Raw genomic sequence first — 72089 nt, 5'->3', positions numbered from 1 at the left:
CTAAGGCCGGTGGAAGAGCTAGGCGGCAAATAGCCGTGACTTCTGTGAGGGGCAAAGAGGAAGTGTTAGTTACGCTAGAAGGTACATCTCTCGAATGTAGGAGGAATTTTAAGGCCAGCAGGGAAGCTAAATGACAACCAGCTGCGACTCCGGTGAAGGAGAAGGAGAAAATGTTGACTGAGCTAGAGCCCGTGTCCCCAGAATGAGGCAAAGAGCCCAAAATGAGTTTTGAAACGGATTAGTAGCTGGCTTCAGGGCACCTCGCTTTGGCAGAGGAGGAAGGGGCCATGACCGGATCCGAATTTTCCTCTCCTAAGAGGGGAACATCCAATTATTCGGAACAGGAGTACACTAACAATTCCGAGCTCCAGCGGTATGTTCAGATGATGATTGGTACAGCTTCAGTTAAAACCCTAGTCCCGATGAAGGCCCCAGTCAATATGGTTTATATCTTGCCTCAAATATACCAGTCAAGCTATGAGGTGATAGATGCTATTGATGAAGAGTTTGAGGAGGAAGATGGCAGTCCCTTGATTATGGGAATAGACCCAAAATGCATGATTGAAAGTCCTATTTCCCACGGTTTGTTATCAGTGGGTATGGCCCATCTAGAGCTATTATCCCAGAGGCAACAATCCACCCAATTGAGCATGAGTTTTGAGAGGCCGAGCAGGGAGATGACTCAGCACTTGAAGCCTCTGTACATTAACGTCCTGATGAACGGTAAGTCTATTTCACGGGTACTTGTGGACAATGGAGCTGCAGTCAGCATATTCCCCTTAAGGATGATGAAGTGCCTGGGCCATGAAGAGGCTGAACTTCTGTCAGTAGATGTCTCAGTCACCAAATTTTTTGGTGGAGCATCTAAGCCTAAGGGCATCCTCCCCATTGATTTAAGGATTGGGGGAAAAGAGTCCCTGAATACTTTCTTTGCCATGGACGCCGACTCCAATTACATGCCTTGCTTGGACAAGACTGGATCCACACCACCAGTTGCATCCCGTCGTCTCTGCATCAAGTTTTGGTGTCACGCCCCCATCCCGATGTAGATATTTTGCTTTACACAGGGGGTGACTGGGACAACCCGTGTCATCCCAATACCTACCAGGATCACAGATACAGTGTCCCGAGCCACAGTCCACCCTGACATCACACTATGACAACAGAAAGGAACGTACCCAAAATGGAATAAATTGTTCCAATCATAGAGTTAGCGGAAGCGAAATTCAATTTAGAACATGTGAAATTATAGAGCATTGGTTCTCTAATGATAACACATAGTACAATATTAATGTTTGTAACCATTCAATCTCTCCTATAATTAAACATACAGTTTATATATGATTGTGCAATGAATATAAAAATTAAATAATAAATAATTGCCCCAAGGGCACCATTCTTGGGTATACATCTACATCCAAGTCACCATCACTGGCTCCACTTGATTCGCATCCAACGGTGCTCGTCAAGAGTAGTACCTCTTGCACATAAACTAAAAAGGGGGTTGTGCAATGGGGTTAGTTACACTAGCTAATGAGGGAGCAAAGGAGAATGCACATACATCATACAATCAATATCAAGCAGAATGATGCATGCAAATGTTAGATTCATTTTTCACCGAGCACATAATTCTATCGGTCAAGTGTATGCTACTGTGATAACACGGGAAACACTAAGGGTCACTTATCCTATCGCCCTAGTAAAACCTCAATTATCACGAGGGGACCTACGCTGGTAGAAGCCATCATGACTGTCACACTCAAAAACACCCCCTGGGAGGATTGGGTAGGTAACCCGAATTGCGTAATGGCAATCCGCCAAATCCCACGGATCTAGAAGCAGTTAATACATTCACGGAACCACATTCATCACTTTACCATAGGCAAGATCAGAGTGCTGCAGAATAAACTACAATCATAGTAAAAGAGGAAGCATAGCGATACGGAAAATGATGATAATATATACATAGGATTGTTCTGATACATTTCCCCAAATTACCCACCAACTGAAAAGTAAGATTGACAAGAAACAAAACCAAAGAGAGTACATACATAAATATATATAGGGTGAGCTAATTCTACCCCAAAAAGAAAAAGAAAGGAAACTACAATAGAACCACAACAGAATGGGGATAAACTCCTAAATAGAACAAAAAGGAGTCCCCAAGACAAGAAGCATCAAGTGTACTCTTCAACGGTCTTCATCCATGACCACCGAGAATGCACGCATCGGCATGACCTCCGTTAGGGTCCATACCAATATCATCATATTAACCAGGGCTCTCCTCCTTGCAATGAGCCTCTATGCCACAGCGGCATCGATCTGCAAAATCATCTAAGAAAAACATATATAACAGAGTGTGAGCCCCCACTGAGCTCGTGAGCAAATATATCATCATGCATGCATGTGCAACCATAATCCACATGATCCTACATGATATGCAAGTCCAGATTATTTATTAGCCACCTAGCACTACAACTAAGTCAGGTCAGTGCTACAACAATCCCCAATACATATATCCTTGGTGCAGGCTTGTAACCCCTTTTCGCTATACACCCATTGAGTTGTCGGAGAGGACCAGTCAGCTCCTGCATTCGTTCATCTAGGTCAGACCGACCAGCCCTCTGTGATTAACCTGTAGGGTAATCCATCTTTCTTTTCTTTTCTGGCATATAGCCCGGCATATATCTCAAAATCACCATTCTGGTGTAAACACATTTCTTTTCATTTCATTTGTTTTCTTTTCTCATATACACATATGGTCACCCTCACAGGCATCCAACACCTAAACCCCTGTTGGTAAGGGTGCGTAGCATGAGTGATGAAACTCTAACCCCATGTCTATATGGCATCGTATGAGTCAGATGGTGTCAACCGCATCCCATACTATGGGCTACCATAGGCCTCATTTCCAAGCCGACTATGACATCTAGCCTAACATTCACATTCATCAGATAAAATTCACAGTGTTGATCAATAGACAATCAATGTGTAATAGTTTGAATAATTGAATTGAATTCAATAAACACAGCATTAATATTTGAATTTAATTATCGGCACAACATCACAGATTACATGTACATATATGATAATATTTCACTCACCTGAGTTTGGTTCTAAGACCTCGGTCGCAAACTCAGTTCCAATAGCAGCCCTCTGATCAAATCCTAAATATAAATCAGAAGGTGTCATATTAAGTTTTCAATCTATCTCTGGTAGTCCTAGGGTTACCCTAAGCTTACTAGGTTGACCCGGTTGTTTAGCTGGTTCTCACCTGGAATCCTCTGGGTCTTGCACTGGGTCTTAGGTCAGATTAAGTTCATAGTGCTGTCCACAGATTGTTTGTACTGTAGGACCAAACATAGGCAGGGTTTCCTTTACCTGCGGGGCCCACTTGGGTTCTAAAGCATTTCCTTTATAAGGGCAGATGTGGGTAAGGGCATTTAGGTCATTTTCCACCTTCCCACATTGCCACATGGTCAATGGGTGAGGTTCCCAAAGCTAGATCGGCATTTCTGCAGCAAAACCTTCACTGGGCGATGGCTCTGGGCGTTGGGTGCATCGCCCAGAGTCTACAAATCGACAAAGGGCTGAGATTCCAAGGTTGGGCTTTATAAGCAGTTCTCAAATCTGATCCCCATGAATGTTAGGGGGTCAGGTAGTCGTAGGGATGATCTCCATTTTAGTCCAAATGGATCCTCCATCAGAACCACCATTTGGCTGCCAGAGGCTGCCCAGACAACCCAGTGAATAGTATCACAGGGTTTTCTCCAAGCATGAATCTCAGTTTCAGCCACATGCAAGGCTGGAAATAAGTGTAAGATAGTGATTCATGGCTGAAATTTCCCAGGGCTAGGTCTGTGTAGCCAGGGTTCCAAATAGTCAGCCAGTAGTGAATCTGGGCAGTGCAGCTGTGCACAGCCTGATTCGGCTTCCATAAACAGCAAACCAGACTTATATTTTTGTTTAAAAATCACAGATCTTCCATGCTTTATGCTTGCATGGCAGATCTGGAGCTGTTCAGGGCAAACCCTAGCTATTCTAGACTACCCAGGGAGTAGAAAATCCATAAATATAAGCACAAATGAGAAGCAGCAAATTTGAGCAAAGTTTCTATACCTGCACAGGGCTGAGGAAACTCAGTTCCAGGCCTTAGTTGAGAGGCTGCAGTTCCCCCCCCCCTTCCTTCTTCCTTTCTTCCCTCCTCTTCCTCTCTTCTTTCTCTCCTTTCTCTCCTCACGGTTCCAACAGTGCTAAGGGCTCTAAATGAGCCCAAGGCATTCCTATTTATAAGCCCAGCCCACACTGAGGCCTGTTTGGCTATTAAGGCCCATTTTGAAAATAAGTTTTTAAACTGATTCTGAGTGATTCTGGGCACACTGGTGGGGTCCACAGTGAACCAAGGGTATGAGGTGGTCTCTCAGACTCCCCTCTATCTATAGAGGATGCCCATGTTCACGTTGGGTGGTCCCCATAATTAAAATCCATAAAAATATGCTGTTTCACTCACTGGGCGATGTCTCTGGGCCTTGTCTACATCGCCCACTGCCAACGCCCAGAGATTGCAGCAAGCTGAATCTCAATGGGGCTTGCATAGGGGTTTGACCCTTGGTCAGGGCATTGTCCCCACATGCCATTTGGAGCTTTTTTCATACTTTTCCAGAGGTGGGTCCCACATTTACTGAGAGGAGAGAGATTACCTGGAGTCCAGACCATACATCATGCTATGAGCTGTGCATTTGCAGGGGTCTGCTATCCACCTATTGACAGGCATGTAGGATGATCCACACAGGGTTTCTTCATCAATCCAAATCACTGGAGTGATACTCTATAGTGTTCTTGGTTGCCTGATCAGGTGTTCCTATCCTTCAACCAAAATTCCAGCTAGTCAGAAGTAGGGTTTGACATTTCTCCCCACCTTACAAAAATTTCGTCCTCAAAATTTGCTTACCTTGAAATTTGAAGAGCTATGGGTATTTCTCCTTCATATCTTCTTCTCGTTCCCATGAAGCTTCTTCCACTGGGTTATTTCCCCAATGAACCTTTACAAAAGCGACTATGCGGTTACGGAGGTTATGCTCCTTTCTGTCCAATATCTCCATAGGTTGCTCTTCGTAGGTTATATCCACATCCAACTGTTCAGGTTTAGTTGATAGTGCATGCGTCAGATTGTTAATGTATTTCCTCAGCATTGACACATGAAAGACATCGTGGACGCCTGACAAAGATGGTGGTAGTGCCAATCGGTATGCTATGGGTCCCACTCTATTGAGTATTTTATAGGGACCGATGATTCTTGGGCTCAACTTGCCCATCTTGTTAAAATGTAGCAATCCTTTAGTTGGGGACACTCGAAGGAATACTTTTTCTCTGACTTCAAACTCAATGTCCTTCCTACGATTATCCGCATAACTCTTCTGTCTTGACTGGGCTACTTTGATCTTCTCTCTTATGACATCCACCTTGTCACATGTCGCTTGTATCATTTCAGGCTCGAGATACTTCTGTTCGCCAACTTCATCCCAATATAACGGAGTTCTACATTTTTGTCCATACAATGCTTCGAATGGTGTCATGCCAATGGTGGAGTGATAGCTATTATTGTATGCAAATTCCACCAGAGGTATGTGAGCATCCCAACTATCATTCATCTCCAAAACACAGGCTCAGAGCATGTCCTCCAGAGTCTAAATAGTTCTTTCTAACTGTCCGTCCGTCTGCTGATGGAAAACTGTGCTAAGATTTAGTTGAGATCCCAATGCCTTCTACAAACTTCTCCAAAACCTTGAGGTGAACCGAGGATCTCTGTCAGACACAATACTAAGAGGCACGCCGTGTAAGCGGACTATGTTTTCAATGTATATCTGGGCAAGCTTCTCCATTGGGTAACTTATCTTGATTGGTATGAAGTGTGCCGCCTTCATTAGTCCGTCTATAATCACCCAAATTACATTCATGCCCTTCCTGGTGTTGGGCAGATTTATCACGAAATCCATACTAATTCTTTCCCACTTCCATTCAGGTATGGGAAGTGGCTGCAATAAACCATACGGTCGGTGTCTCTTTGCCTTTAATTGTTGACAGGTGAGGCACTTGGACACAAATATTGCTATGGTTTCCTTCATTCCTATCCACCAGTAATACTTCTTTAAATCCTTGTACATCTTCGTACTTCCGGGGTGGATCGTATAGGGTGAATTGTGTGCCTCTTTTAGAATTCGGTCTTGGACATCAAAGTCATCAGGCACGCACAATCTATTTTAAAATTTCAGTGCTCCGTCATGGGCCAAAGAAAAATCTGGGTTCTTGTGGACACCCTGTTGTACTTCCCAAATGATCTTGGCCAGCTCGGGGTCCAATGGTTGCTTCGCAATTACTTCCTCTCATATCAACGGTTGTAGATCCATAGCTGCTAATTGCATAACCGTTCCTTCGATCATGAGTTCCAGATCAAGCTTTCGAGCTTCTTCATACAGCTGTTTGCTTACAACCGAGGAAGCGAGAGATGCAGTCTAAGATTTTCTGCTTAACGCATCAGCTACTACGTTGGCCTTACCAGGGTGGTAATGAATTTCACAATCATAATCTTTTACCAGTTCTAACCACCACCTCTGTCTCATGTTCAGCTCCTTCTAGGTGAAGAAATACTTCAGACTTTTATGATCGCTGAAGATTTCACTCTTTTCACCATATAGGTAATGCCGCCATATTCTCAACGCGAAGACTACCACTGCCAGACTACCACTGCCAACTCTAAGTCATATGTGGGGTAGTTCTTCTCATGTTCCTTTAATTTTTTGGAGGCGTAGGCGACTACTTTACCTCTCTACATTAGGATGCCACCTAATCCTATCTTGGATGCGTCAATATTTACTACCATTCCTCCAGTGCCATCCGGAATGGTCAAGATTGGGGCTGTCACCAATCAGTTTTTCAACTCCTGAAAACTTTTCTCGCATGCTTTATTCCATTCAAACTTGGCTCCCTTCTTTGTGAGTTTTGTCATAGGTGCCAAAATGCGCTAGAAATTCTCAATGAACCGTCGATAGTATCCGGCCAATCCTAAGAAACTTCGGATCTCAGTGCACTCTTCGGAGTCTCCCACTCGAGAACCGCTTTCACCTTTCTTGGATCCACTTTGATGCCATATTCAGTGACGTTGTGTCCCAGGAATCCAATTTGATGAAGCCAGAATTCACATTTACTGAACTTGGTGAAAAGCTAGTGTTCCCGCAATCGCTGCAACACGAAAGTAAGGTATCGAGCATGCTCTTCCTCATTCTTGGAGTACACCAGGATGTTGTCAATAAATATAATGACGAACTTATTCAACACATCATGGAATACTCTATTCATCATGTCCATGAATGCTGCCGGGGCGTTGGTTAATCCGAACAACAAAACCAGGAACTCTTAATGTTCGTATCGGGTTCGGAACGCCATTTTGTGAATATTACTGCTTTTGATCTTCAGTTGATGGTATCCCGACCTGAGATCAATTTTGGAGAAAACTCTTACTCCTTGTAATTAATCAAATAGGTCATCGATGCGAGGCAACGGATATCGATTCTTGATAGACAAATTATTCAACTCGCAGTAGTCGATACACAATCGCATACTACTATCTTTCTTCTTTACGAACAGCACAGGTGCTCCCCAGGGTGACACGCTGGATCCTATAAATCCCTTCTTCAGTAGGTCTTGAAGTTGAACTTCCAACTCCTTCAGTTCGATTGGTGTCATCCGGTATGGTGCCTTGGACACCGGTGTTGCACCAAGAATCAGATTAATCGCGAACTCTATATCGCGGTCAGGTGGTAGCTGCGTCAGATCTTCTGGAAAAACATCAGCAAATTCTCTGACATTTTCTAGTTCCTCTAAGGGTTTTATCTTCGCCTCCGTGTTTATCACAGTGGCCAAAAAGCCTTGGCATCCATTTTCAAGCAACTTCCGCGCCTAGAGGGCTGACAAAATTATTCTCCTGGGTTTCTTTTTGGGTTCACTTTGATAGGTGAAGGTTGACCCATTTTTCACCTTGAACCTTATCTTCTTTTTCGCACACAAGACGTTTGCACCATAGGCAGATAACCAATCCATGCCCAGTATCACGTCAAAATCCTTTATTTCCATCTTTATCAATCATGTAGTTAAATTCTTCCCATAAATTTCTATCTGGCAAGGGTCGTAGACCTCCTTCAAGCTCATGACACTTCCCGTCGGTGTGCTGACTACTAGCACGTGCCCGATGTCTCTCGGTTGATCTTTCATCCTACTCGCAAAGGCTGAAGAGACGAAACAGTGGGTCACGCCCGAGTCGAATAATACTCGTGCGGGTATGGTTAAGACATTCAGAGTACCTAGGGTTTGTAGGTAATTTAGGTTACATGAAGTAAGGCAATTTGTCCCTATAATTTAGTAATGTTCACCAAACATACCTGTCAATACATCGGGGTTCGCCTCAGCTTCTTCATTCGTCATTGCAAACACCTTTCCTCGCGTTCGATTATCCCGTGGCTAGAAAGGTCTAGCATAGGGCTGGTTCGGTGAGTTGTTGCTATATCCACGTGATCCATAATCTCTAGCCATGTGTCCTTCCTTATTGTACACATAGCACTTATAGGGTGGAATAGCAAGTGTTGAGGCTTGACTCACTTGGCTTGTTGCTGGCCAGGCTGGCGAAGCTGCTGTTGTCGCTTGACTCATCACCAGTTGAGCAGGTCGATTGAATGTTGGGCAGAAAGGGTTTTGACCCATGTTCGGCCTACGATACGGAGTCGGATTTGGGCTTGAACTTGTTCCCCGATAAGCTTTATTTGGCCACCCAAAAGTTTGAAAATTGTTTAGCCTTTTGTTCAACCCAGGCGATGTCACAGCCTTTTCTTTCTCCTTTTCCTTAAACCTATCTTCCATGGTCTTCGCCTTGTCAACCATTTGAGCTTAATCCCGAATGTCCATGATTGACAATACTGATCCGATCTCAGTTTTGAGTCCCTTCTCAAATTTCTTAGCCTTACTAACTTCCCCTTTCAGGTGCTCTGGAGCAAAATGAAACATGTCTTCAAAGCATTGTTGGTAATCCAGTACTGACTTGGTTCCTTGCACCAGTGCGATGAATTCAGCTCCTGAAACTCACTGGGAAGTAGTTCTTGAAGAAAACTTCTTTAAATTGCTCCCACATGGGGTTCGGGTGAGTTGCTTCCAAGTTAGGCTTAGTAGCTTTCCACCAAGCTTTGGCTTCATTCTGCAACTGATAACCTGCACATATCAACTTTTGTGCGTCCATGCACTCCAGCACTTCAAATGCCTTCTCTAGTGCACTAATCCACCGTTCCGGTTACATTGCCTCAGAAGTTATTTTAGAAAACGCAGGTGGTTGGAGTTTCTTGAATCTCTTTATGACCTTGGCGGTAAAGTTCTCCGCTAAGTGTTGAGGCATAGGTGGTGGAAATAGTACGGACCGGTTGGGTAGTGGTGGTGGAACTACATGTTCATGCATCATGGTTGCAAATTGTGTGGACATCTGACCAAACAATTGTTGTTGTTGTTGCATGGTCCGCATCATAGTGGTCATGAATGCAGTCACGTCACCAGCTGCTGGCTGAGGTGCTGCAACAGTAGTTCGTGCAGCTGCTGGTGCCTCTGATGAAGCAGCCGATGCCTCAGAATTTTGAGCCTCAGTCCCGTTAGGCAGTTCAACCTCTGGTACAACTCGAGGTTATTTTCCTTTGCGACCACCACGTGAACTCCTTTTGGTGTTGACCATTGTTGCTTACTTCTCTGAAAAGAGGAGCGTGTTCAATATTCTAATATCACTTATCAGGGTCAACAATTATTTTCCTAGTTAGTGTAGGTACAAACCTAGTCCATAGTTTCCAGTGAACCTCATGAGTAGCACCAGTAAGGTGGATTGTTAGATATGTTATCTTGGTTTATTGTGAGATGTTTTCTTTTGCTTTGTGTTTTATTTCTCTTTCTTAAGCATTTTATGTAACCATATGCTATGCATGACACTATATGAGAGACTTCAAATTTTTCTAACAGGCAAGCAATTCTAGTTTCTTCCCGGTTACAAACTCCATCGCAAGCAGGTACTCTATGTCTGCTCTTACTTCTTCGGCAAAGGTCATAAAATAGTCTCGCTCTTCCGGTCCATTAATGGTAGCAAGGGCTAAATAAAAGTCCAATCTGTTCTTGGCTTGGGGTAGTACTAGTTGTATCCGTCTCAGTCTCTCTCGTAGCTGCCTAATATAGATCATGGTGCTGGGGTCTACAGCCTTGGCTAAGGTAATAGGTCCTGTCATAGAAAATGGTTCTAAGCATCAGGTTATACTTAATTAGAAGAATTAAGTACATGTCTACTGGAATTTAAATAGCTAAACAATTCAATAAAAATGTTCTTGGGTTGGCTCGAGGTACCTTAGCGTCTAAGTATTTGATTGCCTAGACAACCTATCAGATTCTGTTCTTGGCTGTCCTAAACCTTGGATAGGGTAAGATCTACGCTCCCCATACATAGTAAACACGTATTACAACATACCTACATAACTAAGTTCTGTTTTGCATAGCAACACTCCACACAGTTCGTACATCTCAATATTCAAGCGTGTAATAATTTAGTATTACATACACCAATTCCCATAGGTACGTATACACATATATTTATATATATATATATATATATATATTAGATACTCATATTAAACATAGTGACAAAAATTTTCTAGGTCCCTTTGTGTTTTACTCAAACCACATGTAGAAATTTCACCCCTTTGATTTTAAGAAAGTTGTGTTTGTTTAATTCTTAAATTAATAAATTTTTTTTTTTCATAAAACATTAATAAAAGTCTGTACCTTTGTGTTTCCCAAGGTTATTTTAGGTAAATCCTAAGTTTCCATGAGTTATGATCCAAAAATCAGCAAAATACATTCACTGGGCGATGTCTCTGGGCGTTGGACACATCGCCCAGTGCCATTCCCCAGAGAATCGGGGCACAGGTATATGAGTCCAGGAGGGGCCCATTTGATTTCTAACTTCTTCTAAACTCTTCCAAACACCTAGGAAAAGTCTTTGGTGGGTAGTGTGGCTAGTTCCACACCAAATCCTCACGTTTTCTCGAGTTCTCCGAGAATCTTCACTTGCCTAGGTAAGATTTATTAGCTATATTCCCTCATTAGAAGTTCTTTTCTTTAAATCTTGCTTTAGCTAGGGTTTTTACTAATTTTCCTTTCCCTAACTATCTTCTTTTCCTCTCTTTCGTAGAAAATGTCTACAAGCCACCGTACGGCTAAGAAATCGGTAGCCTAAAAGAGGCTACGAGTGGAGAGTGATCATTCTTCATCATCATCCACGGTGCCACCAACTTCTCCTAGAGACGATTCTTCTTCTTCGGAGGAACCCGACTTTGACCGGTTTCTCTTCTCTAGGTATGAGCATTTTAAGGAGTGGGACAACTTTAAATCCCTAAAAGTTGTCAATGGCCGAGTGGTTCGGGTAGAGGACTTCCACCAGTATAGCCTCTTTGCTAGGTTTAATGCCCTAGGTTGGGCTTCTATGTTGACTCCTACCGAGCCTTGTTATCCCAACTTGGTTCGGTATTTTTATTGTAACTTGGTGCCATCGGGGGCACAAGAGTTTGGACTGTTGAGTAGGGTGAAAGGAGTGGACATCCATTTGACAACTACTTCACTAGCAGAGATTTTGAGTTTGCCCAATACTGGGGAGAGGTGTTACTACAAACCTCGCATGGACATTTCCGAGATGTTTTCTTTGGAGACTAGGAGGACAGTCTTCAAGGCATTGACAGGGTCACAGAGCACACCTAAATCTGAGGCTTCCTACAAGCCTAGTGCTAGAGTGATTAGTAGTTGTGTTACCTATAGTATCTATCCCAAAGGCGGGAATCGGGGTAGCATATCTATGAATAGAGCCTACATCACCTGTTGTCTCCTAGGAGCTGGCAGAGGGGGTCCAGTCATCAACCTCCCATATCTTTTTCTCTAGGCCATGTTGTATTATGTGCAGAATCCTGGTGATGGGAATCTTCCTTATAGGAAATTCCTTACCCTAGTCTTTCAGTACTTTGGGGTTCCTTTGGCAGGGGAGTACATAGAGAAGGACAGATCCAAGCCCATTGATAAGACTTCAATATTGAAGATGAAAGTGCCAGGAGAGGATCCACCAGAGGGTGAGGAGCAGATTGAGATGCAGCAGGGAGATGAGAGATTGGATATGGAGGAGTAGGGTGATGATGTACATGATGAGGAGATGCACGGAGTGGAGCAGGGTGACATCGAGGGCATGCACGGAGAGGAGCAGTTTGTTGGTGCACAGGATGTGAGTCAGGGTGACTTTGAGGGTGTTGATACTCGATACACTGACTTACCTGCCTATGAGGCGATGGGTGCCACCAGTTCTCAGATTCCAGGGCCATCCGAGTGGACGCAGATGATGTCCCATTTCCAGAGCCTCGGTACCCAGCTTTCAGACTTGGCGACTAGGATGGACCAGGGCTTCACTTCCTTAGAGAGAAGAGTAGAATCTGTTGAGCAGCGCCTAGATTTTTGGGATAGATTCTACAGAGTTGACTCTTGCCAGACACAACCTCCTCCGAGCGACTTACCTCCTACTGAGTAGTTCCTGTCAATTTATGCTATATGGTTATGACTGTCTTCTTTATTTTATTTTTTTATACTTATGTACTTTTCTTTGTTTGGGTTGTATCTAATCTAGTGTTTTTTTTTATCAGCTTATGTAATTACTGAATTGTAGTTCATGTGAGTAAAACTTATGTAGTGGCTTAGCCACAGTCTTCTTTAGTTTAATGGAAATTATGCACTTTTGTTTATTTACATTTACCTCCCTCGTAGCTTTTAATTACTACTTGTTTTAATGTTGATAGCTTATTAACCCTAATCTGCATTCCATGAATGTAAGAAGAGCCTCAGGCTCTGATACCAAGCTCTGTCATACCCCAAAACATCCCCTGGGAGGATTAGGTAGGTGACCCAAATTGCGTAACGACAATCCACCAAATCCCACGGATCTAGAAGCAGTTAATACATTCACGGAACCACATTCATCACTTTACCATAGGCAAGATCAGAGTGCTACAGAATAAACTACAATCATAGTAAAAGAGGAAGCATAGCGATATGGGAAATGATGATAATATATATATAGGATTGTTCTGATATATTTCCCCAAACTATCCACAAACTGAAAAGTAAGACTGACAAGAAACAAAACCAAAGAGAGTACATACATAAATATATACAGGGTGAGCTAACTCTATCCCAAAAAGAAAAAGAAAGGAAACTACAACAGAACCACAACAGAATGGGGATAAACTCCTAAACATAACAAAAAGGAGTCCCCAAGACAAGAAGCATCAAGTGCACTCTTCAACGACCTTCATCAATGACCACCGAGAATGCATGCATCATCGGCACGACCTCCGTCAGGGTCCATACCAATATCATCATAATAACTAGGGCTCTCCTCCTCGTAATGAGCCTCCATGCCACTGCGGCATCGATTTGCAAAATCATCTAAGAAATACATATATAACAGAGAATAAGCCCCCACTAAGCTCGTGAGAAAATATATCATCATGCATGAACGTGCAACCATAATCCACATGATCCTACATGATATGCAAGTCCAGATTATTTATTAGCCACCTGGCAATATAACTAAGTCAGCTCAGTGCTACTACAATCCCCAATACATGTATCCCCGGTGCGGGCTTCTAACCCCTTCGTGCTATACATCCATTGAGTTGTCGGAGAGGACCAATTGGCTCCCGCATTCGTTCACCAAGGTCAGCCCGACCAGCCCTCTGTGATTAACCTATAGGGTAATCCATCACATTTTCTCATTTCTTTTCTTTTCTGGCATATAGCCTAGCATATAGCTCAAAATCACCATTCCGGTGTAAACACATGTCTTTTCATTTCATTTCTTTTCTTTTCTCATATACACATATGGTCACCCTCACAAGCATCCAACACCTAAACCCCTGTTGGCAAGGGTGCGTAGCACGGGTGATGAAACTCTAACCCTATGTCCATATGACATCGTATGAATCAGGTGGTGTCAACCGCATCCCATACTACGGGCTACCACATGCCTCATTTTCAAGCCGACTACGGCATCTAGTCTAACATTCACATTCATCAGATAAAATTCACAGTGTTGATCAACAGACAATCAATGTGTAACAGTTTGAATAATTGAATTGAATTGAATTCAATAAACATAGCATTAATATTTGAATTTAATTACCGCCACAGTATCATAGATAACATCTACATATATGATAATATTTCACTCACCTGAGTTTGGTTCTAAGACCTCGGTTGCAAACTCAGTTCCAATAGCAGTTTGGTTGTTGACCTCGAGCGCGGGATCAAATCCTAAATATAAATCAGAAGGTGTCATATTAAGTTTTCAATCTATCTCTGGTAGTCCTAGGGTTACTCTAAGCTTACTGGGTTGACCCGGTTGTTTAGTTGGTTCTCATCTGGAATCCTCTAGGTCTTGCACTGGGCCTTAGGTCTATGTCCCGATGCATCATCCAGAGTCAGTGGCATAGGAGTAAAATGGTCATTCTCAGTGATTGTACCTAACCCTAGGTCAAATTAAGTTCACAGTGCTGTCCACAGCTTATCTGTGCTGTAGGACCAAGCACAGGCAGGGTTTCCTTTACTTGCGGGGCCCACTTGGGTTCCAAAGCATTTCCTTTATAAGGGCAGATGTGGGTAAGGGCATTTAGGTCATTTCCCACCTTCCCACATTACCACATGGTCAATGGGTGAGGTTCCCAAAGCTAGATCAGAATTTCTGCAGCAAAACCTTCACTGGACGATGGCTCTGGGCATTGGGTGCATCGCCCAATGCATCGCCCAGAGTCGATAAATAGACAAAGGGCTGAGATTCCAAGGTTGGGCTTCATAGGCAGTGCTCAAATCTGATCCCCATGCACGTTAGGGGGTCAGGTAGCCCTAGGGATGATCTCCATTTTGGTCCAAATGGATCCTCCATCAGACCCACCATTTGGCTGCCAGAGGTTGCCCAGACAACCTAGTGAATAGTATCATAGGGTTTTCTCCAAGCATGAATCTCAGTTTCAGCCACATGCAAGGCTGGAAATAAGTGTAAGATAGTGATTCATGGCTGAAATTTCCCAAGGCTAGGTCTGTGTAGCCAGGGTTTACATCCAGGGTTCCAAATAGCCAGTCAGTAGTGAATCTGGGCAGTACAGCTGTGCACAGCCAGATTTGGCTTCCATAAACAGCAAACCAGACTTATATTTTTGTTCAAAAATCACAGATCTTCCATGCTCTATGCTTGCATGGCAGATTTGGAGCTGTTCAGGGCAAACCCTAGCTATTCTAGGCTGCCCAGGGAGTAGAAAATCCATAAATATAAGCACAAATGAGAAGCAACAGATTTTAGCAGAGTTTCTATACCTGCACTGGGCTGAGGAAACTCGGTTCCAGGCCTTGGTTGAGAGGCTGCACTTCCCCCCCCTTCCTTCTTCCTTTCTTCCTTCCTCTTCCTCTCTTCTTTCTCTCTTCTTTCTCTCCTTTCTCTCCTCACGGTTCCAACAGTGCTAAGGGCTCTAAATGAGCCCAAGGCATTCCTATTTATAGGCCCAGCCCACACTAAGGCCTGCTTGGCTATTAAGGCCCATTTTGAAAATGAGTTTTTAAACTGATTCTGAGTTATTCTGAGCACACTGGTGGGGTCCACAGTGAATCAAGGGTATGAGGTGGTCCCTCAGACTCCCCTCTATCTATGGAGGGTGCCCATGTTTATGTTGGGTGGTCCCCATAATTAAAATCCATTAAAATATGTTGTTTCACTCACTGGGCGATGTCTTTGGGCCTTATCTGCATCGCCCAATGCCATTGCCCGGAGATTGCAGCAAGCTGAATCTCAGTGGGGCTTGCACAGGGGTTTGACCCTTGTTCAGGGCATTGTCCCCACATGCCATTTGGAGGTTTTACACACTTTTCCAGAGGTGGGTCCCACATTTATTGAGAGGAGAGAGATTACCTGGAGTCCAGACCATACATTATGCTATGAGCTATGCATTTGCAGGGGTCTGCTATCCACCTACTGACAGGCATGTAGGATCTACACAGGGTTTCTTCATCAATCCAAATCAGTAGAGTGAAACTCCACAATGTTCATGGTTGCCTGATCAGGGGTTCCTGTCCTTCAACCAAAATTTTAGCCAGTCAGGAGCAGGGTTTGGCAATGACCACCCAGTGGCAAACCTCGATAGTCATCACTACCCCTGACCTGGCCTCTCCCACCTCCACAGACATTAGGTTCTCAGACTATCCAACACATAAACCCCTATTGGCAAGGGTCGTAGCATAAGGGAACAAGCATCCTAGCCACAGATATACTATATGCAAGTCCTATCGTCCCAAGAGGTACTCTGGGTGCATCAACGTCCCATTCCATCTTGTACCTAGGTACTAGCATGGCACGACACATACTGATCAGGATGACATATAACAGATTTCATAAGTAGATAAATTAGGGTTCCGGCACCGGCACACCCGGCACCGTAGCCCAATACAATGGTGAGCATACTATCACATTCATAACAATTCACAATTGAGATAGTTAATGTAAATGTGTACAATGCTTATAAATATACAATAGCATGCTTAATGTTGCCAAATATATAATATTCAAACCCAACAAAGTCACCTAGAACCCTCTCATCGAACTCGGGTGTAGCCCGGCGTGATTGGCATGAATCTCATTGAACATCGGGTGTCATCCAGCGTGGTTTACATGAATCTCACTGGTGCACCCGCCTAGATATATAAAGAAATCATTAAAGCATGTATAGAAGGGTCCCATGTTAGGCCCCCAAGGTTAAAATCACGTTTCAACCAAGACAGCAGAAGCGGACTCACGGATGGTTTTAACAAAGGTGAGTCCGTCCCTGACTCCATTCAGGCCAAAAGGTAAAAACAGAGCGAGTGGACCCACGGATGGAACATCTTACTTGGATCCAGTCGTGCATCCATTCAACCTCTGAGACACACCTGAGAGCGAGTGGACCCACGGGCGAAACATCTTACTTGGATCCGGTTGTGCATCCGTTCAACGTCTGAGACACACCCGAGAGCAAGCGGACCCACGGACGGATGTGCTTCCTTAGTCCGCCCCTGCATCCAGTTGATCCTTAAGACATGCCCGAGAGTGAACTGCCTTTGGGCGGATGCAACAGGCTTGAGTCCATTCCTTCATCCGTCCAGGCCAATTCATAGAGATTACACTGGGCGGACTTACGGACGGTACCACGATTGGTGGATCCGATCGTGCATCCACTGGCAGTCTCATCCGAGATTTCAAAGGGCTTTTGCTCCTGCTTGAAGCTTAGAGCTTCCTTAGCTCTCAAGGTCTTGGAACGGGTGTCTAAGCCTTCCTAGGATCATTAGAACCTAGGTTCACCTCATGGATCCAAGATCCAACAAAGATTTGGTCTCAATTGGGTCTAAGGGTTGGGTTTTAAGGTTCAAACCAAAGGTTCACCAACAATGGCTGCAAATGCAGCACAGGAACCATTCCTAGAGCTAGGTCAGTATCATTAGAGCTCCAATCAAGGTTCAAGCATCACCTTATGTCCCAAATGGAACCCTAGGTTAGCTCAAGCTCAAGGAAATCTACAAAAGGAAATGAGAATGGAGAAGTACCAAAGTTTCTTACTTTGGTGAGATCCTTCAATGGAGAAGCAAGAACTAAGGCTAGGTGAGCCCTCTTGACCTTCTTCCTTCCTCTCCATCTCTTCTCCTTCACCTTCTTCTTCTCCCTTTGTCCAGGCAGCAAGAGGAGATGTGGGGCAGCCAGCCATTTTGGCATAGCTCCCATCTTCTTCCCTTTCCCTCCTATTCCTTTCCTACTTCCACTTCTTTTTCTTCCTTCCTGCTTCTCCTCCTTATCTTGTCTCTTCTCCCCCACGATTTGCTTGGGAGGGGGAGATATAAGGGAATGAGGGGATTCCCTTATCCTTTAAGGGGTAGAAGGGGCCTTAGGTTGTGTTTGGTTAGGGGTCCTTAGAATGTAGTTAAGCCCTTAGGCTTTAAATGGGTTTTGGGTTAGGTCTTAGGCCATGTTTGGTCCAAGCCTTTGACCCTTAGGTCCATTTAGTTAATTAGGGTCTGCTTGGGTTGCACCCTAAGTCTATAGGACTTAATTATCCCCTAAGACTTGTTTGGTTTGAGTTGAGGTATTTAAAACCCATTAATTCTTTAAGTTAGGCCTTATGGGCCTACTTTCATGGCCCACTCAACCAACTAATGGTAAGGGCAGGGGTCCACATGGTTCAAAAGTCCAATTAGAGTGTACAGGGCACGAGGGTGCGGCTCCCACAAAAAAATTACCAAAAGGGTAGGTAACAGCTCGGGTGGATCCTCGAGCGGATTCAGTTCAAGTGAGTCCGTTCGTGACTCCGGTGCTGCTGTCAAGGCCCAAACTTCAAGGAAAGTTGCAGGGCTTTGACCCACACTTTTAGGTCTTCGAGGGGTCTCTTATAATAGTATTTTAAGTCTGAGGTTATAGGTGTTGGCCAATGCTTCCGTGGCATTGCCTTTGGTAAAAGTCTAAAATGCCCTGGGGTATAGGGGTATATTTGGGGTACATGTGTAACATTCCCCCAACCTTATTAAAATTTCGTCCCCAAAATTTGAGGCAACCCGGTCTCAAGGGTGAGGACTGTTGAATAACAACACCTTAAGTCACCCACATCTTAGACTAAGTTAAGGGTCGGACCAAGATGAGGCAGTTCCTTCATGACACAGCAAGTTAGATTCTACCATTGCCTTTTCCTACAGGGTCGCATTAACACAGGGATGTGATTCACAATAACCCTGGCTCCAATTGAGTTTTAGGGCCTGTGGTTCTGATATACCAGTAGGTCAGAGGGGTATCACTTGATCTGAAAAAGCCTAGGGAACTTTCTGTTCCTGGTGGCTTAGTTTAGTGTGTAAAGTACCACTCTAACCTTCACTACTCCGGTCACTCTTGGGTTACAGGGCTTAACCTATCCAGTCCCCAACATAGGGTTCACATTCTGAATGCCTTCACTTCTGGTTATTTCATTACCCCACCCAACTTTAGAATGATTTGGAATATTGATGGAATCTCCTATTGTTCACTCCCAGTATGGAGGGAACGCATGTGGTGATCCATTACCCCATTCATATTTGTCATTGGAGAAGGTCTTGTTACATCCTTTAGTTTCAGTTTTCAAAACTCTTAAACCTACCACACAGTTATCCCATAGGAAAAAGTCCATTATGGTCCTCTTTCGAAAGCCAAACAACCTCCAATGATTTTGGTCTAAGTCAATTCATTTTAATAAGTTTTAATAATTAACATACCCAGTCATTACTAAATTCATTAACTATTATCCGATGATCAACATGACTAAGGGTCTGGGCTCAACTAAGTGATCATAGTAAGGCCAAGGTAGGGTTATACTTGTAGTACTAGAGAATCACTCTAGTTGCACAAGTCTAAGATCCTAAGGGATATATATATACATATATCACACCAATATGTAAGCAAAATTTCAAGAATTACATTCATATCCCTATGGACATATCTATCATCTAGGTCAATCCACAAGAACATAAGTCCTCGGGTATGGCTTGCTAAGTCGTTTTTAAAGATCAATTAACGGTGTAGGACTCCCTCTATGAGTTTAAACAAGGTTTGGATGAACCAATTAAAGTTCAAATAGAGTTGTCACTAGCTTGAGGTGTTACGAATGATCTCTAACTACATGTGGTCCTGATTGATTACCCGAGCTAAGTTATTCCCACCAGTCTAGTGTCTCCTTCCCCAGGCCTGATTAAGAGTGGGATCCTGTGTTCCCCTATAAGGGTTTCTATACCACACAGGGTTTAGGTTTCTCTATCCATAGGTTTTGGTTCACTCACTAACGGGGTCTAAGGATTTGCATCCTCCAAGGTAACTCTCCCTCTTTCACATAGGAGGGGAGTCACAGTGTACACTAATGCCTGCCATTTCTTATTGGTTGGCCCGGTTGACATAGGCCCAAGAATGTAATCACCATAGTTCACATCCAAAGCAAGTAATAATTATGCATGGTCCAAACAAGAAGGGTGCCCAATCTAGGATATAAGCATAAAATCATCACACATGGGGTGGCCAAAAGGTCTCCTAAGAATCTGGACTCAAATCCTGAAAGAATTCGGGCGAACTCACTAGCAGTATTGGTACTCTAATTCCGTTCGTGGCTCCTCCATAAGATAGGGAGAACGGACTAACGGGCAGATGTGGAACGTGAATCCGTTTGTTTGTCTGTTCTCAGAAGGTCAAACGGCCAAGAGAATTTGAATTGAATGGACCTACAGACGGACTTATGGGTGTGGAACCGTTCGTTGATCCGGTCAGTTTTAAAATGACAAATTTTCAAGTTTTATGTGGGGCGGATTAACGGGCGAAATCACGATAAGCAGATCTGTTCGTTTGTCCGTTCGTAGAATTTTAACAAAAATAGAGCCGTGAGTTTAAAACTCACTTTTGGCTCCAAGAGGAAACATAACCGTAGGGGGGGGGGGAGAGAAAGGCTCTACAGGGTTTCCTTGGGTGGATTTCTTGCAGATCTCAAGCCTCAAAGTTCACTCCTCACTTGATCAAGGTAAGATTTCTCTTCTCTTTTCTCCTTTCCATTCTCTTTTTCTTCTCATTGTAGGATTTTGCTTGTGTCTTTTCATCTTCTCTTTCCTTTCTTCTTGGATTTGTGATGAATCATTCCAAGTGTGTGATCATGTCTTGATTTTATTTGCACTTCCATGGCCATGTACACCAAGCTCATGCCAAAATCGATTTAGACTGAGGTTTTTGGGTTTGAATCAAGCCCCATTGATCAATGACACTATAGGGGTGGCTTCATACTTGCTCATTGCATCATTTGCAAATTTTAAAGTCTTCTCAAGCATTTTAAAGATTGTTTACTATGTTTAGTTAATTTACTTAGATTGGTTTTAGGCTTTGATTGTATAAACTCTTCAATTCCTTCATGCTTTGAGAAACTCTTCAAGTTCATGTTTAGTTCGTTGCATTCGTCTAAACTTCACAAAATCATTTCCTTGATATATCTTCAAGTACATTTTCTTTTCATGTGATTGTTAGCGAGTTCCTTATATTTACTCCCCTTTTCCCCAATAAATGGTTCTTGTCTCTTGTTGGGGTACTTCATTCAATCATTTGCTTGTTTGACGTTGGTTGGGATATAAGATAATCAAAAGTACACATTGTTTGCATCAACCTCACTTCTTCACATCCACACACTAGGGATTTCATATAAACTTCATGTGTGAATTAACCTTGTCTCTTTCCCTTTTTTCCTAACACATCTTCAATGGTATCCATATCATACATTATATATATATATATCCTACTGGTATCAGAGCCAAGTCCTGTTTATTCGACTTTTGTTTTTCTGTATTTTCTTCTCCTACCGTTTATTTTACTGTATACCGTCCTCTGGGAGTTGCGTTGGGTACATTAGTGGCTATCTGGAGCCGTGTAGGGCAGAGGGTAAGTCTCGTTATTGGTTGGTAGTACTAAAATCACCCTTCACCCTTTGGTGGTTAAAGTCTGATTTAGGTATGGGAGGATAATATAGAGAACCATGAGCCAGCTAAACAGATCTATGTCTTCGAGGCTAATAGGCGAACCTAGTTCGCACAGTAACATTGTCAGTAATGAAGTCTTTACAGGTGATCTTGACCAGTCCCTTCAAAATTGGACCATGCCTAAAGTCCCTACCAAAGAAGTTTACAAACAAGATTGGTATAGTTTTAGAGAAACCATCAAGACCGTTGAACAAACTATAAATTATTCTCCAGAAGTGGAACAGATCTAGCTCCTTGAACCATCCAGTCTTAACAAACTTAAAAAAGATTTTAATTATATCCATATAGGCCTCATCCAAGTTGCCATCAAACCCCTGCATAGAGAAGGACTTAATGTCTCTCTCCTTCTTGCACTTAGGGACCAAAGATTCATAGACTTTGAAGACTCTCTCTTAGGAATGATAGAGACTAGTCTTTGCAAAGGACCAATTTACTTCAACTGCTATCCTGATATCAATCTTCCCCTTAGTGACGCCAACTTACTTGATGCCTTAAAAGTTAATATTAACACAAGTGGTTATAAAATGAAGAAGGGATCTATTCCCATTGCTATTGTTCATCGCATCCAATATAAGGCCATGAAAACCATAAGATCTAGAGCCCTTAAAAGAACTACTAAAGGCCAGACTACGTTCATTGAGACTGACTTTGTTCATTCTCATACCATCCCTCCAAAAACTATCAGTTGGAAAGATGTCAAATTTCCGCCCAAATGGTGTCTTCAGTGTCCATGTCCTGAACCATCCATTGAACCCCACTCTGAAGTAGAGTCCATAAACCAAAGTCACGATGGAGCTGTCACAATCACTTTCCAACGACACAAAGGAAAAACACAACCTAACCTTGAGGAATTTGAAAACCTCAGCCAAGTACCTAGCAAAGCTTCAACTTCAAACACTTCTGCTTCTACCATAGCTAGTCTGTACCTTGAAAACCAAAAATTACAAGAACAACTAAAAACTTTCAAATTACTAGGATTACAGACACACAGTAATGTTGCCCAGGGATTTTATGAAGAAGGATCTCGGACTGCTTCCCCTACTCATAAACCTTCCTCACCAACACAAACAGAAATGCAACATGACTCTACTATTGGAGTTATTTCCTTAGAAGATTTCCAGATCGACAAACCAAAGCTCCGATAAGATTTCCTTCTTCCCAAAAACAAAGAAAAAAGAGATTGGTTTTTTAACTACTTCTCTGATGAACAACAAAAACAAATTAGAAGTCTCTGGTACGATAAAATGAACACCAATAAAACCAATATTATGTTCTTCACATACCTAGACATCTATACAAGTAATAGAAATATTGAATATCCCTTCACAAACATTAGTGTAAACAAGAAGGTTTTCCGTACCTATACTATGGCAGATGATAAGACCCTTGAATCCATTCACCCTCCAATCACAAATATAAAACTAAAAACCAGTAACGGTGGTGAAATCATGGCGACACCTTTCAGATCTATTGAAGGTGTTACTGGAGGACCAACAAAAATCATTGAACAAGTCAATTATACAAATCAATATTTACAAACCATAGGGAACCAACTTGTTAGAATTGAAAATCTTGTCCAAAAGGATTCATAGGCTGAACCCTCTTCTTCTACAACGAAAACCTCCTCTACAACTCCATTGTTCAAACCCTTCACTATTTCAAATAAAAGTTTAAAGAATCTCAACACTATAGAAGGAAAAAGTTTCTTAGAACAAGTCTCCACTGGATTATCTTCTTTAGTTATCCCTGAAACACCTCAAAAGGAATCAGCCCAAAAGGAATCATAAGGCAGCACTATTGCTAGCATACAACAACAATCTTCCTCTGAATCTTCAAGTGATGATGAGGAACATGTCAATGCCATAACCAGTTCCTATATGACTCCAAACTATTATCCCAGACCTACTTACCCTGATCTCCAACTTGAAAATAGAAAAGACTTTTCCCAGGCCAATTATCAAAGCGGCATCATCTATGAATGGAACATAGATGGTATGTCTAATTACAATCTTAGTAATAAACTTCAAGAAATGACTATGGTCAGCAATGCCCATCGTATAAAAAACATACCTGACCAAGCCATTGCCGAAATACTTATTTCTGGATTCATCGGTCAACTCAAAGGATGGTGGGATAATGTTCTTACCCTATCAAAAAAGGAATCTATTTTAGATTCCATACAAACTACTGAAACAGGCCTTCCCATCATAGTCCAAAATCAAACAATAGGAGATGCTGTCAATACTTTGATCTTTAGTATCACTAAGTATTTCCTAGGAGACCCTGATAGACTCAAAGATAGGTCCTCAGAACAATTATCCAATCTCAAATGTAAAAAACTCCATGATTTTAAATGGAACAAAGACACATTCATGACAAAAGTCCTAACCAAGAAAGATGCAAATCTTCCATGTTGGAAAGAAAAGTTTATCACAGGACTTCCCAGTCTATTTTCTAAAAAATTAAAACAAAAATTAAGAGAAGAAAACAATGGTGATATCCTTTACCAAAACCTTACCTATGGTGACCTTATAAGTCTTGTTCATAAGGAAGGACTTGCCTTATGCACAAACATCAAACTTAGAAAACAAATCAGAAAAGAATAAAAATCTTATAAAAAAGAGTTAGGAGGATTTTGTGAACAATTTGGACTTGCGTCCAAAGAAACTTCCCACAAAAATAATAAAAAACATCGCCATATAAAAAAATCTAGACATAGATTTCATAATAAAACTCAAGAACCAATAAAAGAAACTGATAATAAGAAAACATGGAAACCTCATAAGAAATTCTACAAGAAACCTTTCCAAAACTCAAAGCCTACCCAAACCCAAGGGTGTTACAATTGTGGCAAACCAGGACACATTGCCAAATACTGCAGACTTGCTAAAAAGATAAATTCCCTTATCATACCCGATGATACTAAAAGCCAACTTCTAGCTGACCTAGCTGAAAGTAGTTTCAACTCAGATTCTGAGCATGAAAACAATGAAGTAAACCAAATAGAATCAGATAGCGAAGAACAAATTTCCCCTTGCACCTGTAGTCAAGGTATCTTTTGTAACAAATGTGATGACTCTGAAGAAACCAAGTCCATTAACATGATCCACTCAAATACTGGAATAAGGAATTTTGACAAACCTAAAGAATTCCTTAATTTCGTTGATCAAATCAAAGATAAACATACTAAAACTTTATATCTCCAACATGCCCAAGAACTAATGAAACAATTATCTACAACAAATACACAAACCAAAGCTACTTCTTATGACATCAAACAAATTTACAAAAGATTTGGGAAAACTCCCATTGCTTCCCAAACCCCAGATCAAAACCAAATCACAAACCTTGAAGCAACCACCAATGATCTTAAAACTGAAATCACAAATATCAAAGCTGATATAGCAAAACTCAAACAAATCCAACAATCTATTCAAATACAAGAAGAAGATGAAGAACCACAAACAAATATTGAACGAGAAAAAGATTTCGTTGTCATTATCAACAAAGTTCCATGCCATCAATGGTACGTAAACATAACACTAGTAGTTTCTTCTTCACATAAAATAAACACTGTTGCATTAATTGATTCAGGACCTCAATTAAATTGTATTCAAGAAGGATTAGTCCCAACACAGTATTTTGAGAAATCAACAGAAAAATTCACAGGAGCAAATGGTTCCAAACTCAATGTTAATTATAAACTTTCAGATGTTCACATCTATAATCAAGGAACCTGCCTCAAACAAGTTTTTATACTAGTAAAAGACTTAAATACTGAAGTAATCTTAGGACAACCATTCCTTGAACTCATTAAACCCTTTACAGTAACAAACCAAGGTATTTCTACTCAAATCCTTGGACACACAGTTGATTTTGAATTAGCCCAGACAAAACACATTGATCTTCTCAAATCCGTTGCTATATCTAATCAAAACACTGTTAACTTAATTAATAGTAAACAAAAGCATCTTGATTACTTAAAACAAGAAATAACACACCGACATGTTTCACAAAAACTTTGTGACAAAACTATACAGAAACAAATAGCCGATATCAAAAAACGATTTGAAAAAGAACTTTGTTCTGAATTTCCTGATGCCTTTTGGTATCGACATAAACACATTGTTAGGTTACCTTATGAACCAGGGTTCCTTGAGAAAAACATTCCTACCAAAGCTAGACCCATTCAAATGAACCAAGAACTTCAAGAAACTTGTAAAAAAGAAATACAAGACCTCCTTGACAAAAAACTAATCAGTAAAAGCAAGTCTCCTTGGAGTTGTGCAGCTTTTTATGTTAATAAAATGCTGAGATCGAACGAGGAACACTCAGGTTAGTCATCAATTATAAACCCCTCAATGATGCTCTATAATGGATCTGTTACCCTATTCCTAACAAAAAAGTCCTGCTTCAAAAACTCTACCAATCCACCATATTTTCTAAATTTGATATGAAGTCTGGTTTCTAGCAAGTCCAGATCCACAAGGATGATAGATAGAAAATAGCCTTTACCACACCCTTTGGCCATTATGAATGGAATGTCATGCCTTTTGGCCTCAAGAATGCCCCCAGTGAATTCCAAAACATTATGAATGACATCCTAAATCCGTTTGGCAATTTCATAATTGTCTACATTGATGATGTCCTCATATTCTCCACTTCTATTGAACAACATTTCAAACATTTGAAAAGTTTCTTCCAAACAATGAAGATTAGTGGCCTAGTACTCTCCCAGAAGAAAATGGAATTATTTCAAACAAAGATCCGTTTTCTAGGACATTATATCCACTAAGGCAAGATTATCCATATTGAAAGATCCATTGCTTTTGCAGATAAATTTCTAGACCAAATTCTTGACAAAAAATAACTCCAAAGATTTTTAGGAAGTCTCAATTATGTACGAGATTTCATCCCCCAAATTAGTCACATCTGCAAAAACTTAAACTCTAGAATCAAGAAAAACCACCTCCTTGGACCAATGACCAGACTACTGCTGTCCAAAATATCAAAAAACTTGTCAAAGAAATCCCCTGTCTTCATCTTGCTGATCCTACTTTACCAAAAATAGTCGAAACTGATGCTTCAGAATTAGGCTATGGAGGAATACTTAAGCAAGTCCAAGACGACAAAGAACTGCTTGTCCAATACACTTCAGGAATTTGGAACCAAACCCAACAAAATCACAGCACTATTAAAAAAGAAGTTTTATCAGTTGTTTTATGCATCCAAAAATTTCAAGGTAATTTATTAAATAAAAATTTTTTTGTTCGAGTTGACTGCAGTGCAGCAAAATAGGTTTTAAAAATGATGTTCAAAACACTGCTTCCAAACAAATTTTTGCTAGATGGCAAGCACTTTTATCTAGTTTTGATTTTGACATAACTTATATCAAAGGAGAAATGAATTCTATCCCTGATTTCCTCACTCGTGAATTTCTATAGGGTCCAAAAACCATTTCCCTCATCATGGCTCCAAAAGAGCCTCCAAAACCCACTATCAAATCCAAAACCTCCTATGCCAAGCCAGTTCCTTCTACCCAATTGATAAAAGTCTCTCCTTCCAAACAAGTCACCCCAAATATTCCTTTCAGTCAAATAGCAGCTTCTAGTTCTACCCAATTAGTCCCAGCTACCAAGACTTCCCAATCCATTTCTCGACCAAGTTCTTCTAATATAGTTTCCAAGCCAGGCCCCTCCCAAAATGCTCCCAAAAGTCAATATGTTCAAAAGTCTTTTTACCAAGATCTTTTTTCCCTTGATGAACAATTTACCAAAGGATGCAGTACCCCCCTTGAAATTGCCCAAAGAGTCTTTTACAAAGACTGGCACTTCTATTCCCCAAACAACTCAAAAACCCAAGAATTTTATGAATTTATCTTAGTAGACACTGATTCCATTAGACTCAAATAGAATTTTGATAAAAATGATCCTAACCTAGTCTCTCATACTTCAGTCACTATTTTACAGATCCTTAGCTCCAAAGATTGGGGCACTCACCCTCTTGTAACCAAAAAATTCTCTTAAATCTATCAACCTCAAGAGTACCATTATTTTGACTATAGGGATGCCTGGTATCATGCATTCCTATACCAAAATAGTAAGAACCAACATTCTTGGTTCTTTTGCTTCGACTACAAGTTCTCCAGTCTAATTTCGTATTGGTTCCCCCGATGGTGGGTTGCCTTTGGCCCTATTCTTGACATCTTACCAGATCCAGTTTTTGAAGCCTACAATGTTTTCTGCCAGCACATGAAACAGATCTCTGAACAACCTGACCTACTCAGATTCTTTGTCCAATGCTGATTGGCTTGGATCATGTATTGGGAGTATGCTGTTGAAAGAGTAGAAACTCTTGAATGGTCCATCCCTATTCTCATCAGAGGATTCAGAATAAAATGGTGGGACAAGTGTGACCTCAGTAAATGCACCACAGAGGCCCTCATCAAAGCTTTAACAGCTCTCAAGCCTACACCACAACTGGCTTCTTCTGACAAGTCTAGTGATAGTAAACGCCTCCAACTAAAGGCCCAACAAGCTGAAATTGAAGCCCAGCTTGCTGCCCTTAACACTAAAGAAGAAGATGAAGTTGATGCCCATTCAAGTGTTGGGTCCATTACCCATCATCTCTATGAAAGCCAATTTGCCCAAGACCCAGACGATGGGCTTGACCTTATTAGCCAATAGTTCTCTTCTTCCTCTACAAGATCCATTTGAAGATCCATGAGACAAGTGGGCCAAACTTCCAGAATAATCCCTGGTTAGCCCAAGGGCTAGTTTCCAAGCCCATATGTTGGAAAATCGTCAGCCATGACGACAGCAAACAAATGGCTCAGTTTTTGACACGTGGCTGATTAAATACACATGTCCTAGTCACTATCTCTGGTCATTGATAGTCAAGCCACCACTGGGCCCACTCTAATACAGTGAACCTCTTAACCAGACCAATGAGGAAAACAGTGTTTTTACACGTGGAATGCCTCGGCGCGGTTATTGAAGATCTCTCCAAGATCCAACGTCCAAGATTCCACCAACACTTTAATGAATAGTAAAAGGGTCAATTTTACTATTGCACTCTAGTCCAAAATTACTTTCAGTGCTTTCTGCCCCAAAAGTCAAAAGATTTTGTCTTTTCTCTCATTGAACAGGTCCCGCTGGCCTCCAAAGTCAAAAGTTGCCGACAAGCCCATGTGCTCTACCAAGATTCCTTCCAGATAAGATTTCTTTAGTGGAGAAAAGAAGCAAGCTCTCTATAAAAGACCCATTTCGTCTCCAAAGAAGAGGAGGAGAATTCGAGAGACACAAGAGCAGACACTCTGCAACTCTCTTTGAAGATCTTCAACAAAGTAGGAACTAAGTAGTTCTTCAAGTTTTTCATTTTATTTTGTACTTCAAGTTCTCGTATGTTGACAACAAGAATCAAGTCTTTGTAATATTATCCAAGTGTTCATCCCAAGTTCCATAAGCTTTTATCTCAAGCTTCCAAGAGTTCGTTCAAATACTTGTAAGTTACCTCTCTAAGATCCTTCCAAGTCTCAAGTCCTAAGCTCGTATCAAGTTCTCTTTGTTCATGTTTGTAATTCAAGATCTCCTTTAATATATAAATTTCAAGTTTTTATTGTTTTTCAAATATTTCATATCTACTTGGCCGGCTTAGCCGCCTAATCAAAGCATAGTAGAAGACTACCTGCAAAACGGTAGATCACTGAGGGTTACCCCCTCTGAGTGTGACAAAGGGTCCATTCCGGGATCAACAGCACCTGCTAACACCCACATCATTGCATATTTTATCATGTATAGCATTCTCTTCAAACCATTCCCCTACCACTTAAGCATGTTACTTTGCTAGTTCTATTTTCCAGTCATATGCCATTATTCCAATTTGGCATACCTTTGCTATTTCCTTTGGTGGTGCCTTGTATGTAGGTAACTAGTCATGGCTCCCAAGAGAAAGAGGGACCTTGCCATTGTGCCTTCCATCCCTACTACCTACAATGTGCATTGATTCACTTCAGAAAAGACTGAAGGGATTTTCTGGGAGCTCCTATTTAACAGAAAGATTCTTATGGAGAGGGATGTGACAGTGGAGGAACTATTGGCATACAAGGTGGGTGCTAGGTTCGAGAGGTTGGAGTGGAGCAACATGTTGATTCAGCCCGAGCTTTATTACCCCACCTTGGTCAGGGAATTTTACTCTAACCTGTTACTGGTTAAGGGGGATGATGATGAGTTCAGGCTGACTTCCCTTGTGAAGGGAGTGGTCATTAGTTTCACTGTAGTGGAGTTGGGGATTCTTCTCGGGGTTTCTTCAGAGGGTAAAAAGGTCTATTATCCTCTAGGTAGTCACCTAGACAAATGCTTGCATCCCGAGGAGAGCAGGAAGTTATTTAAGGTTCTGACGAATGACAAATATGAGGAGAATGAAGACCTCTCCAAATTTCCTCCCTCTCAGCGGGTTCTCATCTTCATCGCCAAGACCAATCTGGCTCCCTCTAAGGCACACAACACACATCCTCCTTTGATGTTTGCAGTTCTAGCTCATTCTCTCTACACTGGCCAGCATATTGCCTGCCTCATGTGGTCATGTAGCACATGGCTCATGCAGTACTGAATCCCGCTCGCAACCACACTCTGCCCTATGGTGACTAGGATTTTCTTATTCTTTGGGGTTGATCTGGACCGTGAACCCAAGGAATCAAGCACTGAGGGGCCTATTGGGTTTGATGCATTGCAGAAGATGAACTTGTACTATGATTATGACAGTGCTGGAGAGCAGGTCAAGAATGGGGATGGTAGAAAGTCCAGAGATGATGATGAGGATAGTGATGATGACCTCGAGTTCATGGATTCTAGACCATCTGCAGTAGGGTCTTCAGGTGCACCAGGGGGAGGAAGTGACATCTTGATGGCTATCAGACGGCTGAACTTGAGGGTGGTGGATGGCTTTGATGAAGTCAAAAGGCAACTCTCGCCCAGGCTTGGTGCCTTGAGGCCATAGAGCGAGGAGTAGATGACATCAATGCCTTCCTTGGTCGCTGTGGTAGCGACGGTGCAGATGACTAGCCCAGTTCTTTTCCCCAGAAAATTTGAAGTTGCTTTAGCAGTTCCTTTGGCTTCTTGCATTTGATGGACAGTTGTGGAACTATTTTCTTATTTTGCTTTTCCTTTAGTTTTCTTGCATTTTCTCTTTTCTTTCCTTTTTGATCAGTTGGTTTGAACAATTTGGGAACTTTTGGAATTAGTGGATGTATATTTTGATCTTAGATGGTTAAAATGAGGTGTTTTGAGTTGGAACAGATGAAATCTGACAATTTGGGTTGGAAAGGGCACGGTTATGCCCAAATAGGAATTCGGTACAATCATGGTTGGATTTGTATATTTTGGGTCGGACAGGATAGAATCACAGATGTTGAATTACGAAGGACATAGTTGCCTTCAGGAAGGATTCTGAACAATTGGAAGTTGTATTTAGCTATATATATATATATATATATATATATATATATATATATATATATATGTTTTGTTTAATTCCCTCTTTTAGATCGTTATTCATAATTATGGGTTGGTTATGTTTAATTCATCACAGCTCACTGTAGATCATTATACATGATTACCCATCTATTACTTACTTAAACTCAACCAAGCAATTACACAGTTTATAACTTGTTAGCCTATGTTCCAAGTCTTAGATTTTATGTTGCCTATTATCTTCTAGATTCTTATTACACCACAATTAGTCTTCTCCGTATGTTTGCACACAATCATTTATGGTTTTGAGATTTTTAATTTAGAACCTAATTTGTTGAGAGTATCAAAAGGTTACATCCAGACTGTGGTCGGCTCAGAGCATCATTGCTCTGATACCACTCTATCACGCCCCCATCCCGATGTAGATATTTTACCTTACATAGGGGGTGGCTGGGATAACCCGTGTCAGCCCAATACCTACCAGGATCACAGATACAGCGTCCTGAGCCACAGTCCACCCTGTCATCACACTAGGACAACAGAAAGGAACGTACCCAAAATGGAATAAATCGTTCCAATCACAGAGTTAGCGGAAGCGAAATTCAATTTAAAACATGTGAAATTATAGAGCATCGGTTCTCTAATGATAACACATAGTACAATATCAATGTTTGTAACCATTCAATCTCTCATATAATTAAACATACAGTTTATACATGATTGTGGAATGAATACATAAATTAAATAATAAATAATTGCCCCAAGGGCACCATTCTTGGGTATACATCTACATCCAAGTCACCATCACTGGCTCCACTTGATTCGCATCCAACGGTGCTTGTCAAGAGTAGTACCTCCTGGTTATAAACTAAAAAGGGGGTTGCACAACGGGGTTAGCTACACTAGCTAGTGAGGGAGCAAAGGGGAATGCACACACATCATACAATCAATATCAAGCAGAATGATGCATGCAAATGTTAGATTCATTTTCCACCTAGCACACAATTCTATCAGTCAAGTGTATGCTATTGTGATAACTCGGGAAACACTGAGGGTTACTTATCCTATCGCCCCAGTGAAACCTCAATTATCATGAGGGGACCTATGCTGGTAGAAGCCATCATGACCACCCAGTGGCAGACCCTGATAGCCATCACTACCCCTGACCTAGCCTCTCCCGCCTCCACAAACATCAGGTGCTCAGACTATCCAACACATACACCCCTGTTGGCAAGGGTCGTAGCATAAGGAAACAAGCATCCTAGCCACAGATATACTATATACAAGTCCTATCATCCTGAGAGGTATTCCGGATGCATCAACATCCCATTCCATCTAGTACCCGGGTACCAGCACGGCACGGTACATACAGATCAGGATGACATATAACAGATTTCATAAGTAGATAAATTAGGGTTTCGACACCGGTACACCCGACACCGTAGCCCGATACAATGGTGAGCATACTATCACATTCATAACAGTTCACAATTGAGATAATTAATGCAAATGCGCACAATGCTTATAAATATACAATAGCATGCTTAATGTTGCCAAATATATAATATTCAAACCCAACAAAGTCACCCAAAACCCACTCACCGAACTCGGGTGTAGCCCGACGTGATTGGCATGAATCTCACTGAACATTGGGTGTCATCCAGTGTGGTTTACATGAATCTCACTGCTGCATCCGCCTAGACATACAAAGAAATCATTAAAGCATGTATAGAAGGGTCCCATGTTAGGCCCCCAAGGTTAAAATCATGTTTCAACCAAGACAGCATGAGCAGAATCATGAACGGTTTCAGTAGAGGTGAGTCCATCCCTGATTCCGTTCAGGCCAAAAGGTAAAAATAGAGCGAGCAGACCCATAGACGGAACATCTTACTTGGATCCGATCATGCATCCGTTCAACCTCTGAGACATGCCCGAGAGCAAGCGGACCCACGGACGAAACATCTTACTTGGATCCGATCATGCATCCATTCAACCTCTGAGACATACCCAAGAGCGAGCGGACCCACGGGTGGATGTGCTTCCTTAGTCCGCCCCTGCATCCGATCGATCCCTGAGACATGCCCGAGAGCGAACTACCTTCGGGCAGATGCAACAGGCTTAAGTCCGTTCCTTCATCCATCCAGGCCAATTCACAGAGATTACACTAGGCGGACTCATGGACTGTACCACGATTGGTGGATCCGATTGTGCATCCACCGGCAGTCTCATCCGAGATTTTAAAGGGCTTTTGCTCCAGCTTGAAGCTTGGAGCTCCCTTAGCTTTCACGGTCATAGAAGGGGTGCCTAAGCCTTCCTAGGGTCATTAGAACCTAGGTTCACCTTATGCATCCAAGATCCAACAAGGATTTGGTCTCAATTTGGTCTAAGGGTTGGGTTTCACGGTTCAAACCAAAGGTTCACCAACAATGGCTACAAATGTAGCACATAGGAACCATTCCTAGAGCTAGGTCAGTATCATTAGAGCTCCAATCAAGGTCCAAGCATCACCTTGAGTGCCAAATGGAACCCTAGGTTAGCTCAAGCTTAAGGAAATCTACAAAAGAAAATGAGAATGGAGAAGTACCAAGCTTAATGTCTTACCTTGGTGAGATCCTCCATTGGAGAAGCAAGACCCAAGGCTAGGTGAGCCCTCTTGACCTCCTCCCTTCCTCTTCATCTCTTCTCCTTCACCTTCTTCTTCTCCCTTCATCCGGGCAGCAAGAGGAAGAGTTGTAGGGCAGCCAGCCATTTTGGCATAGCTCCCATCTTCTTCCCTTTCCCTCCTATTCCTTTCCTACTTCCACTTCTTCTTCTTCCTTCCTCCTTCTCCTCCACGATTTGCTTCGAAGGGGGAGAGATAAGGGAATGAGGGGATTCCCTTATCCTTTAAGGGGTAGAAGGGGCCTCAGGTTGTGTTTGGTTAGGGGTCCTTAGAATGTGGTTAAACCCTTAGGCTTTAAATGGGTTTTGGGTTAGGTCTTAGGCCATGTTTGGTGAAAGCCTTAGACCCTTAGGTCCATTTAGTTTATTAGGGTCTGCTTGGGTTGCACCCTAAGTCCATAGGACTTAATTGTCCACTAAGGCTTGTTTGGTTTTAGTTGAGGTATTTAAAACCCATTAATTCTTTAAGTTAGGCCTTGTGTGTTACACCTATACCCGAAATATACCCTAATACCCTGAGGTAATTTAGACCTTACCCAAAGGGCAATGCCATGGTGGCAATGGTCAACACCTATGACCGTGAACTTAAAATATTATTATATGTGTCCCCTCAAAGTCCTGGATATGTGGGCCAAAGCCCCACATCTTTATTGTTGATTTCGGCCTTAATAGCAGGAACAGACCCACGACCAGATCCACTGTTGGTGAATCTGACCGACAATCCGACCGTGCTGTCATGCTGGTTTTAATTATTTTCTTATGTGGGGCCCACGTCCCTATGTCTCAGACCTCGAGGCTATGCCCCCAGACATGGTGGACCCCACCCTTGATCTTTGAATGTTGATTTTACTATGTTGTGGGGCCCACAAGGCTTAACTAAAACAAATAATGATTTTTCTTTTAATTGGACCAAGCCAAACAAGCCCTAGTCTAAAACACATTTTTGGACCTTAAGCTAAGCCAAACATACCCTAACCAATTGGACCTAAGAACCGTAGCCAAACTGACCCTAGGACCCAACTTAAGTTAAAGTAGATTTTGGAGATTTGGGCTACCAACCAAACTGGCCCTAAGGCCCATTTCATTTCATAGCCAATAGGTTCTTTTTAGGATTGAGAAGTTGGGTTGGTTCAAGGACCATGGGTTTGATTCTTGGCCCAATAGTTTGGACCATGACTTGTTGTAGAGAAAAGGGAATAAAGGTAAGGGTAATTTAGGTAGTTTATATTTTGTTATTTGATTTAGCCTTAAGAGGGTAAATAGAGGAGAAACCTCTTAAGTTTTTCTCATTTCTCATTGGAGCCCAAACCATAGAAGAAAGGAATGAAAGGAGAAGAAGAAGAAGAAGGAGAAGAAGAAGAAGAAGAAGAAGGAGAGAAGGGGAAGGAGAAACCAACTCCCTCACTCACACTCTCTTCCTCCCCTCTTGCTGTCCGGATAGGGAAAGAAGAAAAAAGAAGGGAGAAGGAAAGAAGAAAAGAAAGGAAAGAAGGAAGAAGGAAGGAAGAAAAGGAAGGAAAAGAAAGGAAGGAGGAGAAGTAAAAGAGTGAAGAGGGCTCACCTAGCCTTGTCTTTGGTTGTCTCCATTGAAGGTAAGCCATCTCCCTCTCTATCTCTCTAATTTCTAGCTTAGGGTTTTGGATTTTGGAGTTTGGATTTGACTTGGGTTCCACTTGGGACCCAATGTTCTTGTTGGGAGCATGATCCTAGTACCTTTGGGTGCCATTGTACACCCTAAATCCTCCTAATAGGGTACTATACAACCCAAGCCATGAAAACTTAGAGATGTCACCCAAAAACTCAAGTTTAAATTTAGGAATTGGATATAGACCATAGATGGTTTATTGTATTGTGCCATTAGGATATTTGGGACCCTAATGAACTTTGGAAGTCATCCCTACAAGCCCTTGAAGCCATTGGAGGCATTGGGGATCAATTTGGATGAAGTTCATAGTTGAAAACTCGTTTCTACTGCGAGCGGACTAAGGACCGGACTCACCATCGTGCATCCTCCCATGGCTCCACTCCCTTGGGTGTGTCTCGGGTGTGTCTCAGGGTTCGACCGGATGCATGGGCGGACTCACACAACAGAATCCGTTCGTGGATCCGCCCGCTGTTTTACAACATGACCACTGTTCAGTATTTTGGCCGTAACTTTGTCTATACATATCATATTGACGTGATTCAAGTTGCATTGTAAAATATACTCAAAGGGATATATTTTGTGTGAAGAAACTGTGGACCCATTACAAATAAAAGACCCTCAAAAGCGGGCCCAAACCCAGCTGATATATTTTGACAGCAACTTAGGAACATGGTTATAATCCGGTGACCTCTCCCACATTGTGGCTGCTTGTGTAGGACTTAATAAATCTTATTGGGGGTTAATTACCACCTAAATTGGCCCCCTAAATATATTAATTAATTGACCTATTGAGGTGCCAAGGTCTACCCTTGATGCCCTCAAAACCCCCTTGCTGTCCTAAGGGACTTGTGACCTCAACCTAGAAATGGAAAATCCTAAGGAGAGACCAATCTATGGGATCTCCCAAGATCAATGAATGATATAAGATATTATGCCCTTAGGAAGGTTTAGGACACCCTCCCATAGCTCATGAGGCTGTTGGATCTCAAGAAGAAGGCTAGGAATTAGGCTGACTTAAGGATTTCATGTTTAGAGTTACTTATCTGTAACACTTGGGGGTTCTCTTGGAAACCCAACAAACCATATTGAATGCTCTATTTAAAACTTATATTCCCTTCCCTTAATGCCTTCATGGTTTTGACAACCTGAATGCTGTTCAAGCATTGAAAACCTAGTTAGGTTTGGGAAGAAAACTTGGAGTTGGATCTAATCCCTTGAATCCTCTAAGTCCTATAAAGCACTATGTATTTTGGACCTCCAACGAAGGACTGGACTCACCTCTCTAACCCTGTGACCCTTGTGATTCCATGGACAAAAGGCTGAAGGTGGAAATCTTCTCAAATTTCTAAAGAATGACGGTGGGGGAACGACCGAACTCACCTAGCTTACTCCGTTCCTTTATCCGCCCCTGCTGTCTTGACCCAAACTTAAATTAAATTGTTGGGATCCTTCATGGGACCCACCTATACACTTCTCATAATATTCTCACGCATCCTCAGACTTCATAACTAGTACGATAGTACGTTAACCAAGGCAAGTCTTACCAAACACACCGAACGACAAGCAAGAAAACTGTGAGTGGGGGTTGGACTTTGTTTGTTTATTGAGTGATTCTATGCTTAAATGCTATGTTTCATTTGCAATCACTTGTCATACTTCATTCATAACGCATACTTGCATTATTTACCTATGGTTATGATAATGTGAATGTTAGTTGATGGCTATATGTTGTGATTGTATTAAAAATGGATGAAATGATTATGTGATTGTTTAATGTCTCTCATCATATATTATATTTGTCCTGTTATGTGCCATATCGTGCTGGTACCTGGGTGATAGATGGAATGGGACGTTGATACACCCGGAATACCTCTCGATATGATAGATTCATATAACATTTTGCACAATATTGCATTTGTAACTTTGTGTTAAAGGGATACGGGAGGTAGATGTGTAAGTTCCTACACCGTATTGCCTTACTAATAATCCGGCCCGGGGATCAAGGGTAAGTTTTGGTACCGTGATTGAGATTATTAGAAGTTTGATGGGAGACCAATGGTGTGTTCCGGGACCGACAGGCTTCCACTGACGTAGTTAGGGTTATATCGTTGGGGATCGAGGGTAAGTTCCGATACCAGGGATATGGCTCTACTATGTCGTAGGTTAATGGTGCTGTATCGTTGAGGATCGAGGGTGTGTTTCGGTACCAGGGATATAATTCCATTACTCTATACAACATAGCATTTATGCATACATTACATCTCATCATCATCATCATCATCATTATTCATATTACATATCATATTGTTGTGTATGTTGCATAACGGTAAATTGAATCTGATGTGCGAGTCATCATTGGCGGTATGGGACGTCAAGGATGTTTGCTCATCAGGTTCGACTTGTAGTCTCATATTTGTTGTGTGTGTGTGGTTTAATTTCCTACTCATTGGGCTAGTGGAAGCTCACCCCTTGGGGAACCCTTCTTTTAGATTGTGATGTAAGTACAATTATATCGAGGTGTGATGGAGGACTTGGACAATTTAGAGGCGAAAGCTGGATTATGGATGTGGATATTTTAACTGTTCTCTTTATTTCCCGCTGTATGTGTTGCTACATTTTGATGTAATATTTTTTTTTCTTTGCAATTCAAATCACCTCTTAAAGTAATAACTTTTAGGTTATATATTATACTCAAAGATAATCCTTTTGTATATGTAATATCACTGTAGTTATTTCCCTAAACGAGAATCAGCGGTATTTATTATTAGTCTTTCGCTACTCTGATATTAGTCCTGATTCTCGACTGTGTGACTATGAGGTAAGCCACTGCATTGAGATCCTGGTGGAGATTAGGATGTTGGGGAGCATCCTAGTTATACCCCTTTTATAATATTTTATCCCTTATTGGGATAGAGGTGTGACAAACATGGTATCAGAGCATTGATGTTTTTACTTAACTCACTGTCTGGTTGAACCTTAGGTGCACTGGTTTATACTAAAAGTCTTAACAACAAACTTAAACAATAGTAAAGACAATAAGAACAATATACATAAAACTACACCTTGCTTGCAGTTATGTTCTTGCTTGCATTATAGCAACAAACATAGGTTTTACTACTTTGAGTGTAAACTTACAATAAGGACAACAAGAAAAGTACAACTAAAACCTTGTTAGAAACGAAGAAATACATAAAGAAAAGAGCATAAAACATTAGTGTAGACTGGAGACCCGAGTGACACCACCACTTTGCCGCATAGGTACTTCTTCTATGTATGCTATAACCTATAATATATGTTATACTCATTTATTTGGTGCAACTCTTTTAACAGGATTTTGCTATGGCTCACATCCGTTCAAGTAGGAGTCCTTCTCCTCCGAGCGAGCATGATGCTGACCCTTCAGGCATAGCTCGACCGGATGTCCCTTTTTCCCAAGCCAATCCAGACGGGGCAACGTTATTGGGAGACTTACTGCGAAATATGCAGCAAGAGAATCGGGCATTCATGCAAGCCTGGGGCACTTAGTTACTGACTATTGTGTAAGAGAGAGAAAAGCAGCCAATACCTCCAATACCTGATTGGGTTGATGCCTCAAAGTTGACTGAGAGGTTCCAGAAATTTAACCCCTCCACCTTTACCAAGGCGACCACCGACCTCTTATATTCGGCACAATGGATAAGGGATATGGAGAGAATCTTTGAGGTCCTTCGATGTACAGATGAGGATAAGATTAGGTGTGCTGCTTTCCAATTTAGAGGCGAGGCTGATTCTTGGTGGCAGTCCACTAAGGATAACTTCAGGCAACTGTATCCCAAGCCTACATGGGGTCAGTTCACGGAGACCTTCTTGGGAAACTATTTTCCTCAGAGCTTTTGTGATCAGAAGGAGATTGAGTTCATGAGCCTGACCCAGGGACCCAAGTTAGTCCTTGAGTACCAGCAGATTTTTGAAGAGCTCTTCTACTTTGCTCCTAAGCATATGAAGCCTGATGCCGTCAAAGCCAGGAAATTTGAGCAGGGGTTGAGACCCAATATTATCACATCTGTGGTGTTGCACAATCTCTCCTCTTATGCAGAAGTGGTCTAGGCTGCCAAAGTGATTGAGGACAAGTAGCGAGAGAACTACCGTGCTCTCAAGATGGCATGTCAGAGGCCAGTGTTGTTTCTAGATTCTAGGGGACCAAGCAAGGCATAGGAGAGGCAATACCTCAGCTCAACTTCAATACAGAGCAGCACACCAGAAGTGGACCCAACATTTCAGTCACCCCCACCCATAGTGACACCATCGCTATATGGACCGAACATTCATTGCTACACTTGCCACGAGTTAGGGCACATGTCCAGGAGTTGTCTGCAAAGTGAGCCTGTGGATACACCATATGTGTGATCCCGATCGACCATTCACTGCCACAACTGTAATCAGTTGGGTCATAAGTCCAGGAGCTGCCCACAAGGATAAACCCAATCATGATGGCAGGTATATCACATGACTCACAATACCTATTCATGCTTGTATTTGTGCTCCCTTACCTGTTTAGTACGAGGTTTAATTATTTATGTGTTAGTTGGCTTATTTTCTTGTGTGTTATTATTATTATTATTATTTCTTTCTTTCTTTCTGTGCATGTTTTACTGATGTTGCAAGTGAGTAGTATAGTCGGTGTTTTTGTGTTGTTGAGTGTTTGTTTAGTGTGTTAGTATAGTTCTTTCAAGGTTGAAAAGGAAAACAGGAACTAATGGATTTGGCAAAACATTACTCAACAATAGGTATGAGTGGAGTAATGGGTCACCAAATGTCCCCTCCGTTTTTGGGAGCGAACAGCATGGGGCCCATCAATATTCCAATTCATTTTAAAGTTGAGTTAGGTATTGGAGAACCGGAAGTGAAAGTTTTTAGAATAAAAGCCTTGTAAGAAAGTAGTACAAACCTAACCTTAAAACCCCCAAATAATGAAGGTATGACTTTGGGCATGATCCAGAGGATTAGTTGGACCTTCTGTTTCCTAATGGTTGTGTCCAAAGATCGAACCTCTTGGGCTCTTATATGCGTTGACCTATAACCCGCAGGTCCACGGTCATCCTAAACTACATCGTTAGTGGTGAATGTTGCTAGAAACCTAAGTCCAGGCAGCTCAAACCAGATAAAAGAATAATATCACTATAGAAGGAGGGGACCTGGAGTTGTTGGTAGAGGGTGTTACCTTGTCTATCGCAGCCATATCAGTATAGTCGACACCAATGAAAAGATCAAGTTGGCCCAGATTTTCTTTGGGGAGTTTTAAAGGATAAGTGAGGCAATCAAAGAAGGTGCACAGCGAGAACTGGACTTCACTTTGACTGAGAATGATGTTCTTATGTTTAGAGATTGGTTGTGCGTACCTGGTGATGCTCGGTTGAGGAAGGGAGTGTTATCTAAAGCCCATGATTCTCCTTATCCAATTCACCTAGGTAGCTACCGAGACTAGAAAGAGCGCTATTGGTGAAGTGAGATGAAGAGAGATGTAGCTGAACTTGTGGCAAGATACCCCACATGTCAGTAGATGAAGACGGATAGGCGACAACCTCATGGCCTTTTATAGCCCTTGCCCATTCTAGAGTGGAAGTGGAAGTATGTTACGATGGATTTCATCACTGGGTTACCCCGTACACCTAGAGACGTTGATGCCATGTGGGTAGTAGATGACAAGTTGACGAAGACAGCTCATTTCATCCCTGTGAGGATCACTTACTCGATGGACAAGCCAGCTTGCTTGTATATTGACAATGTGATTTGACTGCATAGAGTACCAGTTAGTATTGTCTCTGACCATAATCCCAGAATAACATTAAAGTTTTGGAGTGGGTTCCAGAAGGTAATAGATACCTTATTGAGTTTTAGTACGGTCTTCCATCCTCAGACAAACAGACCGTCGAAGAGAACCATTTAGACTTTGGAAGATATGCTTCAGGCCTACACTATTGATATGCAAGGTAGTTGGGATGAGCACATCTCACTAATTGAGTTTGCCTATAACAACAGTTACCAATCCACTATTGGGATGAGGTGGGTGAACATCGCATCCTTGATCTTGAGTTGATCTAGTCAACAAGTGAGAAGGTGGAATTGATTCGTGAGCGAATCAAGGTAGCCCAATCTAGACGAAAGGGTTATGCGGACCAGCAAGATAGGCAAGTTAAGCCTGAGAATTATTGGGCCATAAGAGATCCTTGCAAGGAATCGGGCCGATGGCTTATCGGTTAGCACTCCTTCCATCCTTGGATGGTGTGCATGACGCTTTCCACGTGTTCATGTTGCGGAAGTATGTCCATGACCCGAGCCATGTTTTATATCAGGAACCATCGGAGCTCGTAGCAGATATGTCCTACAAGGAACTGCCTGAGAAGGTTGTTGATGGTAAGATTTTACACCTTCGCAACCGACCCATCCACTATGTGAAGGTGAAGTGGTGCAACCATTCGGAAGAAGGAGCATCCGGGTGATGAGAAGACGAAAAGTGGCTGAAGTATCCTCATCTATTCGGAACCCCAGACACGTCAAATTTTGAGGATGAAATTTTTAATAAAGTTGGGGGGATGTTACACCCGCACCCAAAATATACCTTAATACCCCGGGGTAATTTAGACCTTACCCAAAGGGTAATGCCATGGTGGCAATGGTCAACACCTATGATTGTGAACTTAAAATATTATTATATGTGTCTCCTCGAAGTCCTGGATATGTGGGCCAAAGCCCCACATCTCTATTGTTCATTTCGGCCTTGATAGTAGGAACGGACCCACGATCGGATCCACTGCTGGTTAATCCGACCGATAATCCGCCCATGCTGTCATGCTGGTTTTAATTGTTTTCTTGTGTGGGGCCCATGTCCCTGTGTCTCGGACCTCGGGGCTATGCCCTCAGACATGGTGGACCCCACCCTTGATCTTCGAATGTTGATTTTGCTATGTTGTGGGGCCTACAAGGCTTAACTAAAAAAAATAATGATTTTTCTTTTAATTGGACCAAGCCAAACAAGCCCTAGACTAAAACACATTTTTGAGCCTTAAACTAAGCCAAACATATCTTAACCAATTGGACCTAAGAACCTTAGCCAAACTGACCCTAAGACCCAACTTAAGTTAAAATAGATTTTGGGGATTTGGGCTGCCAACCAAACTGGCCCTAAGGCCCATTTCATTTCATAGCCAATAGGTTCTTTTTAGGATTGAGAAGTTGGGTTGGTTTAAGGACCATGGGTTTGATTCTTGGCCCAATAGTTTGGACCATGACTTCTTGTAGGGAAAAGGGAATAAAGGTTAGGGTAATTTAGGTAGTTTATATTTTGTTATTTGATTTAGCCTTAAGAGGGTAAATAGAGGAGAAACCTCTTAAGTTTTTCTCATTTCTCATTAGAGCCCAAACCGTTGAAGAAAGGAAAGAAAGGAGAAGGAGAAGAAGAAGAAGGAGAAGAAGAAGAAGAAGGAGAGAAGGGGAAGGAGAAACCAACTCCCTTACTCACACTCTCTTCCTCCCCTCTTGCTGTCCGGATAGGGAAAGAAGAAAAAAGAAGGAAGAAGGAAAGAAGAAAAGAAAGGAAAGAAGGAAAAAGGAAGGAAGAAATGGAAGGAAAAGAAAGGAAGGAGGAGAAGTAAAGAGTAAAGAGGGCTCACCTAGCCTTTTCTTTGGTTGTCTCCATTGAAGGTAAGCCATCTCCCTCTTTATCTCTCTAATTTTTAGCTTAGGGTTTTGGATTTTGGAGTTTGGATTTGACTTGGGTTCCACTTGGGAACCAGTGTTCTTGTTGGGGGCATGATCCTAGTCCCTTTGGGTGCCATTGTACTCCCTAAATCCTCCCAATAGGGGTACTATACAACCCAAGCCATGAAAACTTAGAGATTTCACCCAAAAACTCAAGTTTGAGTTTAGGAATTGGATATAGACCATAGATGGCTTAACGTATTGTGCCATTAGGATATTTGGGACCCTAATGAACCTTTGAAGTCATCCCTACAAGCCCTTGAAGCCATTGGAGGCATTGGGGATCAATTTGGATGAAGTTCAAAGTTGAAAACTCATTTCTTTTACGATTGGACTAAGGACTGGACTCACCATCGTGCATCCTCCCATGGCTCCGCTCCCTTGGGTGTGTCTCAGGATTCAACCGGATGCACGGGCTGACTCACACAACAGAATCCGTTCGTGGATCCGCTCGCAGTTTTACAGTATGACCACTATTTAGTATTTTGGCCGTAACTTTATCTATACATATCGTATCAACGTGATTCAAGTTGCGTTGTAAAATAGACTTGAAGACCTACATTTCCTGTGAAGAAACCATGGACCTAATAAAAATAAAAGACCCTCAAAAGTTGGCCCAAACCAAGCTAATATGTTTTGACAGCAACTTAGGAACATGGTTGTAATCCAGTGACCTCGCCCACATTGTGGCTGCTTGTGTAGGACTTAATAAATCTTATTGGGGGTTAATTATCACCTAAAGTGACCCCTAAAATATATTAATTAATTGACCTATCGAGGTGCCAAGGTCTACCCTTGATGCTTTCAAAACCCCCTTGCTGTCCTAAGGGACTTGTGACCTCAACCTAGAAATGGAAAATCCTAAGGAGAGACCAATCTATGGGATCTCCCATGACCAATGAATGATGAGACATTATGCCCTTAGGAAGGTTTAGGACACCCTCCCCTAGCTCATGAGGCTGTTGGGTCTCAAGAAGAAGGCTGGGAATCAGACTGACTTAAGGATTTCATGTTTAGAGTTACTTGTCTGTAACACTTGGGGGTTCTCTTGGAAACCCAACAAACGCTATTGAATGCACTCTTTAAAACTTATATTCCCTTCCCTTAATGCCTTCATGGTTTTGACAACCTGAATGCTATTCAAGCATTGACAACCTAGTTAGGTTTGGGAAGAAAACTTGGAGTTGGATCCAATCCCTTGAATCCTCTAAGTCCTATAAAGCACTATGTATTTTGGACCTCCAACAAAGGATTGGACTCACCTCCCTAACCCTTGGACCCTTGTGGTTCCATGGACGAAAGGCTGAAGGTGGAAATCTTCTCAGATTTTAAAAGAATGACGGCGGGGGAACGACCAAACTCACCTAGCTGACTCCGTTCCTTCATTCGCCCCTGTTGTCTTGACCCAAACTTAAATTAAATTGTTGGGATCCTTCATGGGACCCACCTATACACTTCTAACAATATTCTCACGCATCCTCAGACTTCATAATTGGTACGGGAGTACGTGAACCAAGGTAAGTCTTACCAAACACACCGAACGACAAGCAAGCAAACTGTGAGTGGGGGTTGGACTTTGTTTGTTTATTGAGTGATTCTATGTTTAAATGCTATGTTTCATTTGCAATCACTTTACTTGTCATACTTCATTCATAACACATATTTGCATTATTTACCTATGGTTATGATCATGTGAATGTTAGTTGATGGCTATATGTTGTGATTGTATTAAAAATGAATGAAATGATTATGTGATTATTTAATGTCTCTCATCATATATTATATTTGGCCTGTTATGTGCCGTGTCTTGTTGGTACCTGGGTGATAGATGGAATGGAACATTAATACACTCGGAATACCTCTCGATACGATAGATTCATATAGCATTTTGCACAATATTGCATTTGTAATTTTGTGTTAAAGGGATACGGGAGGTAGATGTGTAAGTTCCTACACCGTATCGCCTTACTGATAATCCAGCCCGGGGATCAAAGGTAAGTTTTGGTACCGTGGTTGAGATTATCGAAGGTTTGTTGGGAGACCGATGGTGTGTTCCGGGACCGGCAGGCTTCTACTAACGTAGTTAGGGTTATAACGTTGTGGATCGAGGGTAAGTTCTGATACCAGGGATATGGCTCTACTATGTCGTAGGTTAATGGTGTTGTATCATTGGGGATCGAGGGTGTGTTCCGGTACCAGGGATATAATTCCATTACTCTACACAGCATAGCATTCATGCATACATTACATCTCATCAACATCATCATCATCATTATTCATATTACATATCATATTGCTATTTATATTGTATGACTGTAAATTTGTTCTGATGTACGAGTTATCATTGGTGGTATGAGACGTCAAGGATGTTTGCTCATCAGGTTTGGCTTACAGTCTCATATTTGTTGTGTGTGTGTGGTTCAATTTCTTACTCATTGGGCTAGTGGAAGCTCACCCCTCGGGGAACCCTTCTTTTAGATTGTGATGCAGGTACGATTATATCGAGGTATGATGGAGGACTTGGACGATTCAGAGGCGAAAGCTGGATTATGGATGTGGATATTTTAACTATTCTCTTTATTTCCTCCTATATGTATTGCTGCATTATGATGTACTGTTTTCTTTTTTTTCTTTGCAATTCAAATCATCTCTTAAAGTATTAACTTTTAGGCTATGTATTGTACTCAAAGATAATCCTTTTGTATATGTAATATCACTATAGTTATTTCCCTAAACGAGAATCAACGGTATTTATTATTAGTCATCTACTACTCTGATATTAGTCCTGATTCTCGACTGTGTGGCTGTGAGGTAAGCCACTGCATCAAGATCTTGGTGGTGATTAGGATGTTGGGGAGCATCCTAGTCATACCCCTTTTATAATATTTTATCCCTTATTGGGATAGGGTTGTGACATTATGGGCCCACTTTCATGGCCCACTCAACCAACTAATGGTAAGGCAGGGGTCCACATGGTTCAAAAGTCCAATTAGAGTGTTCAGGGCATGGGGGTGAAGGTCCCACAGGAAAAATTACCAAAAGGGCAGGTAACAGCTCGGGCAGATCCTTGAGCGGATTCAGTTCAAGTGAGTGAGTTCATGACTTCGGTGCTGCTGTCAAGGCCCAAACTTCAAGGAAAGTTACGGGGCTTTGACCCATACTTTCAAGTCTTTGAGGGGTCTCTTATAATAGTATTTTAAGTTTGAGGTTACAGGTGTTGGCCAGTGCCACCGTAGCATTGCCTTTGGTAAAAGTCTAAAATGCCCCGGGGTATAGGGGTATATTTGGGGTGTGGGTGTAACATTTGGTCTTCTGAAATGACAAAGGAAAGATCGAGTGGGTGAGTGCTGACAGCAGGCCTTTCCTCGTGAATGCGAATCACGCAAAGGCTAAGCTCTATGGTGGAGAAATCACCCCCATCACGTTCGTCGGTCAAGACGAGAACCGAAGACCGACAGCTATGGTGATTGCTTCAATGGTGGCAAAAGATGTTGAGCAGTTGAGTTATGTCCTCTCTGAGCTTTTCAAGCTGTCAGGCATCAATGGACCTTTACTGAACAAGATCAAGTGGGATGGATAAGAAAGCAAGAGAGAAAAGCTTAGCAGTAGATATAATAAAGAAGCTATCCCTCTATAGTCTGGAACAACAACTAGTTCCTGCTCAGGCCCATATGCCCAAGTGTTCTATAGATGGCGAGGGCTCTAGTAAAGGCTTGGAATTGAAGCATTTACGGCCGACACCACCCAAGATGGATGAGACATTGGCAGAAATTCAAGATCCACTTGAAGAAATCGATTTAGGCTCTGGAAATACGAAGAGGCCAACTTTTACTAGTAGTCTTCTAGATTCAGATTTCCGAGCGTCAATTGTAAGCTTGTTAGTAGAATATAAAGATTGTTTTGCTTGGGACTATTATGAGTTGCCCGGCTTAGACCGTAACCTTGTGGAACATCGTTTGCCTATCATAGAAGGGTAAAAACTGGTTAAGCAGCTCCTGAGGTGCATGGCGTCTGAGGTGGTGGCAAAAGTAAAGGACAAGATTGAGAGGCTCCTTAAAGCAGGATTCATTCAGCCAACTCGTTATGTCTAGTGGCTAGTGAACATCGTTCCTGTCCTTAAAAAGAATGGGAAATTAAGAGTCTGTATAGATTTTTGAGATCTAAATACAGCCACACCCAAGGATGAGTACCCAATGCCGATGGCTGATATGTTAATTGATTCGGCCGTGAAGCACCAGATTTTATCATTCATGGATGGTCACTCGGATTACAACCAAATATTTATTGTAGAAGAGGACATCTCTAAGATGGTTTGTAGGTGCCCTGGGGCCCTTGGAACATTTGAGTGGGTTGTGATGCCTTTCGGGTTGAAAAATCTAGGGGCCACCTACCAAAGAGGCATGAACCTCATTTTCCATGACATGATTGGGCAGTTCTTAGAGGTGTACATCGACGATGTGGTGGTCAAGTCTATGAGCCAGGATGAGCACCTCGGTCATCTTCGTAAATCTTTAAAGCGAATGAGACTGAACGGTCTGAAGATGAATCCCCTTAAGTATGCTTTCAGGGTATCAACGGGGAATTTCCTTGGTTTTCTCGTCCACCAGAAAGGGATCGAGGTAGATAGAAATAAAACCAAGGCAATCATGTAGACACCAGCTCCCCGAAACAAGAAGGGGCTTCAGAAGTTTTTGGGACAGGTTAACTTCCTTAGGAGGTTCATTTCGAACTCTGTCGGTCGGGTCAGGGCATTCTCCCCATTATTGCGACTTTGATCAAATGACGAATTTCTTTGGGAGAGTGTAAATCAACAGGCTTTTGAGGAGCTTAAATGGTACCTGACCAAGCCACCTGTGTTGACGCCACACCGGAAGGGCATGTCGCTCAAGTTGTATGTTTCGGCCTCATTCGAGTCGATTGGCAGTTTACTTGCCCAAGATAACGAGATTGGTTTTGAACAAGACGTCTATTATTTAAGTCGTGCCTTGACCGACGTAGAGAGGAAATACGTGCCCATCGAGAAACTCTGTTTGGCACTATACTTCACCTATACCAAACTCAAGTATTATTTGTTACCCACGATAGTATTTGTTCTTTGCCAAACAGATGTCATCAAGTATATGCTTTCCAGACCGATTATGAGGGGACGAATAGCAAAATAGATGATGGCCTTAACTGAGTTCTCGCTTTAGTATGTTCCTCAGAAACCAGTTAAAGGCCAGGCTTTGGCCGATTTCCTCACAAAGCATCCCCCATTGGAATTGGGTGAGGAGAGTATGGACGCAGAGAGTATGGACGCAGGGGTTAACGCCATTGCGCGGTCACCCTAGAAGCTATTCTTTGATGGTTCCAAAACCAGTGCTTCAGCAGGGGCAGGAATAGTTGTGGTGTCTCCTATTGGCATGGAAACTCTCTTCACTTTCCAACTTTGCTTCCCGTGCACAAATAATCAGGACGAGTATGAGGCATTGTTGATCAGTCTTAAAACATTCAATGCTATGGGTGTGAAAAACGTAGAAATCATTGGCGACTCTCAATTAGTCATCAAGCATTTGGCCAAGGAAAACCGTTGCAAAAGCCAGGCTTTGCTTCCATATTTTTTTATGGCCTAGCAATGTCTGGACAAGTTTGAAAACACTTTGGTCAAGCACATTCCATGAGCGGAGAACAGTGTGGCCAATTGTTTGGCCGAAGCTGCTTCAAGCGTCACATTCTCGGAGGGTGAGATAGAAAAAGCTTTTATTATTCAGAGAAAAACTTTCTCATCCATTTTAGACGATGACCTGATTGAAGTAGGATGCTTGGAAAGGGTTCAGCCAAATTGGAGATCTCCGGTCATCCACTTTCTCTAGAATCCTAATGTGAAAGTTGACCGAAAGACAAAGTATCGTGTACTAAATTATCTGTTATTAGGGGAATAATTGTTTAAATGGGGCCAAGGTGATCTTCTACTCAAGTGCCTGGGCTTGAATGAGTCCTTGCATATCAGGCTACTATTGGCCAACCATCCTACAGGACTGCATCAGATATGCAAAAGGGTGTCAAGCCTGCCAAAGGCATGCCCCAATGCAAGCAGTACCTGCAACGCAGCTCCACCCTATAGTAAAGTCGTGACCATTCAAAGGATGGGCTCTTGATTTGATTGGGAAAGTAACTCCTCCCTCAGCCCAAGGACACACGTTTGTCATCGTAGCCACTAATTAGTTCACCAAATGGGTGGAAGCTGCACCAATGAAGTCGGTCAGTCAGGCCGATGTGATCAGGTTCTTGAAACGAGAGAAAATACACTGCTTTGGCTTGCCTGAAACACTTACTTATGATAATGAGTCAGTCTTCTCTGGAGGAGAGGTAGCTCAATTCGCGTAGGAGTATGGTACGACCGTTACCTTTTCAACACCTTATTACGCATAGGATAACGGTCAGGCTAAGGCTAGTAATAAGGTAATCAAGGCAAATTTGTCAAAGGTTATCGACGATAACCCAAGGTCTTAGGCAGAAGTGTTGTCAGAAGTCCTTTGGGCCTTTAGGACTTCAAAGAGGATGGCAACAAGAACTACTCCTTATGCACTAACTTTTGGTTATGACGCTATTCTACTAATAGAGCTAACCGTGAAGTCTCTGCGGGTGGCAAGGCAATATAAGTTAACTCCCCTAGAGTATTCCGACTCCATAATGGCTGAACTTGAGAATTTGGAAAAGCAGCGGTTATTAGCTCTCGACCAAATTCAGACCCAAAAAGTCAAAGTGGCCAAGGCATATAACAAGAGAGTCAAGTGCAAGGCATTCGTTGAATCAGATCTGGTACTTAAGGCCGTACTGCCAATTGGCTGCAAGGATCCCAAGTATGGAAAATGGTCACCTACCTAGGAAGGGCCATTTCTAGTGCATCAGGTCTTGAGGGTTGGAGCCTACCGTTTAAGAACGCTGGATGGTCAAGTGCAGTTAAGGCCACTAAATAGGAAGTACTTAAAGCAATATCACCCAACAATGTGGGAAGCAAAAGTGATAGACTTCTAGGCCGAGTAATGGCCATACAAACAAAAAGAGGAGAATTGTTTTAGCCAAAAACAAATCGGCCACAAAATCACAAAGTCAAAAGGCCGAATCACATCGAATCGCCCATGGTGAAAAGAAATTGCAAGCTTCATACTTTCTCGGGCTTGTTTTCCAGGTCTTCCCTAACTTGGTCAAGCAGCTTCTGAACTCTGGCTATTTCTGCCCAAGCACTTGGCGCGATTGTTATCTATGTGTTGAACAACATATTTGCAACACATGTAATATTGTAATTGGTGTCAACAGTGCCAAGATATCTGCATGGTTCGATTTAAGCCACCTTCGGTTCAATAACCATACCAATTGTGATTTGGTTCGGTTTAAGCCACCTTTGGTTCAATAACCAAACCAATTATGAGTTTAGATCAAGGACTCTTTATATGCCTAGTGGATTGATGATAGGCAGCTCAAGTGGAATGGTGATGTTAGTAGCACATTAATTAGTTGAATATAAAAGCTCAAGTGGAATGGTGATGTCAGCAGCACATTAGTTGAATATAAACATAGCTACTGCCGTATGATGCCCTGATGCAGTGTATAAGTTGATGGATAGAAGCAATGCATTATCATTAAATAAAAAAGGGGTAAAAGAGAAGCAGTCACATGCCCTTCAAGGATTCTTCATGTACATAAATTCAACAAGTGTTGGAGATCAATGTTATGCGTGGACAACAGATTGCATAGCTATTGAGTTAGTTTAAAAAATAAAAAAGGAGAAGGCAGTAGACATGTGAAACAAGGACTCTACATGCAATTCTAGGAGGAGTCATGGGCAGATTTCAGAATTCCTATATGGTAATTTGGACAGCTGGCATGATGGGCAAGAAGTTCCGCAAAATTAGAAACTCTCCCTTATGGATTGGATATAATCTATTTTGTGGAATTAAGAAAATAAAAAGGAGAAGAAGTTGAATTAGGATTGGAATCCTGTACATGCAAAAATAGAAGTCTCTATCGTATTGGACTCTTCTTATTCTCTAATACAGATCCGATACTGTTAGAGAAAGGATTTGATTATTTTAAATGAAGGTTTCCAAAATTTGAATAACCTTGCGGCCCAAGTTTGAACATAGAATGGAAACTCTTAAGTTTCTTTTCTCCTCTCGCAGAAGCTATGCTGCATATCTGTGTTCATATAAAAAGAGGGGCAGCAGTACGCAAAAAGGTAATCTCTTCAAGTGCATGAGAATTGTGAAAGAAAAGAGTGAGAAATAGAGCAGCCGTTTGGGAGTATGTGAAGTAGCAGAACTGAATGAGAAAGAAAGAAGAATTATGGTGGTTGCTATCATGGTTTTGTTAGAAGGCATCATTTCGGTATTCAAGAGAGAAGCTTGATTGAGAGGTGCTGGAACCGGTTACGTTGTTAATGTTGGACAAGTGTGTGTCCATCAAACCCAATTCGGTCTGGTTCAACCCGGTTCACCTTTGTATTGAACATTTATACATTTTAGTTTAATATTGTCACATGCGATATAAACTTTTTGAGCATTATGTGTCTGTAAGTTATACTTAAAATGGTAGTCACGACTAGGGTTTGGGCTGGGCACCCTTATCATATGGTCGTCGCATTGGGTATGCCTAGACATGTGATGTCAGGGTACGAATGCGAGTACTCACATGTTTGATGTGTACATTGGCGAAGAATCTACTTTGTCGATTCCCTCATGTATTATTGCCAGATGTAGGAAGGGATAGACATATGTCACCGACACCCTGTACCTGAGAGAACCCTGTCATTGCAAAGTGTGATCGCATTCTTTGGTTCATCAATGACTGAGACTCAAGCGAGTTAAAGTCGGTGTTCTGGGAATGCGTGAATACTTTGTGAGTGAAGGAGTTATCCAACACGGTCACCACTGCCCGATTGGGGAACACCAAGATAGAGACTGCTCGTGCATGGTCGGATCGAACTGGGATCATACAGTTTTGGAAATGGTTTTGCAAAATTTATTTTACATAAAATGATACATTATTTATAGTTATTTCAAATAAAGTGTTTTATCGAGTTTTGTGGGACCCGATCGGATGCACAGACGCTCTTATATGGACATGTACTATGGATTGGGGTTTGGCAGTACATGTGTACATGCCCTAGATTCCATAATGATGGTGTTGATTAGTGGGGGGGTTGTATATGATAAATTGTTATCATATAGGGAGTTATTTGGAATTTGCTAATTTAATTGGCTCTTTATTTAATTAATGGATTTGGTGCTAATTGTAATTATCCATTAATAATTAAATAAAGAATCTAATTAATACTTTCCCTATTAGATTCTGCTTCTTCACCTGTGTAGCACTTTGAGTTTAAACAGAACTGCCAGACTGAGAGAGAGAGAGTCAGACTCTCATTAGGGTTCTATTAAATCTATCTAGGATTTAATTAAACCCTATTATTATAAATAGGGGACCATAAAACGTAGAAGAAAGAAGCTCTCCACGTTTTTGGAGCAGACACTCTCTCTCCTGCATTTTTGGTTTCTCTCTCTCCCTCTTGTGATCTCTCTTCTTCTTCTTGCTTCTCTCACCTGTGTTTGAGAGTTAGAGTTTGTGAAACCCTAGATCTGTGCTGAGGATTTTGAGGGCATCTGGGATTGGCGTGTAGAACCTTGGTAGCACCATTGGAGGTTCAGATCTGTTTGCTTGGAGCGCTCATTGGAAGAAGAACCACTGTCTATTGGAGGAGCAACACTTGAGGCTCACCAGGTTAGCAGTTCTTTATTAATTCCTTCTGTTCATTGATTATTTATATTTATGGGATGCAAAAGAAACTCGAATAAATTAATTTCCGCTGCGCATTCGAGTATGGGATGGATCCCTCTTGCCATGTGATGGACTAGAGACAAATTTCTCCATCCCTATTGTGATAATTAATTTTATGGAATGCAATAGGGAAGGAGAAACCCTAATAGGGATGCACCAGGGTTCCCATGGGCGACCATGGAAAACCCTAAAATTAAAATGGGGCACCCATGGGACACCATGGGCTAACCCAGGGCGTGCAAAACCCTAAAGATAAATATCTTGGTCTCCCTAGGGAGCCATGGTTTGATCCCTGGACCATTGTTTGACCAACAGTGTGGTATCAGAGCCACCTTTCCCACCCATGAATATTAGATAATTAATGGTTAATATGATTATCATGAGTGGGATGCAAGTTGGCACATGGGTGGTTAGGATATGGTTGTTGTAACAACCTTCCCATGTGCACATGGGTAGTTACAAGGTTGTTAGTGTAACAACTTACCCATGTGATGATGGATTTGGTTTGTTTTGTTTATTCCAATTATTGAAGTATGTATCCAATTAGGTTGTGATTACTAATTTTTATTTTAAAATTTTTTAATCATGTTCTATATGTGGGGGGGGAGCGCACGCTGCCAAGCCTCTGCGCACGCCCTTCCCCATGAACCTACCCTTATGCGCATCCCCTTGCGGGCTGCGGGCCTGCAGGCTACTGTCTGTGGGCTTTAGCCTACGGGCAGCAGGCCTGTGGCCTGCAGCCCAAGGCTGCTGTCCATGGGCCCTGTGCCTATGGGCTGCACAGGGAGTGCCTGCAGCCTGCGCAAGTGGGCTGCATGTACCCCCCTTGTTTTCCCTCCAGTTTAACAATAAAAAATTAAAAAAATTAAAAAAATAAAAAAAAAAACAGATTTTTCAAAACAGAATTTTATTATTTTGTTTTGTTTTTGGAGGATGATGATGGGTGAAGAGATTCCCTCTTTACCCACTTGCAATTAAAATGCGATTTTAATTTTATAGGCTTGGATACATGTTATCACATGCGATGTGGTGATTCAATAATTGATGGAATCCATGTTTTAATTTTTGGTTCACTTGCTTTAATGCCTATGCATGAAATTATATTATGATGTGATTATGGGAATGACATTCTAATAAATGGATGGATTGTTTATGCATATGATACATGGGATTACGGGTGGATGTGATGCTTCTCTCTCTTTCTCTCTCTCCCCCTTTCTTTTTTATAAACAAATGTACTCCACCCCATGGGCAGCCCAAATGGTGAGTTGGTTTCTCCATGCGGGGTTTCTTTATTATTATGGAAAGGAAAGTGTATAGAATTTTTTCTAGGTTTCCATTGTAATTTTAGAGGTGTTAGGACTCCCAGGGCATGTAGATGGTGATCCACATGTGGCGCTCAAAGCTTATGGAGATGCTAGTCACCTATTTTAAAGACGTGATCGGGCAGAGGAGATGATCGAGGCGTGGCATCCATGACATGATAAATGCACCCAAAGTTATTAGTTTTATTTTTATTGGGAGGGTTCTTTAATTGCTTCTGATAAAAATGCCGCCATCCCATAATCACTTTTAATTAATGTTGATTAATTCTGTTGTTTAAATCTATCCATGTATGTGAGAGTTAATTAATCCCTCTTTATTCACAATACATGTATGATATGGACTAGTCTTAATCGGTAGACATGTCCATGGCCTCCTATTGAAGATAAATGTAGAAAGTGTGTGACATGACCCCGCATAAGCTGACAGGGGACATTGCCAGGACCTCTGTCACACATTTATCTATATTTACCTCTATCTAGATATGTTAGGGTATGGATAGTGAGAGGGCACTGCGACAGTGGGCCATCTTTCATGATTCCATGATTCTAACTAATGCAATAGGTAAGTACATGACTTGGGTGTATGTCAGCCGACAGGATCTGGATATGACACCCAGGTGGCCGAAAATATTGGAAGCCCATAAGGCGGACAGCTTAGTCCACACTACCAAGGTGTGTATAATGACTCCCGACAGGGTAAGTTATGCATGCAAGGGTTGTAGGTATCCAATTCATCTTTTAGGTTATGAGGAAAACCCAAATCATGAAAGACCATTGATGTGTGTGCTCAATTTATTATTTTCAATGGTCATTAATTAGCATGTGGTTATTTACTTGTGCATGTGTAGATTAATATACGATGGTTGCCATTAATTCCAACCTGTTAACACTCATTAGCAAATACAAACTTAATGGTACAAACTATGTCGATTGGTACCAGAGCATTAAGTTGCTCCTGACTGCTGAAGGACTGTACACAGTTCTAGATGAACAAGTTCCTCCTCAACCCGACCTGAACGATTTTGAGGCAAATGAAGAGATGCAAGAGTTCCTCATGAGGGATTCCAAGGCATCACTCTATATCCTAGGATCGTTGGAAAAGTCAGTTGTAGACTCAGTCAAGGATATATGCACTGTTGGGGGTAAAATGGATAAGCTTGCTAAATTGTTCAACAAACAGTTGACACACGCACATTCTGATGTGGTGAGTCAAATCCATAACTCCAAGATGTCCCAGGGGACTCCAGTGATGGATCATGTAATGAAAATGATCAATCTGTTTGAAAAATTGGAATCCATGGGGACTGATTTCAGCCTGCGATACAAGACTGATGTGATCTTAGCGTCACTCACTTCTGCCTACGCACCTTTTAGGATGTCCTACAAGATGTCCGAGAAGGAGATGGAGCTCACCGAGCTTGCTAATGCACTGGTAGAGGCTGAAGCGTCCTTGAAAAAGGACAAGGCTGAGGTCAATGCAACTGAGGCAAAGCCTTCTTCAAATGGAAAGAAGAAGAAAAAGGGAAGTAAGGGTAAGACCCTGAAAGCCAAGGGTGGGAAGTCTGGCAATAAAGGCAAAGGCAAGTGCTTCTATTGCAAGAAGGAGGGTCACTGGAAAAGAAACTGTCGTGCTTACCTGGAAACTTTGAAAGACAAGAAGCCAGATGAAACTGAGGCTGCTAAAGAAGATACATGTGATGTTCACGTTCTTTATGAGTCTAATTTATCTTTTGAACCGACCAATTCTTGGTTGGTGGATAGTGGATCCACTGTTCACATTTGCAATGATTTACAGGGGTTCAAGGAGACAAGGAACTTGGAAAGAAATGAAGTACGTCTTCGGATGGGCACTGGAGCTGAGACCATGGCGTTGGCTGTGGGAACTTTTATTTTAAATTTTAGTTTTGCTAGTTTAGTTTTAAAGGATTGCTATTATGTACCATCTTTCAAGAGGAAGATAATTTCAGTTTCAAAACTTGTTTTGGACAGATATAGTTTTTCCTTTAATTCTAAATTGATTATTTGTTTTAATAATTTCTTTGTGGCATCCGGATATATGCAAAGTTGTTTGTATTTTCTAGATTGCCCTATTAGAATGAATGTTGTTTCAAATGTTGATTTGAAACGGAAAGCAGCTCCAGTGAACTCAACATATCTGTGGCATCTAAGATTGGGTCACATTAATGTGGACCGAATCAGTAGATTGGTGAGGGATGGGCCCTTAGAGAGTCTGAGGGTGGAACCATTCCCCACCTGTGAGTCATGCCTTTAGGGTAAAATGACCAAGAAACCCTTTAGCAATAAAAGTGCTAGAGCCACAGATCTGTTGGAGTTGATACACACTGACGTGTGTGGACCCATAAACATACAAGCAAGATATGGGTATGAGTACTTTATCACGTTCACCGATGATTACTCTAGATATGGTTACATATGCTTGATGCGTAGAAAATCGCAAGCCTTTGATAAATTCAAAGAATTCCAAGCCGAGGTCAAAAGACAGCTCGATAAACGCATCAAGTCCTTACGATCAGATCGTGGAGGGGAGTATCTATCGGATGAGTTTAAAGAACATCTCATATCCCAAGGGATAGTTAGTCAGCTAACTAATCCAGGCATACCACAACAAAATGGTGTATCCGAACGACGCAATCGGACCCTATTGGATATGGTCAGGATGATGCTCACTTATAGTGAGCTGCCTCTTTCTTTCTGAGGGTACGCTTTAGAGATGGCGATATATATCTTGAATAGGGTTCCATCTAAGTCTGTAGCCAAGACACCCTTTGAGTTGTGGAAAGGGCAAAAGCCCAGTATTCAACACCTTAGGGTATGGGGTTGCATAGCACATGTGCGAAAGCAACAGACAAACAAGTTAGAATCCAGGACTTCGAGATGCTATTGCTTAGGCTACCCCAAAGGCACGATAGGCTATTATTTCTATGACCCAGTTGACCAAAAGGTCATTGTAAGTAAACATGTCACATTTTTGGAGCAAGAAATGATGACCCAGAGGTCCGAACCAGTAGTCATAAAAGAGCTATCAGATGGCTCAGAAACGTCACTTCTAGAAGTGAGACCAACTGACATACCCACTGAAATACTAACACCTGAGGAACCTCGACGCAGTGGGAGGACTATTAGACCACCCACCAGGCTAACTGTTCTAACCGAAGAGGAAACAGTGGAAGAGTTCCACATGGTATCGGTCGAATCAGATGATGATCCGATGACATACTCTGAGGCTCTAAAGGATGTTCATGCTACTAGGTGGCTGGAAGCAATGCGCTCTGAAATTGATTCGATGCATTCCAACAAGGTCTGGACTCTAGTCCATCCACCATTTGGCGTCAAGCCGATTGGATGTAAATGGATCTTCAAGAGCAAGAAGGGCACAGATGGAAAGGTCAAGAGATTCAAAGCGAGACTGGTGTCAAAGGGTTATACCCAGAAAGAGGGTATAGTCTATGAGGAAACCTTTTCACCAGTAGCAATGATGAAATCCATCAGGATTTTATTGGCTATCGCAACACACTTTGATTATGAGATCTGGCAGATGGATGTGCAGACTGCATTTCTAAATGGGTTCCTTCAAGAGGAAATCTACATGGAACAGCCAGAGGGGTTCTCTTCCTTGGAGGAAGAAAGCAAGGTGTGCAAATTACAGAGGTCCATTTATGGGCTGAAGCAGGCTTCCAGGAGCTGGAACATTAGGTTTGATCAATCAATCAAATCATTTGGTTTTGATCAAAACTTGGATGAACCATGTGTTTACAACAAGATCAGTGGGAGGGCAGTATGTTTTCTTGTTTTATACGTAGATGACATATTGCTGATTGGTAACGATGTAGGTTTTCTTTCATCGGTAAAATAGTGGTTATCCACAACATTTTCGATGAAAGACCTTGGTGAAGCTAGCTATATCCTTGGGATCAAACTCGTAAGAGATCGCTAGAAAAGGATGCTAGGCTTGTCATAGGCTACCTATATAGACAAAGTCCTGGCCAGATTTAGTATGGAGAACTCCAAGAGGGGAAGTATTCCCTTCAGACATGGAGTCCATCTTTCTAGATCTCAATGTCCTCAGTCTCAGACAGACATTGAATAGATGAAGAGGATTCCCTATGCCTCAGCAGTAGGGAGTCTTATGTACGCCATGTTGTGTACGAGGCATGGTAAGTCGTTATCAATCTAACCCTGGACGCGAGCATTGGAGTGCTGTCAACAATATCCTCAAGTACCTAAGAAGGACTAAGGAATATTTCTTGGTTTTTGGATCTGATCAGTTGTCAGTATTAGGATACACAGATTCGGATTTCCAAACTGACAAGGATGACAGAAAATCCACATCCGGGATGGTATATCTAATGGGTGGAGGTGCCATTGTGTGGCGGAGTGCGAAACAAAAGTCTACAGCCGATTCTACTATCGAAGCAGAATACCTTGCAGCTTGTGATGCAGCAAAAGAAGGTGTTTGGCTGAGGAAATTCCTATCAGATTTGGAGGTAGTCCCTGATCTTGTCAAGGGCCCTATTCCCCTGTTATGTGACAACAGAGGGGCCATTGCACAAGCTAAGGAGCCTAGGGCTCATCAGAGGAACAAGCACGTGCAGCGGAAGTATCACCTCATCAGAGAGATTATCCAGCAGGGTGACGTGAGTATCTCCAAAGTGGACACAACTGAAAATGTGTCTGATGCCATGACAAAGGGTTTGTCACCAGGAGTGTTTGAGAAACACATGGAGGGCATGGGTTTAAAATGTATGGGGAATTGGCTTTGATGTACAAGTGGGAGATTATTGGACAAGTGTGTGTCCATCAAACCCGGTTCGGTCCGGTTCAACCTGGTTCACCTTTGTATTGAACAGTTATACATTTTAGTTTAATATTGTCACATGCGATATAAATTTTTTTAGCATTATGTGTCCGTATGTTATACTTAAAATGGTAGTCACGACTAGGGTTTGGGCTGGGCACCCTTATCATATGGTCGTCGCATTGGGTATGCCTAGACATGTGATGTCAGGGTATGAATGCGAGTGCTCACATGTTTGATGTGTGCATTGGCGAAGAATCTACTCTGTCGATTCCCTCATGTATTACTGCCAGATGTAGGAAGGGATAGACATATGTCACCGACACCTTGTACCTGAGGGAACCCTATCACTGCAAAGTGTGATCGCATTCTTTGGTTCATCAATGACTGAGACTCAAGCGTGTCAAAGTCGGTGTTCTGGGAATGCGTGAACACTTTGTGAGTGAAGGAGTTATCCAACACGGTCACCACTGCCCAATTGGGGAACACCAAGATAGAGACTGTCTGTGCATGGTCGGATCAGAATCTGGATCCAGTACCATTTTGGAAATGGTTTTGCAAAATTTATTTTACATAAAATGATACATTATTTATAGTTATTTCAAATAAAGTGTTTTATCGAGTTTTACGGGACCCGATCGGATGCATAGACGCTCTTATATGGACATGTACTATGGATTGGGGTTTGGCAGTACATGTGTACATGCCCTAGATTCCATAATGATGGTGTTGATTAGTGGGGGGGTTGTATATGATAAATTGTTATCATATAGGGAGTTATTTGGAATTTGCTAATTTAATTGGCTTTTTATTTAATTAATGAATTTGGTGCTAATTGTAATTATCCATTAATAATTAAATAAAGAATCTAATTAATACTTTCCCTGTTAGATTCTGCTTCTTCACCTGTGTAGCACTTTGAGTTTAAACAGAACTGCTAGACTGAGAGAGAGAGAGTCAGACTCTCACTAGGGCTCTATTAAATCTATCTAGGATTTAATTAAACCCTATTATTATAAATAGGGGACCATAAAATGCAAAAGAAAGAAGCTCTCCATGTTTTTTGGAGCAGACACTCTCTCTCCTGCATTTTTGGTTTCTCTCTCTCCCTCTTGTGATCTCTCTTCTTCTTCTTGCTTCTCTCACCTGTGTTTGAGAGTTAGGGTTTGTGAAACCCTAGATCTGTGCTAAGGATTTTGAGGGCATCTGGGATTGGCGTGTAGAACCTTGGTAGCACCATTGGAGGTTCAGATCTGTTTGCTTGGAGCGCTCATTGGAGGAAGAACCACTGTCTATTGGAGGAGCAACACTTGACGCTCACCAGGTTAGCAGTTCTTTATTAATTCCTTCTGTTCATTGATTATTAATATTTATGGGATGCGAAAGAAACTCGAATAAATTAATTTCCACTGCGCATTCGAGTATGGGATGGATCCCTCTTGCCATATGATGGACTAGAGATGAATTTCTCCGTCCCTATTGTGATAATTAATTTTATGGAATGCAATAAGGAAGGAGAAACCCTAATAGGGATGCACCAGGGTTCCCATGGGCGACCATGGGAAACCCAAAAATTAAAATGGGGCACCCCTGGGACACCATGGGCTAGCCCAGGGTGTGCAAAACTCTAAAGATAAATATCTTGGTCTCCCTAGGGAACCATGGTTTGATCCCTGGACCGTTGTTTGACCAACAATTAAATACTATTGAAGCCATAGTCGGTGCCACTATGCAATGAGAATCTAAATGCAATACTGCCACTTTATTTCTCAAATCAGATTTGGTCCATGTTTATTAAGGTTTAATGAAGCTTGCTGCCAAAAGATTTGAAGGATGCTGCTATTGTGCTACAGAATATATTGACGATCTCCAAGCTACTGCTGCTGTCCAGATTTGAAGAGGAAGGAGTTGCTGTCTACAGAAGTTAAAAAGGAACTGCTCCACTATATTTGATAGAAGGAAGGTGCTACCTTTGTTATTGTTCTGAAAGCAAGTGCACCTTGTTGCTGCCCATATCTAAGAAGATAGAGAGGACTTACTGTCTTGTGGAGTTGAAAATCCGAGTGCAGAGGAGGCAGCCTTGGGTTTTCTATGTTGCTACTGTCATCCAAGAGGTGCACGTTGAGAAGAGGTATTATTGCTACTACAATTACATTCCCTAGGTGATTTGATTTTAATTGATGCTATTATGATCAAATGGTGCAATGGTGCTGCTATTGTTTTACTGAAGTTTTGGTACTGTAAGAAGTAATATCAGATTGTTCGATTATATGCTGCAATTGCTTCATGTTGTTCCTCTTTGATTTATTGAGAGTAATTATAAAGAGGGTTATATGATTGTTGCTGCTGCCACTATTCTGTACTGTTGCTACCATGACTTGATATATTGCTGATTGTGAACTGGTGTCACTTGGAGATTTGGTTATCATATCCTGTAAGGTGCTGCCATACTTATCTATTTTTTATTGGTGAAGTTGGAGTTGTTGCACCTTGTCTGATAAGGTGTTTGTGGTGATTGTGAGAAGACATAGAAATCAGAGAGGGTGCCACATTGTCTATTTAAATTCTGATTTTTACATTTTTACATGTATGTTTACTTTGGGACTTGGGTAGACATCATGTATTAGGGGTTTTTGTTGTAAACCTTGATTTATTGGTGATTGGCTGTAAACACTGTTACGTGGGTGCGTGACTAGTGTCTCGGGGGTTGTAGCTCCAAACACCGTGGGTGCTGTGTTTAATTTTTGTAAGGGGTGGGTGCTCCTCACTGGTGGGTGCTAGTGGAATTGTTCTGTATCATGCTTATACATATAGGCCACTTCTCGAGTCGGTGCTCAAATGGTCATTACATCGTGGATGTAGCCTTCGGGTGAACCACGTAATTCTCTGTGTGCCTTGTGGATTGTGTTTGTGCTTTCAGATATTTGTTGACGAGAGTGGCACGTCAGGGAACGATTTTAGACATCACTGATTCACCCCCCCTCTCAGTGATCCAATGGGTACAACAAGTGATATCAAAGCAGAGGTTCCCTATCATCGCTTGACCACGTGGGAAGTATCCAGAGTACCCAATGGCCAATCGTGAAGGATCTTCATCCAACAAAGCACCACTATTTGATGGAACAAATTATGCATTTTGGAAGCTTCGGATGTGAACCTACCTGAGGTCACTCAGCTATGTCTGGATGTCAGTTGAGACTGGTTACACACTTGTGGAAGGTCCATTGACGGAGAATGCTTAGAAGAAAGCCTACGAAAATGACAGTTAGGCTCAAAATGCATTGATGAGTGGACTAGTTCGACAGCAAACTTGTGAAAATCATGGGCTATACCATTGCCAAACAAATTGGGACAAGCTGTAGTGTTCATGATGGCGACGCCAAGATGAAAGAAGTAAAGCTAAAAACTCATAGAGCCCAGTTCGAGTGCCTAAAGATGACTGATGATGAAACTATCGAGGCTTATATGTTGAGGGTTAATGAGGTAGTCAACGCCATTAGAGGACTTGGGGAAGAAATCAAAGACCCTGTGATTGTAAAGAAAGTGTTAAGATCATTGCCACCCCGGTTCGATTCGAAGGTGTCTTCCATTGAAGAAGCAAAGGATCTTGATACATTTAGCATGGATGAACTGCATGGTTCCCTTTCAACATTCAAGATGCAAATTGACAGGCCTAAAGCTACTGACAAGACAACTGCATTCAAGGCTCAAAAGAAAAAGCAGATTGAGCCCAAGTCTGATGAAGATGATATTGATGTTGATAGTGATGATGGTGAAACGAACTTCGTCAGAAAACTGAAGCGAGGCAAAGGTAAGTATAAAGGTAAATTACCATTTAAGTGCTTCAATTTTGGAGGTGTTGGTCACTTTGCTGCCAAGTGTCCACATAAGGGCAAAGATGCTGATGAAGAACCCAAGCAATTCAAAAAGAAAAAAACATTCTTCAAGAAAGGGAAATCGAAGAGTAAGGGACTCATTTCCAAGCACCAAAATAGCACTTCAGATGACAGTTCTGAAGATGAGTCAAATGATGATACTACAGATGAGTCACTATTCATGGTACTAAGTGATATTACTAAGAAGTCTAATGAGCACCCCACCACTGGTTCTGACAATGATGAGGAGGAGGCTGAGGTAGACTTAGAAGGAGAGCATATTGCAGCTCTTGATGGGCTAAAGACTGAATGCAAAAGCCATAAGAAGACTACAAAGCAACTCATGAAAGCTGAGAAGAAAATACTTGAGATGAAGGTTCAGATTGAAGAGTTCAAGAAGGTTGTTGATGAGCTTGAAACTCAACTCTCCCTTAAGTCTGGTGATTACTGCAAGCTCGAGGAAGAGGTTGTTATGCTTAGAAACAAAGTGGACAAATCTATTGAGAGCACTCCTTCAGTCATTGATCCTCAAACAGACAAACTTGATGAGATATTGAGCTAGCAGAGACCTGTGCACATCAAGTTTGGCCTAGGTTATGAGGGCGAGTCATCAAAGCAAATGGTGAAAGGCAAAGGTACTATTGAAGATCCCATACAGTTGAAGAAAGTAACCCCCAGACAGAATAGAAGAAAAATGGCACACCAAAAATCTTGGAGGTATGCACCATCTACATGGTCAGCTGCACCACTCAGGTACACTCCATTTTATGGCTATGGTTATAGTTGCAATACTTATGGTCATAAACTTTAAGAATGTAGGATGAACAGTGGCCCTAGAAACTACTCCTCTAGGAATTAATTTTTCCCTTTGATGGATGGCGTGTTAAGATGCTATAAATGTAACATGTATGGACATATTGCCAAATATTGTAGAAGAATGTTGCACACTAACAATATGCAGGAAAGAAAGAATCTTGTTCAGCCTAAAACAACCACTGTGAAAACTATTTGGGTGAAAAAGAAGGATGTTGTGGAGGCCAGTTCTATGGTACTGAAGATAGCTCTCAAAGCTCAAAACAAGCCAATGCCTTTGCTTCTCGATAGTGGTTGCCCATGTCATATGATAGGTAACAAAGAAATGTTTGAGAAGTTCTAGCAGTATGATGGAGGCTCCGTCCGTTTTGACAACAATAATGGAGGAAAAATAGTTGGCAAAGGCACAGTCAATTTTGAAAAAAAGCAAAGTCCCATGATGTGCTCTACATGATAGGGTTGAGACATAACTTGCTCAATATCAGTCAGATCTGTGATAAAGGGCATGATGTCATCTTCAACACCTATGAATGTGAGATCAGGAAATCAAGCAATGGTAAGCTCGTAGCAGTAGGTACGAGAACTTCTAGAAACCTTTACATGTTGACTGATGAAATGGAAGGTTCTTGTTTATTTGAACAACAGGATGAAAACTGGCTATGGCACAAAATGCTAGGTCATATGAGCTTTGATAACCTAGTCAAGATCAGTTCGAAGAACACAGTAAGAGACATTCCAAAAATCAGCAAGCTTGTAGAGTCTATTTGTAGCTCATGTCAGAAAGGCAAGCAGACCAGAGTAACTCATAGGGTAAAGGAACACTATAGTACAGAGCCACTGTAGTTGGTATAGGCACTACATCGGTTCTAGATCTTCAAAAATCAGGCTGAGAACATGATTGGCAAAAGGATCAAGTGCTTGAGATGTGACAAAGGTGGTGAATTCACTCTAGATGAGTTCACAGACTATTGCAATAAGCACTGCATCAGAAGACAATTTTCAGCATCCAAGATAACTAAGTAGAATGGGTAGTCAAAAGAAAAAATAGAACAGTATAGGAGATGGCTCGCACCATGATGAATGAGAGCAATGTTTCTACCACATTTTGGAAGGAAGTAGTCCTCACTGCTGTTTACATACAAAACCGATGCATGCTCAAACCCCATGAGAGAAAAACACCCTATGAGCTATGGTTTGGGAGGAAAGCTATTGTTAAGCACTTAAGAGTGTTTGGTAATTGATGCTACTTAAAGAGGCTAGATCAGAATTTGGGGAAATTTGAAGATCGAGTTGATGAAGGCAGTTTCTTAGGTTACTCCAATCAGAGCAACGCATATAGGTGCTACAATAAAAGACTGAAGCAGCTTGTTGAAAGTGCTGGTGTCACTATTGATGAGAAGAAGGCAGCATCCAAAGACCCCACTAGAGAGCTACCAATGTTCAAGGATTTCACTGATGACCCTGAAGATAGTGAAATCAAGGAGGACAATACACCTGAGTTAGTTGAACCAGCAGATGAAGACTCAGAAGAACAGATAGAAGACACTACAGTTACCCCCAACAAATGGCAGAGGAATCATCCAAGGCAGCAAATCATTGTTGACCCAAGTGTCGGCGTTCAAACCAGGAGGATGAAGACTGCTAACACCTACTCTATGTTGTCTCTTGTAGAGCCCAAATCAGTTGCAGAGGCAATACAAGATATAAGTTGGGTGAAAGCAATGGAAGAGGAGCTTGATCAGATAGAGAAGAACAAGACTTGGACTTTAGTACCAAGACCAATTAATAAGAATATTATTGGTACAAAGTGGGTCTTCAGAAACAAGCTAAATGAGGTGAAGTAGTGAGAAACAAGGCAAGATTGGTATGCAAGGGCTATGCCCAGGTAGAAGGCATTGATTTTGAAGAAACCTTTGCTCCAGTTGTAAGAATGGAGGCTATCAGATTGTTCCTAGCTTTTGCAGTGCATCGAGGTTTTAGAATATATCAGATGGATGTCAAGTCAGCATTCTTGAATGGGATGCTGGAGGAGGAAGTCTATATCGAGCAGCCAGATGGATTCCAATTGAGTGAAGATCCTACCATGGTGTGTAGACTGAAGAAAGCACTATATGGACTAGAATAAGCACCGAGAGCATAGTATTCATGCTTGGATACCTATCTATGTCAGTTGGGATTCAAGAACGGATTCATGGATAGTAATCTCTACATCAAGTCCGAGAACAACAGTCAGATAGTTGTGGTAGTCTACGTTGACAACATCATTTTTGGAGGCCACGTGGAGGAGTTGTGTAAGGACGTTGCAGAAAGAATGAAAATAGAGTTTGAGATGTCCATGGCCGGTGAGTTATCATATTTTCTTGGTTTGCAAATTCGTCAGATGAAAGATGGCATATTCATTTCTCAAATCAAGTACGTGAAAGAGACACTCAAGAAATTCATGATGGAAGATTGTAAGCCGGTGAGTACACCTATGGTGACAGGATGCAAGTTGAGCAAGGATGATGAGTCACCCCTAGTTGATCAGACAATGTACAAATCCATGATCGGGAGTATATTATATCTGACTGCATCACGACCAGATATCTTGCAAGTTGTATGCAAGGTTGCACACTATTGAGAGATATCGGACTGTTATCCCTTCCTTTCTTAGCTATACACATGTGATCATAAAATCTTACCTTATGAAGCACAATCCCTTTGCATAGATTTGATTGACACACAATCCCTTTGCATAGGGTAACACAATATTTGATTGTAATTGCATTGTATTTTATTCCTAGTTTATAACAGCTAGGATCTCATCCTCTATACTGTGTATATATACTCCCCATTGGGAGAGATCAAGTTATGGAATCACATTGAAACTAATATGGTATCAAGAGCCTAAAAACTCCATCGAGTTCTACCCTCCCCCCTCCCTCTCTTCACCTTTTTTTTTCTCCATGGGGGACGATTCATCCAGCCCTCTTTCCACAGCTGCTACTTCCTCCTCCCTCACCACCGGTTCTGCTCCCTCCTTTCACAATGCTCATCACTACATTTCTCTAAAACTTAACTCTAAAAATTCGCTTTTGGCAAACTCAGATTGAGCCCTTTCTCAATGGGCAGGACTTGTTTGGTTACCTGGATGGCACTAATCCGTGCCCTACTGAAGCCTCTGTAGTAGCAACCTAGCGATGCCAGGACTCCATGATCCAAAGTTTTCTCATAGCCTCCCTCTCTGAGGAGGTTTTTCCCCTCAACCTTGGCAAGCGCACCAGTCAAGAAATATGGCAGACTCTCTCTATAGCCTTTTCTTCTCCATCTGAGAGCCATTTCATGTCTCTTACCATGGCGCTCCAGGAGATTCAACAAAAATCTGATGTACCCGTATATCAATTTTTACAGCGAGCCAAGTCTATTGCGGCTGAGTTGAATGCCGCTGGTCACACACTTCGACCCAGCACGTTCAATCTACACATGTATAAGGGACTTAAGCCTGAGTTCCAGGCTATGGTCTCATCTTTGTTAACAAGGACTGATCCAATATCATATGATGACCTTCATGCAATGTTGCTGAGCCATGAGTTCTTGCCTGGCACCTCTCTGAATAAATCTATAGTGACTGACTCTACAATCGGCGGATCTTCTCCATCTACAAACACTGGGCAACGCTCTTCCTCTCCTGGCCCTCATGGCTCATCATCCTCTCAACGTGGTGGTCATGGTGGTAGGGGAGGGAGGGGTTGTGGTAGTCGCGGTTGAGGTTTCCCAAATGCCCAACCTGGTCTTTTTTGGTGTTCTATTTGCCGACGAATAAACCACTCAACTGATCGGTGCTAGTATCGTCAATAGCCTACATTTGCACCTACAAATCAACCTTCTTACTCACCTATTCCTGCAGCCAACTACACCTATCCTACCCACATGGCCTATACAGCCCAACCATCAGCCTACCATCATCCCAACCCACCACTATTGCCTAATCCATCTCCGCCCTCCCCTCTCCCTTGGTACCCTGACACTGGTGCTAGCCATCACGTCACACCTGATCTACATTCTCTATCACAGTATGATGAGTATAATGGTCAGGATCAGTTGCATGTCATTAATGGTAATGGTTTAACAATTACTCACATTGGTTCTTCTTTATTTCCTTCCAATACTTCTCCTTTCTTTACTTTAGAAAATGTTTTGCATGTTCCCTCAATATCTAAATCTCTTCACTCTGTTCATAAGTTTTGTCGTGATAACAATGTATTCTTTGAATTTCACCCTTCTCACTTTCTTGTGAAGGATCAGGTCACCAAGTCAACCCTTCTTTCCAGTCCAAGTAAAGGTGGTCTCTACGAGCTTCGTCCTCCTTCCAGTTCTCCCACTGCTCACCATGCTGTTCGCAGTTCCTTTAATATTTGGCATTGTCGCCTAGGACACCCACATGAGCAGCTTCGCTGTCTTATGTTAAAAATAAATAATTTATCATCTTCATCATCACGTTCAAAATGGAAAGGGCTAAGGGGCAAGAGAAAAAAGGTGGTCAATGTCCTCAATACCATTCTAACAGAGCACAAGAGGGGGAAACAGGGGTGTAAGAAAAGTTTGGATGGGGAGGCAATGGTTAAGGGTTCTCTAAATGTGAAAGCTATGTCGGGGGATGTAGCCTTTAAACCAAACAAATGTTGTACCACGGGACAGGTGGGGCATGAAGTGTAACAAAGTCCCAAGCTGAGGAAGAGATAAAAAAAACCCTTTAAGGGAGGGGAGCCAAGTAAACCAAACAATGTTGTACTAAGGGATAGGTGGGGCATGAAGTCTGAAAAAGTCCCAAACTGAGGAAGAGATAAAAAACCCTTTAGGGGAGGGAAGCCAGGTAATCTTGTCTGAGAGAGTGGTGGAGGGGGGGGGGGGAAAGCCCAGACTTGGGATAGACAAGGGGGAAAGGGGGAAGGGGGAGACCAGGATCCAAGGGAGATGATTGAGGAGAGGGGCAGATTTAGGGAATCCAGAGGAGTAAACCGATCAAGCACCAAGGATATTGTGAAGGACTCCAAGGGGGTGTCAAGGGTCAAGCCAGAGGGAAATAGAAGTCCCATTGCCTATTGCAGCTGAGGTAACTGAAAGAGCTAAGGTACGAAGGAGGAGGATCTTATGCCAAACCCAGGAGGGATTAGCTGGAAGCGGGACCGTCCAGATGGAGTCCCGTTTGGGGAGCTAGGAGTAGACCCAGTTAATCCAGATAGAGTCGTGTTTAGAGGAGTTTTCCAGATTAGCTTGAGGATGCCAACAATGTTATAATCTCGGATTCTGCGAATGCCAAGGCCCCCCTCGAATTTTGAAAGACAAATGGAAGCCTAGCTGATCAGGTGGAGAAATTTGGAGGATTCTTTACCTTTCCATGGGAAGGAGCAAAAGAGGGATTCCATCGCAGAGATGGTAGAATTTGAAAGGTCGTAAATACCGCACCAGTAAATGTAGGATGATTGAAGGACTTATTTGATCAGAGCAACCATTTATACTATTAAATGTTTTTTCTTCACTTGTAATGCATATTTTTGTGGTTTTCATTGAATTTTATGTGCTCTAGTACTAAATTATTTGTAGCATAGGCTATATTTTAGAAAGTATACAACAAGGTACACTGTACACTACCAAGCTAGGGTACAAAACCAAACTAGTATTTTGGGTAATGACCCCAAATCTGGATAAGGTAAAAAGTCTTACCTAGGGTACAAAACCAAACTAGTATTTTGAACATTTACATGTGTTTATATAGCCTAAAATAGGGTTTCCATGAAGTTTCAGGCCTTAAGTTGGCCTGAAACCCACCGAAATGACCTACCAAAACCTTGAAGAAAAATACAACATTTCGACCGAAATATCCAAAATTTTGGATATTTCGATCAAACTGAAATACCGAAACAAAACGAGATTTTAAACATTGATCAGTAACCAGGAACCATAGTATCACAGCCTTCAAGTAACATAGCTCCAACAACAACCATACAGGAGGAATCAACACTTGTCAGAGTTTTCCCTTGGAGTCGATTTTTGCAATCCTTGGTTGTGGGTGACATAATCTTCAAATCAGTAACCATAATTAATGTAGGCAAGAATAAAACACTCCATTAATGGGGGAAAGGAGTGGTTTTAATCCATAGTAACCATAGCTATAGGTGGCTATACACCACGAGAGAATATCATGAAGGTGAGATCAGCAGGAGAAGAGTGGAAGAGACTCCAATCTAATTATAGAATCTCTAATACCATGTTATAATATCAAAAACTAATAAACAAATTAGAGGAAGAAGAAGAAAGAAGAGAAGAGAAGAGAAGCAAATCTTGAGAGAGAAGGGACCTGAGCCTGAACTGTATGTTCTCACGCAGGTCAGCTACTTTAGTCTTAATAACAAAATAAGAAGAATAAAAGGACTGTAATGCCCCTGCATCAAACCGACATAGCAAAAGACTGAAATAAATTACAATAAAAGACCTATCTGCCCCTAGACTCAAACTTCAGCATGCAACATTTATATTGGTATGCTTTTATGGATGTTATGCAAAGAAAATTACAGGAATCCTTTGACAACACTTCAATTCAAGGATCGAGGATCCAAAGATCTCAATCAGATTAATTGGTTCGGATCAGAACCAAAATACACAAAGGTGAACGAAGAGAAATAAGATCTAGACATTCATCAGATGTGAGAATCAGTGGAAGAGAGAAAAAAACAGATCTGAATCCTCCGATCGAGCCCCCTCACTCTGGTTTCCTTCCCTCCTATTTATAGCCTTCTCCCTTATTCCAATTTTCATATTGCATTTCTGAGAATACCCCTTCCGCAATCTTGATTCCCTACTCATGGGCTTAAACTTCGTTGTAGTAGATCTTTTACCCCACTCTTTTGTTTACCATTCCTTCCTTGATTCCTTCTTTCCACGTGTCCTCACAGGATTGAATAATGAGAAATTGTTCATATCATTTGCCCCCTACTCCATATGTATTAGATGTTGAACATAAGGAGTTATTATTCTTTCTTTGAATTTTAGCCTTGTAAGTCACGGCCTTGATGCTCTGGATCGTAGCGTATACCTTTGATGATCAACACGACTTACTTGTTTGGCTTTATTGGAATATCTTCATTTGTCGACCATGCTCAGAATTGTGGCCACTTTTCCCGTTTATGCGTGTGATCATATATGGTAACCATCTTTGTGGAAGATGACTGGGTTGTCATTTCTCTGCCGCCACATGTAACCTTTTGTCTCTTTCTTCTCCAAAAAAGTCATTTTTGTTGGATTTCGCGCTTTTCTTCGAGAAGTACTTGGAAAAGTCAAGATTTGAACTCTTCTTCCTCTAGGTGCTTACTTGTTGTCTAAGCTTCTTTTGATGATTTGGTGCATCCCCTTATCATTTCCATTTCTTGGTTTTCGTTATTTGATCTAGACCACACATTTGAATTTATGGGGGTCATCTAGAACATCCCTTTTTGCACTCGAGTACTTAAATACTCCGTCTCCTTCATCTTCCTATTCTTCTTTACCGTTCTTTGAACCTCTGCCATTTTTAAGTTCTTCAAGCGTTCAGGTTTTTCCCGCTATTCATTTGTTCATCTGGGGATTCTTTTTACTTCACGCCATCCTCTTCTTCGACTTTAAACTTTCATTCGAGTAAGTCCCCCTCTCTTCTCCTTTGTTTATTGGTTTCTTAACTTGACTTCAAAAGAAATGTTTGCTCTGGATGACTTCCAATTTCAGTACTGAAAATGAAGTCACCGCCCTTCTCTAACAGGGGGAATGTTTATACTATCCCACTGTGATCGAGGACCTTCCTACGTACCATCCGACAGGACCCACCCAAATGTCTCGAGTTCAATCTGGTGCTGGTGCCCGTTCTTCTAACCCTAACTTCTCGAGGATGAACATTTTAAAGAGACCTTCCAGTTCATCCAGTCCTTCCCGTAAGAAGAAGTCATCCAAACCTGTTAGCAAAAAGTCTGGTTATAGTGGTCAACCTCCCGTTGATCCCACCATTGGGAAGTCAATCGATGACATCCCTTCAATGGTGGGAATTACCGAAGTGGTCGAGTATTGAAGGCTTTACTCCATTCCGAATTCTATTGATCTCAGGGCTCCCAACCCCGATGATAAGTTAAATTCATCATTCCCTAGGGAAATTGCTGTAATCATAGATTCTTTCACAGTGGGGATTCGCCTTCCATTTTCTTCTATTGTTTATCAACTTTTGACCCACTA

The 72089-nt window shown here is 41.9% G+C and overlaps 2 protein-coding genes across 2 annotated transcripts; both read left to right on the top strand.

Moving 5' to 3' along the window:
* Nucleotides 1–39156: 39156 nt before the first annotated feature.
* On the top strand, nt 39157–39558 carry LOC122664498. The gene has a single exon (XM_043860340.1). It carries the CDS (start codon nt 39157–39159, stop codon nt 39556–39558), a length of 402 nt encoding a protein of 133 aa, XP_043716275.1.
* Nucleotides 39559–62487: 22929 nt separating this feature from the next.
* Nucleotides 62488–63603, top strand: LOC122664495. Its single transcript, XM_043860336.1, has one exon. It carries the CDS (start codon nt 62488–62490, stop codon nt 63601–63603), a length of 1116 nt encoding a protein of 371 aa, XP_043716271.1.
* Nucleotides 63604–72089: the final 8486 nt, after the last annotated feature.

This window comes from Telopea speciosissima, chromosome 6 (assembly GCF_018873765.1).
Source record: "Telopea speciosissima isolate NSW1024214 ecotype Mountain lineage chromosome 6, Tspe_v1, whole genome shotgun sequence".
NCBI lineage: Eukaryota > Viridiplantae > Streptophyta > Magnoliopsida > Proteales > Proteaceae > Telopea > Telopea speciosissima.
This window is presented reverse-complemented; position numbering and strand designations above follow the sequence as displayed.

Bases quoted from the DNA above. Each gene is read 5' to 3' on its own strand.
- LOC122664498 (XM_043860340.1), top strand. From the start codon at position 39,157: ATGGAGAGAATCTTTGAGGTCCTTCGATGTACAGATGAGGATAAGATT.
- LOC122664495 (XM_043860336.1), top strand. From the start codon at position 62,488: ATGGGCTATACCATTGCCAAACAAATTGGGACAAGCTGTAGTGTTCAT.